This window comes from Columba livia, chromosome 6 (assembly GCF_036013475.1).
Source record: "Columba livia isolate bColLiv1 breed racing homer chromosome 6, bColLiv1.pat.W.v2, whole genome shotgun sequence".
Classification (NCBI taxonomy): Eukaryota; Metazoa; Chordata; class Aves; order Columbiformes; family Columbidae; genus Columba; species Columba livia.
In genome coordinates this window covers 6,882,375-6,954,463 of record NC_088607.1, presented here as the reverse complement: position 1 = coordinate 6,954,463, position 72,089 = coordinate 6,882,375, and the positions used below count along the sequence as shown (strand labels likewise).

The 72,089-nt window shown below is 41.2% G+C and overlaps 1 long non-coding RNA gene across 1 annotated transcript; it reads left to right on the top strand.

The window, feature by feature from the left end:
- The first annotated feature begins 28,518 nt into the window (after nucleotides 1-28,518).
- Nucleotides 28,519-60,743, top strand: LOC110363086 (uncharacterized). The gene is made up of 5 exons (XR_010473410.1): nucleotides 28,519-28,701; nucleotides 29,756-29,805; nucleotides 33,899-34,068; nucleotides 37,324-37,419; nucleotides 59,992-60,743. It is a non-coding gene; the product is annotated as an uncharacterized LOC110363086 (long non-coding RNA).
- Nucleotides 60,744-72,089: the final 11,346 nt, after the last annotated feature.

The following is a 72,089-nucleotide window of genomic DNA, read 5'->3' as shown; positions in this document are numbered from 1 at the left end:
TCTCATTTCTGAAACAACAATGGTTCGGGGCTCTTGAACATTCATTAGATGAGCAACGAGAGGTGTACACTGCTGAGAAGCTCTTCTCAAGGTACATTAGCAGTTTTCCCATTGAGAAAGGGAGGGGAAGGGTATACAAATGTCACTGAAAGAAGAATAAAAATTGATTTTTTAATATTTTAGTATGCTAGATGTTTATATTTGTCATATACATTTGATACAATATTCTCCTTATATATGTGTATAGATAGCCATACAAAAATAGATGCATATTTTCCTATGTATTAAAAACTTGTGTCTTGATATGGAAAGAGTGGCAACGTGTATTCAACAAACACTGACGTTTCTGAGGAGTACACTTAATAGATTATAACAAAATTCCTTGAAAAGACATCAAGTCCCCTCTCTTGAATTTCTTTCAGACAGACTCATGAGGCAGGAGTTGAAGCCTCCACCCTTGCATTTCTAAACAATATTTTGTGTTTTTCCTCTCCACTACAGCCGTTCTCGCATACCCTAGAGAAATAATATATATGAAGTAAATTAAGAACTGGGGAAAAAAAAAAAAGGCTATCTTAAAGAAAAATCTTCCTAATTAAATTTAGTCTGTTGTATATCAGCAATAGCCTGAGCCAGACCAAGAGCCTTTCAAATAGCAACAGCACATCTTGAACTGGTTCTAATTTCCATTGCAACTACTATCTGGATGTATAGAAATACTTGGGCTGAATCTGGCCAAGTATTGTTGCTGTGGTTTCCTATATTAGAACATTCCATTCTTCCTCTCCTTTCTGCCATGCAGAGCAGTGCCTTCTGTTCTGATGGAAGCTCCATGATCAGAAAGCAATCCATATTGTGGGTGACACGTGCAAAACAGCTCTACATAATGTATTTGGATAACCATTGGTTTCTGAGTTTTGGAGATAATTCTTCACTAAAATTCTGTATCCTGAAAAATGATTGTTCTCCTACATGTTATAAAAAAGGAATGTATTTTTTAGCAGAAAAAGAATTTTTATTAAAATCTGATTTTTGTATTTTGGAAATACAACCGCATCTGCTTAAGAAAGAAATGTGAGCAATTTTTATCCATAATCAAAATGCTAAAAAATATTTTTTCTCATCCTGTCTTTTAGCTTTCTTTGAAGTCACAATATTAAACCTCCTTAAAAATATTTATGTGTATTTAGTTAACAAAAGCTCCTGTAAGTTGAATCCATGCTGGCAAAAGGTTCAGGTAAGCTCTCTATATAAGCTTACAGACAATTGTGTAAATCTTCAGCCATTAAAGAGAAAGGAGAAAAAAGCCATCCTCATTACACTGCTGTCATTTACTCTTCATCTCCTGTCCTCTTTAGCAGCATTAAGATGGGATGTAAATTTGCCAGTTAATGCTGTTAGAAAATGGATGGTTCAAGAAGGGCAGGAATTAGAGATCAGTATTAGGTGCAGATAAGCTCCTTTTCCTCCGCAGTGGCGGCTGTTTAACATTCATGGGAAAATCATCATCAAACAGCGTTATCACAGCTCTGTTGATGGCTGAGGAACTTCATCACTATGATAATTTTTTTTTTATAGCTGTGAGCCAAAAAGCTCCCTTTTATTTCTGCTGTCTATAACTGCGATAGAAGCTTGTTTGTATGGGTAGGGTATTGCAAACTCATAGCTCTTCAGCCAGGTTTGATTTCTTTCCACCATCACTTCCCCCCTCAACCCCTTGTGTATGTTGCACTAAGCAGTAATGCTGATAAAAATAATAATAATAATAAAAAAAAAAAAGAGTGTTCAAACAATCCTTCAAAGAATAACTGATATTTTTATGATCAGTAATTCAAAGTTGGACAAGTGATCTCATGCAGCAATGAAACTGTCATCCATTTTGTTGTGAGTAAAGGGTAGACACTATAAAGCAAGCAGGCAGGGAAGAAGTGAATATCTAATGCCACATTAAGTTGACCAGGAGATGGTTTAGGAATCACAACATATTTTTTTTCTCAGAAATACATGCTTTTTTTTTACTTTCTTTATCACCAGGTGAAGAGGTTCACAGCCTGTTAAATCTTTTTATCCCCTCCCACCTGAGAACTGTACTTGTGTTTCTTGAATCTCTTGTAACTTAAAGATATGTTAGTTCATCTGTTGGAATTTTGCCACAATGTCCAGTTTTAAACTCATCCAATTTGCATAAGGACTCGCCTCTAAATGATATTTCTACCACATCCTCAGCCATCTTCAAACGTATCAGAGATGCAGATCATGGTTGTTCTTTACCTCGTACCTGGGAGAAGGGAGGACACATGGTTCCAGACTGTATGCGTTCTTCCAAGGGAGATAAGGTGCTATTCAAGGGAATTCTTTAATTTATTAAGATTCTCAGCTTATGCTTCTTTGCAGCTTTGACCTCATTTTGTGTAGTTTATCTGCTCTAAATGACATTTCTCATTTTGAATATGGCTGGAAAACATTGTGCTAAACAGCAATTTTGTAGTCTCCACAGCACCACCTGATAATTTTGATATTTCCACTTTGAATTCAGTATTGATTTGATTACATAGGTAATTTACTTTTGACACAAGCTCATTCCTTGTCTTTTCCTGGGCAGAGAGTTCCAATCATGCCATGTTGTGCTGAATTATGTTTGGAGTTTGGAGATAAGCACTTTTGTCTACTCAGGACTCAGCTTAGGCCACCAAACTCATTTCCCATCGGAGGAGAGTTTGAATCCAGCCAGGAACCTAAAGGTGAGAGGCTAGTGCTTTATAATTTAAATATTACCATATAAACATGAGCTTAAAGCAGATATTGTGTGGTTGGGGGAAATACAAGAGTTACTTTGAGTGGAATTTCAAGGAGCTCTTGCCTGAAGAAGGTAGGGGTCCAAGAGGCTGCTGACTTCCAAAGATCCCAGTTGTACCCAGGGTGGCCCTTTGCTTCAGGGTCTGATTGTCACCTTCAGGAATGGTGACAGGAGAGCCTTCCAGGTGCCACCCTGGCTTTCCCCAGTGTCAACTGTCTGAGCAGGGCTTTGAGGAGACCCCAGGGTAAAGCAAACCTTCCTTTGCTGAGCTTCAGCTCAAGGGACCTCTCAACCGTGGCCAGAATAGGGTGGTGGTCCCAGGAATTATTCTACTTTTGCATGAAATCATTGCACTTCTTCATGACAAAACAAGGATGTGATAAAGCAAAAAGGCATTCTAGTCCACGTTGCTGCTAGGATGAGAAGCTTATAGCTGCTATGGAAATGCAACTGTACTCTGTGTATGTAACAGCCTCGCAGACTGGAGGTGGTTTAATTTTTCTTCAGAGAGAAAGTTTGTTTCATTTTCTGAGTTTCTGAAAGGAATGGTCACAGTATTATCAAAAGAATTTTTTTCAGGAACCATCACAGGCTTTTGAAAAGGTAAAGGGGTTCTGATGTTTGGATTTGAGGGGGTTGGTTTGTTTTAGCAGGATAATAAAAATTATGGAATCCTATATTAACCAAGAAGGGTCTGTTTTGGAGCTGTTCTGCCTCCATTACATGCTCCTCCTCCTTATTCCTTGCTTTTCTAAGCAGGTAACTCCATCTAGTTTCATCAGCAAGGAATGTAAGAAGAACCGATGGGATTTTATCTTGCAGTAGCCATACAATTTCTTTTCTGCAATGAAAGGGAGGAAGCTTGTGTTACCATAACATTGACCTTAAGATACTGTAGTGTTGCTAAAAAGACATGTTTTCTAGCCTTTTCCAGACCACATGAAGCCTGTGAAATAGGCAAATTTATCGAGTATTTCAGTATCGCTTCAGGATGGTTTCGTGACCCATTTAAATGTCCTGGGTTATATTCACTTTTTCCCGGGACATCACAGCTTCTTATATGGTTCATTTTAGAATAACTTGACTACCAAAAAAAAAAAATGCCTTGGGTTCGTAAGAACAAAAGACAATGATTGTAATTTGCCTCTGCCCTTTAGCAAAGCAATCAGCAATTTTCTAGTATTTTACAGTCATCCATCTAGCTATCTACTCATCTTGTAATACCCTTACTTTTTCTTGGAAATATTCAAATTTTTTAACCTCTTAGTAACTGGTAACCATTAAAATGCTGTCTTGTATTAACAAAGAGGAAACTCATCTCTGTAAATCTTTGTGTGCTAATTTATTGGGTTTTTTACTTTTCCGTAGACAAAAGTTGTCGAATTGTTGCCATTGGCAGTTTCAGGCTGTACTGCTTTGGCTTCTGCGTTAGCAGGACAGCAGGTATTACAGTTCAGCTAATACAGAGGTGACTGCAGATCTATTAATCTCCAGCAAAGCTGACTCTTTGTTTGAAGTCACATTAGTGTCATTACGAAGGGGCTGGAATTGGAAAGTGAGACTGTTCCAGCAGCGCAGGGGGACACAAGGTGGTTCGTGCTGGCTCACTGGGCTCCACTGGCACATGAAAAAGATTCGAGGGTCTTTGGTTGTGAGAAGGCTCAGGCTGGGGTAGGCAGTGTTTGCCTACTCATGTATTGGTTTTGTCTGGGTTATTATTATTACTTTCTCAAGTAATAATAGAGTGTGTGTTCATCTATATTCAGAGAAATGGACTCTGTACATCCCTGGTAGGCAAGGCATTTTAAAAAATTACAATTCATCATTCCCTGTGTTCTGAAGTATCATGCAAAGGTACCTGATCAAACTCTGCATGACCTAACTTGAATACTGACAGCAACATACCTGCATCAACACAGTGCTTTGCTGGCTAGTTAGCCCTGGGCTAGCTCCATATTACAATGTCATGTAGACATAATGAACAGTCTTACGCTTGATGGTTGGGAACATCTAGCACTTCTGTTTTGAAAAGAAAGATGCTTTGTGCCTCAGTTGTTTGTTCCATACATACTGTAAACACATTAACCGCTTTTGCCTGAGTTTCGAAAAACTGAATGTTCAAAAGTGGGCTAGGCTGTATCACAAAGAATGATTTAAATAAGACTGTGCTCCTAGTTGTGTAAACTGTAAAATTAGGTACCGATCAGATTTTTGTAGAGGGCAGAACAAGAAGAAGTTGGGGTTTAATGGCTGCAGTGAATGTGGACCTGTCTCAGATGGAAACAGCAGAAGCGTTTGGAGTAAGTAGATGCTAAAATCTGACCACGAGTGGCAACAACTCATCTGAGTTCCGGGAAGGGGAACTTATTCACATTATGTCCAAGTTTGATCTTAGATTATTTATTGATTTTTTGATTCCCTGTGAAAGTTTCTGACTCCACCAAGACAGTTTTCTGGGCAGAATTTGTAGGACTGAGGCTCACCTGAGCTGATGTCGCCCAGTGAGGGTATTTAGGGATTCTGTAGTGTCACAGAGCACTGAGACTCTGCTCGCTCCAGTCCTTTTCCAGGCATAAACTCCCCTTTTGCCTGGCATGACTGTTCATCAGAGGAGTTTACAGTTCCTAATCTTTGTGGGTAGAATCTGTGCTGTAACCTGTAGGCTTGTATGTTTCAGTTCACGGTTCATTTATGCACCAGGGCAGAAAGGATGCAAAGACCTAATGCAGAGCACTGCTTAGCTTTGCACTCTGACAGCCCTGGCTGTCCTCAGTATTCTGCAGGAGCAGGGACTGAGTGTCATCGTGTCTCAGTGGCTTCTGTATATACTGGGATAACCAGAAACTAAGCAACTTTTGGACATTTATCTGTAACCTTTAATAATTTGCTATGCATATCCACTCATTCCTTTGTTATGTTATCAATATTCTGCAGTGCTACTGGTTTTAATAAGAAGCCTTTTCACTGGTTTTCTTTGTTCTAGTCATCTAATCTCCTAATGGAAGTTTCTAATTAAATTCCTACAGCCATTTTCAAACTGTGTTTTGAATAACAAAGTCTTGCAAATGCACCAAGTATATCTCTCCCCCTGACTTGGATGCCCTACTGTCCAAAAAGCTGTGGATAAGTGAGATGCAGGTCACTGTGAAAAGATGTTGCTGAGAACCTATCTCAGCTGAATGAGAGACATATAAATGGCTTATTCCCTATAGGAAATAATGCAGCAGGTTTAAGAAAAGTCTTCTAGGATCTCTCCCACAGTTTTAATGAACATTGAACTGATGAGGAAGGAATATCATGTAGTCATAGAGCAAGGAGCACTTCCCTGGTGGACCTGGAGCTCCACAGAAGCTGAGAAACTAGGATCACCGGTGAAATGTGTAACTTCTCCATCCAAACCCCTTTCATTTGGGTTTGAACTTCACCCACTGGGAACAGTTAAGAGTTGAATTACTGTAATTAGTATCTCATCAGCATTCTTCAGCTATTACTGAAGCAGAAAGGAAAAAAGTGAAAAGAAAAAGAAATGTCAGAATCACCTCATAAATATGATAAATACAACTCTCTTTGTCTAATTGATCCTTTTATTAATGCCAGGAAATATTGCAACTGGCATGTGACATCATTTCCAGATGGATCAGCAGCAGTACACAGAGAAATCGAGCTAGCAAAAGATGTTCCTCAGTGTTTGTGCCCGCATGTGGGTCCCAGATACTTCTGCACACAGACCTGGTCATCCTCTGGCATTCAGCTAAATGTTCTTTGACTCAGCCAAAGCTGCCACTCTCTCCCCTTGCTCTAAAGGACTTTTACATACCTACGTGTGTACACCTGCAGAGGATATTGTTTTGGCCAGAATCAGATGAGCACAGGTGGTAATATAATGCACATTGCATCTAGATTTCACACCTGTTGCACATAGGGCTTACGAGTTCTAATCTGTTTTATTCAAGTTTTTGGCTCTTTTTTTTCAGATTTGTCATCAGGGACCTGCTCACAGAGAGACTGTGTTTCAGAAGTGATTTTTCTATTTGCAAAAGTATATATACATAAATAGAAAGGTTCACACATTTTACAGATGTATAAATTCAGCTTCTTTATGTTAGATCTAATACCCACGTCAGCCATGGCCACTCATACCTGACAATCAGAAAGCCAACAGGGATTCCATGCAGAGCTGATTTTAGGGGTTAGATAGGTCTGATTTTCAGCACTTCTGCCTTTCCCATTCTATGGGATGACCCACTCAGTGGACTTAGGTAGAAATGCCTTATACCCACAATGTAGGCAGCACAGGTTTGTATCTTTGTGTCTCGTGTCACGTACTAGTTCCACATTTGCTACTCTCTGTGGGTTTTGCAAGCACAGAACAATTTTTGTGTTGAAATTAAATCTCACGTAAAATGAGGAAAAGCCTTTGAAATTCACTATACAAATAGTGTTCAGTACTCAGAAATGTTAACATTTCTGATCCCTCTAAATTATCTACAGACAAGTCTGTCCAACACAGCACCCTAGCAGCTATGCTTTTCTTTTTTTATTTAACAATACAATAGACTCTTTAAATGTGAGTTTTATGAGCTACCAGGAGACAAAAAAAATAAGACAACACCATCAACAAAAAACCAACCATGCTAACAGGAAAAGTAGTTGGAAAAGATCTAATGGTCTTTCTAATAACATTTATTAATAGCTCCATTCACAGCTCCATCAGAAACAAATCTATTTAGTCAAAAACATTTTTTCTGAACTTGGGAATTGTGTTCCCAGACCATTCTGGGAGAAAACTTTGCACATGTGATGTTTTTTGAAAAGCAAAGACAGACAGAAAAGCTTTCAGTTTTCCCGCATGTTTGTGAATAAATAGCCTTACCTTTTTCCCCAAATAAAAAGACGGGTTATCTCTGTGGAGGAGACTCTCGCCTCATCGGCGATGTAGATTCCAGAACAGACAGTACATGGCCTGTAAACTTGAAGCTCAGATGACAGATGGAAACAGATAAAGTGAGTGTGCTGATCGCTGCAGAGAGATTAGACTCTGTAATTTGCATCTTGTCTTCCAATAACGTCTGCTCCATTTTTGCCTTCACGTTTACCTGAGCTTTAAACACAGCCATTTGAGGCTTGAAAATGAACTTTATCTTTTTTCAAGTGGAATATTTTTGTTTAGCTGGATTTTAGTTCTGCGTCTAACAAAACACAAACACTGGAGGGAAGCTGTGTCAACATTTCTGCTCCCTCAAAATTCACTACAGAGTCTCCTGTCCGGCGCAGCACCCTGGCAGCTGTGCTTTTAGGTTCTTTTTATTTAACAATCTCAAGTGCCTCAAATATCTCTTTGAGGACTCCACTCTAAACCGTGTTTTTGAGAAATATCTCCTCTTCCCCAAAGTGCTTGGCCATTTTCTAGCTGGCTAAGCCTGTTCCCCTCGAGGGACAGACGGGATGGGGCTCAGGGTCCTTCTTTGGGGACCACCCGCCCCCGGCACAGCAGAGGTAGGTTGACATTAGCTAGCCTGCACAAATATTTGCTTGCATCTTTGCTGTTTTCAGATTCTGTCTCTGTTGTTTAATCTTCTTTGTCCCTGCCTATCACGTTTCTTTTCTGGCTGTTGCTATTAGTATGTAATCTTTCTATTGTGTGTCCTGAACTAAAGCACATTTGTCATTCATTATCTGAAAGACTCTTTATTAATAGACATAAATAACATTGCTAGTGCCTTACACATAGCTGTGGTGTCAGTATTGTTCATGTGAGGTGCACACATGACACGTTCTGTCTGTAGCCGAAGGCTTTTACTCCTGGGCACTGCAAGGCCAGTGTGCACAGGATAAACTCTTCATGTGGTCAGTTCTGCATGTAAATATTTGTAGGAATGGAAGAGGAGAAGGTCAAAGGAGGGACAGCAAAGAAAAGCTGGCTTTCCTTCCTTTCACAGCATTTTCACTGGAGTATTGTGAAATTCCGTTGTTTAGGAGATGATCTTGCCTTTTGGCTTGTGTAAATGGTACTGGGTGTTTGTGGCATTGTACATGTCAACAGAATGTTGCTTGAAATGCTTACACAAGTGTTCAGGGACCATGGAAGTGGGATGCTAACTAGGATTTCTGTACATTTGAATAAGATCATGTAGAGGAGTTTACATATTTTCCCATTCATCTTGAGCAGCTTCGCTTCAAACAGTTCTGTTTGTCTGTAATTTGAAGACATTCACCACCTTATCCCTCTAAGGAGGATCCCAGAGAGAACTGGTTCCACTAACTAATCTTATGATCCTGCGATGGATCTTAGCATCCATTTCTAGCTGTGTCTTTAGAGGAAGGTGCAAAAATCCTCATGAACAACTGCTCAGAGAGGAGGTAGTTTTATCACCCTTATCTTGGGGTTCTGCACTCATCAGCTGAGCCACTGAGTACTTTGCCACACGCTGTGGAAAGAACCTCTCGTGGTGCCCATGGAAGCTCTCTAGCACTACACACAGCTCAAACCTTGAGCTTTTCTTTCAGTAGCAATTAATGAGAATCGTGATGTAGAAATTAAAATGGTAATGAGCTTTTAGCATAATGAAAAGAGCTTGTAAATGCAAGAAAAAGTATTTGTGGGTCTCAGAGTCACATTGCTCCCCAAATACAAAAGCAGATGTTAGCCTTGGCTTGAATGAGCCATGCTGACTCCTTTCATTTTGCACGAAACTGTTAAAGCACCCATAACCCTTATGTCATACAGAATAATGATGCAGCCTCATAATCTAGAGTTCTTCTTAGCAATGGCTTTATTAATTTGGGGTCAATAAATCAGTATCCTCATTTTGGCTTTATTATTTTTTTCTTTGCACATGTGTAGCATCTTTTTAAATGTGCCAGTACAGAGTAATGTACAGTCAGTGATTTAGGAGACAAATAAATAGATGATGCAGAATAATCTGTAAAAAAATGTTATTTTCTATGTGACTCAAATTATACTTGAAGCAATTTAGGTGAAATTCAGCATAATTTCTCTAAATTAAAAATAAGTGCACGTATATAATTTTGAGCTTTCCCTCTCTCAATGAGTGCCAAGAAGAGTAATACCATTTTAAGGAAAGAATGAAACTCATTTTTTATGAGTAATCTGATTGCTTTTTTTGATGATTGTGTGACACTTTGCAAGTCTTACAAGTATCCAAGTATAACAATGAATCTTCTCTCTGTGTCAAAGACACCTAAGAACATACAAGAGTTTGGAAAGCTTTTAAGCTTGGCCTGATAAGCAATTCATGAATATTGTAGCTAGAGTATGCTCCTCGCTGTTAGCTGAATTGATGCGTTGGATAGATGTCCAGTTTTATGCATCTGAATTGAAAGTAAACTTCACTTGTGGGGGAAGAGGGAAGAAAGCATCATTCAGAAGAAGATACTTTGTTTTTGAAATAATTTTCTTTCTTTTAACATAGACAGAACATTCATCTATTTGAAGTCTGGCTCCCAAATATAACAGGTTTTATCTCCGAGGCGAGAAAAAACACGGTAATTTAAAAGAAAAAAAAATAAAAAAGGCGCGCACACACAAAACCATAAAAACTGAACAACCGAAACAAAATGTATTTTAAACTGTTTCCAAGTGTTTTGAGTTGTTTGGGCATAGGCGGTACCTACATTTGGGGTCTAATGGAGAGTCAGGGATATTTAAAGTATATCTTTTCTTTTTCTCTGATTTTGTTTTATGAGTGTAATTTGTACCTACCTCATTAAACAAACATATATTCTCATAAACATGTTCCTTTTGCATTTCATGGCTGTAGCTTATCACTCTTTATGTTCATTGGCTCACTACTCCATTGACTCCTTAAAAAGCTTGAAAGTTTTTAAGAAAATAAAAAGTCTTGCTCTCACCAAACAACTTGGAGAGACTCGGTGGGAGTTTTCAAAGGTGTTGGTATAAGGAAAATTCCCAATTTGCATTTTACGTCTAAGGGATTTGTGAGATTAACTTCCTTATTTAGTTTTGAAAATCCTGCCCTGAAGACGCAGGGTCACAATTCAGTGTGAGGAAGAGGAAGGAGGTCACAGGTTGCCGTGTGCAGCGTCGTACCCATATCGTCAGAGTGGCCACATACCCTGCGGTGGCTGTTAGAACAGGTCTCGCAGGATCACCCTGTTCCTGAAGCCACGGAGGAAAACACTTCACAGGCAGCTGGGTATTTTGTTCCCAAACCCTTGATTGAGACTGGTCACCTAATGAATGTGGAGCTTTGTCCTCCCTATTTAACCCAATTGTGGATGTGCTTATAAATAACTAATTTTTTAATGTGTTGGACATGGGTGACTCTCTTGCCCACCTATAAGCTATCCCCATAACCTGAAGTTATGTATTTTTTGACCTAATTAATGAGTAAAAAAGACAGTGGCTCTAAGAAGGAAGCCCATACTTCCAACCTGCCCATGAAAAGCTACTTGTGAGAATAAGGTTTTCAGGAAGGGAAGGGGGGGATAAAGACTAACTCTTCCAAATGGGTTTACAAAGAGATACAGTGCACCATATTATCTAACAACGCTCTGCCTTTTCACTCAGGGAGACAGACATTAAGGTGCATTAGTCCTATCATTTGTATGTCTGTAAATATCAATAAAGTATGTTATTTGGCATTCACATTTACACAATGAAGGACGGGGACTATCCTTTTCAGGAAATTTCACAGCGCCATTCACAAACAAAAGCTCAGTAATTTAATCTTTCAAAAGCTCAATAATGCTAAGTTCAAAATTGCAGGTTTTAAACTAATGTACCTGATAAGTAATGATGACAGAATTTAAAAGGTCCATTATTTGGTAATCTAATATTCCCAATCCCAGTTATCTGTCAAAGAGAATACTCTCCCTTAAACAGCCCTAATGTGTTCGCATCTACATTAATCTCTTAGGGAGAAAAGAAGCTTTCTTTACGGCCTTTATCTGTTTCCAAATGTCTGACTCCACAAGGAGCCATTTCGCACTGCTGATGAAGCTATGTAAATGACTCAAATGTCTTTGTACCGTAGGTGCGATTTCTTACGGGTACACGCGATACCGCATTACCGAGAGGCACTCCCTGCCCAGCCAGCCCTCGGTGTTCCTTTACATGCTGTGCCTGGTGCCTTTGAATCCTCTGCTGCTTCTCCACTCCAAAACAAACATCTTGCTCACGGGTTTGCTCCTCACCTGCTTTCCTCGCGTGTTATGCTGCTTTTCTGCCCGGCACAACTCTCTTCTGCTGTTGTGTCGTCTCCCATCTGTACTCCAAAGAGTCCCGAGGCCGTGGTGCCAGAGTGACAGGATTCAAAGAATTGCACCTCTGCTTTCTAAGAAATTATATAGGATAATATACAGGAGAGTTAGCATGAGGTATGAGTTAGGATGAGGAATACCGCAACTGCCCATGGACTCTGAATACAGGCAGGGGTGCACAGGGAAATGGGGTCTCTATATGTTTTCCTTGGTCTTGCAGGCAGGATAATTTCTCAGTCTGCAGCTCTGCTTTCTGAATCTCATTGTTAGAGAAGGCTTTGGCCTCAAGTAAGCCTGAGTCTGCCCTGCTCCATTCTAAATTCAGGCTCATACAGGACTATTTAAAGTGTGTGTGCAATAAAGGTAATCATGACTTCAGGAACATTGTACTTTTTCCTCATTGAATTTTTCAAATGCTCATCCAAGTAGAACATACATAACTACTCACAGAGTTCTTTACATTTCCTATGTGTTACTCTGTCTTAACTTAATGACAGACACCACAAAGACACCAAGAAGGAAACTTTTCTGAATCATTAAGTATATTGATATAAAAGCATCATTTGTAATGCTGCCTAGAGCAGTGAAACGATGCAATTTCTATCTGCATCCTATGGAGCAGCATGGAAATACAGTTGGCATAGTGCTGTAAAAGTGTTCTGAAAGTGGTATTGACTCAAAGTTTTTTGTAAAATTCAAAGAAAAGGATGAATGGTCAAAATTATGGTATTGTTGAGAAAATGTGGTTGTTTAAAATGTCTGCAGGTTTGGGAAAGTAGCTGAGTGGAAACTGCCTTTTAAAAAAAACTCCAATCCTGAGTCAGGAAAGAAAGTCTCATGTTCACATGTGAAAGCAGCTCTGTTTAAATTTAAAGAGTGAAACGAAAGGTCCAGTTCAATGTATAGTGGCTATCTGTGCTTAACAAAGTTAGTGCTATGAATCAAGCAAGAGTGTATATTAAGGAATGCTTAAAATTATTAAAAAATACTAAATTGCACATTAAAATGATTAAAATAATATGTCATATTCAACGTAGATATTATGAATGTAATGTCTGAAATAGATTGATATGGTACACTTGTGTGTGTAAAACCCGCCAGGACCATTAATTTCAAGGTATGCTTTTGCAGCTTTGGGGATTTTTTTTGTTAACCTTGGAGAAAAGGAAGAGAAAATAAAAGTACAACTAAGAATTCAGAACAGCATAACCTTAGGAGAATGGCGTATCACATATATCCCCAGGAAAGCTGAGAGTTGTCTCTGCCTGGCTCACACACAGAAAAACTATTGAGGTCAATTCTGCGGTGGGACAGCAACAAAAGTGACCCCTTAGAGCAGACGGGTGACAATAGCCGGTCACACACGGCTGGTTCGGAACAAGGTGCCAGCGCTGCGCCGAGAGCAGAGCGTCTGCTGGCACCTCGGGGAGCTGCGGCTCCTCTGCTGGGGACACTGCCCCTGCAAACCAGGTCTAGCAATCCAGTAAATACCAGCTGGTCCAAGAACTGAGTTTATTTCAATTAGGAAAATTATCACAATGGGGAAATTAATATGGTCATTTGTGTAACCCTCTGGAACCTAAATTTGCTGCTGAAAGCAAATGCCTCCATAGACTGAGCCATCCATTCACTACCTGGCTTGAGCCTAACAAGCAGTTACCAGCCAGCTCTAGGAAAGCTCTTAAGCAAGTGTTTAAATACACATTCATATTTTAGTGTTTTGTTGAATCATTGCAAGGGGAGCACGATATTAGCATGATATTTGTGACCCTTGTGGAAATATTCAACCTATGCATGTAGATGCTTCCCCCAGCTGCAAAGCCCCACTGTCTGCTGCAACTGCCTGGGCAAAAGGCACAAACAGAAAGTTAAGACGTTTACTGTCTTCCTAGTAGCATTTTACTCCTGTTTTTCCTCTCTGGAAGCCCACAGGGAAAGCTGGCCCTTTTCATCCCATTCAGAACATTAGGAATTTATTTGGCGATGTTTTGATAAGGTTTTGAAAGATTGCAATACATTTTTCTCGCAGCTCTATGATTCAGAGCGACCGTCATTTTCACCCAAGTCATCTCAGTGCCACATGTTACGTGGGAAGATCAAATCCTGTGTCTGTGCCACCGAACTAGGAGAACGTGCAGAATATTCTTTGTGTTTCGCTGTTTTACTGTGAGACTTCAAAACCCAGGAGTGCTCTGTTCTCACCTGACATATTGTATCTGGTTGCCACAGATAAAATTGATCTTTATCTGCATAAAGAGATCTTTTCTTTTGCTCACATGAAAACATCTTCCCAGATGATGCTTAAACAACTGCATATTGAAGAGCCTTTGCAATATCAGTAATGAAAAGTAGAGGGGTCAGAGGGTTTGTTAGGTGCTTTCTGTATTTCTAAGTAATTCCAAACAGTACCTAACAATTAATTTCTGCCTTTAATTACTTCTTTAGTATCTCAGCTTTTCCTTTCTTTCATTGTTCACTGCTCCTTTGGGTGCTTTTAGTAAGCTCTTTTCAATATGTTTGTTTTGTTTCATTCTGATACTAGATACCAGACTTAGTGCCAGTTTAGTTCAGCTGGTCGTCAACTCAAGCACACAGATGTTCTCATTTTTTAGGCTGGTCTTTCTGTCCTTGTAACAGATGACAGTCAATATCCACAGCTCAATCAAAAACCTGTTCCAGGCCTGCCTTTAAAAGTCTGGATTTCTCCTCAAGCTTGTGGATTTCCCCCCTTCCTTTATTTTCCCTTTGAATTTGCTCTACAGGTCTTTAGCTCCAGCTAGTGGCTTACTCCAAAATGCAAATTTTGTCCAATACCTTAAAGGAAAGCAGAAAGGTGGGTTTTGTTGTAATTCTTACAGTGTTCTGAAGTGCATGTTGGGAGGGAGAATTATTTAGAGGGGTTAGTAATTTCTGGCTAATTTGAGTTAACCCACAAATTATTTAAAATGTAATAAGTACACTTCTTTTCCTTATTGCAATCTCCTTTGTCATCATATTGGGCCAAATTCTGCCCTCAAGTGTAGACTTGTATAGCTCTTCTGGACTTCAAAGGGAGCTACACGTCTTAAAGCAAAAAAAACCCAGAGGTTTTATCAAATACAAAGCTTTACTTTAGCTCCTAGATAAACTCTGCACCCTTCTTCTTGAGAGCTGGTGTAACCTTTGTACAATGTGCAAAAACAAAACTAGAAAGCTTTCATTTTTAAGGAGGGATTGGGGTTTGCCCCACCGTTGGTGGGATCCCTTTTCCCTTGGGACTTCGTAGCACACGTGGATCTCTCCTGGTTCTGGGACCCCCCTGCTCAGGCTGGTGACAGAAGAACCCCTTGTGTGACCCCCCGTGGCAAATTGTCCGTTGGAAGAGCACAGGAGGGAAGCCTTTGGTCCATCCACTGGGAAGAGGGGTGAGTGTCGTTGCTTGAAATCTCCCTTGGGTGAATCCGGACCGTGGTTCTGCAGATGCAGCCATGTCCTGCCTTGGTAAAGATGCAGTCACAGGCAGGGAGTGTGTGGGAGAATATGAAGCCTGGGGTGGAGGGAAGGAAGTTGGTTCCCTGTGAGGAGGGAAATAAGTTTTTCTGGTGGCAAATGATTGTGTCTTAATGCAATTAATTCACACAGACTTCCCTAACCTTCAGAACGCTAATTTTAAATGGTAAAAACAAAATGCAGTTTAATTTCATAGAATCCCATGTATCACTTTCTCCTCGGGCTTCAGCTGGAATTTTCATTGCAAGTGTAGGTAAAATAGGTATAATTTAAAACTCTTTTCTTCCCCTCACTCCCCAGAAGAAGCACGTCTATCCATACTCTGCAGAATGAAAGCTCATGGGCAGACACAAGCCGAGCTTTGTTGTGTGACTTGGCGTTGGCACCAATACAGATATGGCTGCCTTGGCAGCACTGGAGGAAACCCATTTGAATTCTACAATCCTCTTGTTTAAACCCGAAGACTCAAATGTCTGTTGTTTGTTCAAAGACTTTTATTGTTTCCATTTCATTACTTGGTGAACTGGATACTGGGACAGGTGTGTCTACAGTCTGTTCATATTGACTGTCCATCTAAGATACCAGATAACATGATAACGCATTCCTGGGTTTCACAAACTTTGTCACTTCTGCCATAAGCCCCTGGCACCCAGTGTAAATAAATATATATGGAATATAGTAAATTCAACCCAGGTCTCTCTCCAAGGGCAGTAATCTGTTCCTGAAGGCCTAACCTGCCTCATCAGTCAGAAATTGTGCTGGTCCTACACTATTGATTCAATCCTTTCCCGAAGGTGAGAAAAGCACCAGAGTACATTAAGAGATTTTCTGTCAACATCTCAAATGCAGCTTTTGCCGTATCTGAAGCCTGCAAACTAAATGACATATATACAGTGCAATGCAGAGAATACCTGTATGTGTTCTGCTGTGATACAGATACAGCTGTATCTCTGCTTTGTCTGTTCATATACCTATGCGCAAACTCACGTATACACACAATTTATGTGTGTATGTATATATATTTCTATAAAAAAGTATGCATCCACACACAGTCTCCTACGGGTTTGTTGGATTCCTTATCTCTCCCAAACACTTTCGTTTATTTCCAATATAAATGTTCAGAGAGTGGCAGAACAAGTAGAATTGTTGAGCGCTTCCCAAGGTTCTGTTGTCAGCGAGTGCAATGTTATACCAAGGCAAAATAAATAACATATTAGTGCTGTAATTTTCTACCGAGTCCACCAACAACACACTTGGGACCCACGCATAAGTCTATTGATCCACTAGGTCAAGGACCTTAAAATATTTGAAATTGTTCTTTAGAAAAATGAAATAGCCCACACTTTTTTTGAATTACTGTGGTCTTTCAAAGTCCATATAAAGTCTTACGCAAGGAGACAAAGCTATTTTACCAGGCAGGCAGATATTCCAAATTACTGGTTCTTAACAAGCATGGTAATACATCAGTCAAAAGCAATAAATTTAAACTTAATGAAATCTCAATTTGCCTACAGTGCATTTCACTTTGACATTTTCTACATTGCCACGGTGCTTTGATAAAGTTTTTTAAAATGCAAAGAAAGTGTCTGTAAGGCTAAAGAGCAGACTTGGTGCCATTGTGCCCAATGGAACATTACAGTACTTAAGTTCCATCACTATATGCCCTGTGGCAGACTAAGCCTGAGTGCTAACATAGGTTCAGTTTTCATTATCATCATGTGATTATCCATTTTACTGCATTTAACTGATAATACAACTACCAGCTCACCTTAAAAGAATTAGCTTGGAGGTTTCATTGCTTTCCAAATGGAATTCATTTGACAAACAAATGACAATTAGCCCAGTCTCCCTGTTCTGTGTCAGGATGGTTTTTGATTGAACCTAGACCAATTTACAATTTTTAAATTAGTTTAGACATTTACATTTAAAATGTCTAGAGGAAATTAGCCTTGGGACATCTAACAGCCAAAATGCTTTTTGAAGTTGATTATTATTTGATCTAGTACCCTCTACCTGTACATTTTGTTCTGACTTCAAAGTTTTGGAATGAAAATGCCACCTACACCTCAAAGCGTAGGGAAAAACTTAAAAGCAGTTTTACTCATTATGTTATGCAAAGAAACCTATATTTTAATATTCGTTTAATATGGTTAGTTAGCTTTAATGACACCAGTTTGACAGTGTCATAGTTTTCGAATATAAGACATTGATTGAAGTTTCCTGTGCTTGCCGGCGTTTTTTTGTAGAACGAAAGAATATCTTTTGAAGGTGAGATTCATATGCCCCACACTTCCATTCTGCCACAGATAGAAATGTAATCATTTACAGATTAATGCATGTCTTTGTACAGAGTCAAAAATACGTTGTCATTTCTATATTATTCTGTGTATCAAAATCTTTATTGATGTTTGTTTTCCTGCATACCAAATTTGTCCAACTATATTTATATTGGTCTTATAGCAGGAGGGTCTCCCTATGAAAAAAGGGTTGTCAGTAATTCCATTATATATATGCGGGCTCAGATAACACAGCCATGAAAATTGGGCTGAAATTAGGCACATGGTATCTCAGCCTTGAGGTAATTTGGATCATACTATTTTTATTTTGTGTTATTAATTTATGCATTTTTGTAAAGTTAGAAAACTGTACATTTGGCCACTGTAGAATTATGAGCATAAAAATAAGTGCTGTTGCTTTTCTGGGGTCTGAGTCCTTAAAGCTCCACTCAGTGCCTATGAGAGGCTTATATGACTTTCAGAAATAGGTCTGGTTTATTTTAACAAAATCACTGTTTGGCTTTCACGCAGTAATGATTGCTTGGGAAGTATTTTCAAAAAAATGTTTCATGACTTTCTGATGGATGTACTTTGTATGAGCATACAATGTTATCCACAAAGTATGCTCTTCTGTCATGAATAAATATAATTTTCTTATAAGAGTCCATACAAATCCCACTCAACAGGGTTTTATGCTTCTGAGGCCTTAAGTGTCCAAATACAGCTGAAAGCAAAAGAGATTTTGGGACATGCTCTGTTGGAAACCTAGGTCTGGACCAGCAGCACTAGTGTTTTCTCATCCCATGGTTAAGATTGTAGATTCATAGGAACCAAATTTTCTTGAGGAGTGAAACAATCTTGTATCATCATGCCTCTGTTTCCTAATTTTCAAGTAATGCAAAGTCCTGTGGGTGTCTTTGTGATATCTTGTTGCCGGTGTTCAAAAAATTCTGCTTTATCATATGCACACAATACTCATTTTTGCTGTTCCTCAGCTGATGTCCAGGCTCAGCTGGGATCCATAGGTTAGGTGTTTCTCCACATTTGTCATCTGAGAGAACTGAATCGGTAGACCTGAATGTCAAGCCAGATCCATACAAATGCAGCAGGGGCTGTTGATTTTAGAAGGAACATGATGACGATGACACCCTACTCTTACCTGCTTAGAGCAGCCTCCACAAAACAAGGTGACAAGGGCATCACCTTCTTTGACAGTCATGGCAAAGTGTCCTTCCCCTTCGGCACCGCAAAGAATTTAGGATAAATTTGCCTCTTTTGCCGAGTCTGGAGGCTTCCAACTTGGCTTGCTGGTTTTTTGCATTCCCTCCACAAGGTGTGTAATTCTGCTTCTGCTTTGGATGTGAAGCCTAAATGCCTAGTTGAGATTTCCAAATTTTGCTCCGAGGGCTCAGTGATTAAGAAATAAGTGCATGAGCCTTAGACAATTTGGTAACTTTTGGACTCAAATCTTAGTCTTCCGTGAGTTAGTCCTGGAAGAGGACAAAATCTTTGGCCTGAAACATTTCCTTGAGTGAAGATTTCTTAGAAAGAGAGAAAATGCTGATCAGATAATGACCTGGGAAGAGCCCTTGGGCAGACTGTATCAGACCTGCGATGTGAGCAAATTTCAGCAGATCCAGGTCTGTCTCAAAATGGATCATTACTAGCAGTTCAAAGTGATGCTGCCACACTCTTTCAGAAATAGCTATTTGTGTATTTTCTATGTCTGCTCTACTCTAAACTATGTGCAAGTGCAAGAAATGCACTTGAAGTGTGTTTGTTGACCAAAGGAACATCTCATGGAGGGATGGAGGTCAGAGACCAAGATTCCTGGGAAATATTTAACTATTAAATTCAAAATCTGTAATTTTCTACAGCCTAAAAAGCACATCTTTAGGAGTAGATACTAAAATTCTCAAGTATGCAAGTGCGAGTCTCTATAAAGAGGGGTGGAAGTGCAGTGGGTAGACTGAGGCAATGGAAAACCAGAGTGATTGATCCCTCCATTATCATCATTTAGAAAAAAAACACGTTTTGCATTCCAACTAAGAGAACAACAGTTGGGTTTCTCACTTGGGAAACTTTTTTTGCTTGTAATACCTGCAATGAATTCTGATAAATTTTAATTTCTTCTCATCAACTTGGATAATTTAAGTCTGGTTTTCAGTTTGGCTTTTGTTGGCATGAAAACTTGAACGTGAGGAAATGTCATGCGTGGTAAGGTTCCTTTTCTGGCAGCTACAGGACGTAGCCACCTGAGCATGAAATACTCTGTGTCTTCAGGGATTCCTGGGCTCATTGCTCACCCGTGTGATACAGGTATTTGGAGCATGAAGGAATGAGAAGAGGGAGAGGCTGAAGATATTTAGATCTAAACGTGCTGCTGTAGAAAGAAAAGGCAGAATTTTTAGAGGAAAAAAATGTTGGACACCCAAAGCATGTAGCTCATTGACTTCCATGCTCAAAGGCATCTTTTTCTCCAACTCCCTGTATCAACATGGCCTCATGCAAGAGCGCACACCTCTCAGAGAGAGGGAAAGAGCAGGATGACTTGGTACTTCTAGAAAAAGTTGGGTTCCATTTATTATTTATAAATTTCATCTTGTACATATCTTTAGGGACATTAAGAGATTAGTAGTCATGCAGTTTGTTCTGAGCGTTAATGCTAATCCTCAAAGATAGGTGAAGGGTAATTTCATTAGTTTTTATAAAGGTTCGGAATAAAACTAACCATTCAGGCAACAGTTTGAAAGGAGACGTTTAGTGCTGTGCTCTCTGCTCTCCCAGCAGGTTCTGCCTCTCGCAGGGATGCGTCAGCACAGACTGGCATCTCGGCAGCCAGGGTACATTCCTCAGATGTCGTTTTATGTAAAATAGGTGGGTCCCTCTTTCCTAAATATGTCATATAAAATCATTGTCTCTGGCATGACATATAGTCATGCGGGAAGGGAAGCTAATCTAGGAAATAAAGGGATACAGACTACTGATGCCAAAATCAGCAATTACATTGTATGAGATCTCATGAATAATTCCTGAGATGTGATTTAACATTAATCTGAGTGTTTAGTACAAAGCTGGGCCGACACCAATAAAATGCTGACTGATTTGTTTTAAAATAGTGCTCCTTCAGGCTTCACTACACTGCTTTGAAATGAACGCTTTCAGGTAATACCTCAACCTTGCCTCTGTAAAACACAGACACATGCACTCAGTGACTGCACGCTCAAACTCTGCCATTATTTTATTCCCTTCATTTTAGGCTGAAACCTTTTCCAAGCGCAGTGTTTAATACTAGACAGGATTTAAGCAAGTGGGCTTCATAACTCAGGGCTTTTCCTCCCAGGGAAAACCTTACCAAAACAGGACTTCATAGTACTGGATGATGGTATTTGCTACATACTACATACACATATTTCAGGTGCAAAGAGGAGACTCTATGTGGTGAAGCAAGCAGGAAATTACCCAACCAAACATTAGGAGGATTTGTGTGTTACAATTGCTTCTGCATCATTAAGTAATGCCACTTTCCAATGAACATCAAAGGACAATAAACAAATAGGTGAGTGAAAAGGTGGTGACCGTCTCGGGAGACACCATACATTGATTCTGAAGCGCTGCGCCTTTGCCCAGGGAATGCTGGACTTACAAGCATCTCCCATCTCTCTCACAGCTTCTGCCTCCCTAATAGTGGCTTTGCCACTTATAATGGTAAAGCACTAAGTGAACAGGTTTGACTCACCCATTAGTACAGCCTGTCTGTTCAACAGAAACCCTCAACCTAGAGTGCTCATGTGTATCCCCTATGTGCTCTTTTTGGGAGTTAGGACAAAGGGTTGTTCTGTACAGAGCCAGAGCTGGCGTTAGGGTGGTTGTTCTGCAGTGACTACAGAGCAGTCATGTAGTGTGAGTTTGTCTAGAAGAAATCACTGGTATATGTCTTTCCTAAACATTTAAGTGAAAAATGCTCTTTTCCAAACACCCGTTTCAAAACAGCAACCATTTCTGGACAAGTCTGCAATATCAATAATAAGTGACACTACCTCACTCTTACCTTTTGCATACCTGCTTGCTATCAAGTGCAGTTTGTACAGCAGAAGGAATTAGGCTGTGCAAGGAGAGCTGCAGTCTTCTAATGTCAAAAGGAGATTTTTTTTTTACAAATGGTCTAATGAATGCTCTCATATTACAATGTTTTATATTGTCTGACACTTAAAAAGTAACCCAGTGTCAATGCTAAAACAATTTTGCCTTGAATAGACTATATAAAAGATGACATTCTTTACAAAGAGGGAGATTTCCAACTGAAATGCACTTTTCAACGCTGTGCACCAGCAAGTGTGGGTGGTTTGTCTGTTTTTTGTCTTCTGATTCTAATTGAGCCCAAGAATAAATAACAGTAAGGAACAGGATCTTTGTCGGAACGTTTTGTTTCTTCTTCATATATTTATTTACAGAACTGCCTGGGCATGACCGAGTACCTTGAAACTAATAGTGTGTGGAGGTAATAATTCAGTTTCCCTATTCTTAATATCAATATTTATGTAGAATGCACAGTGGTTTGCATTTCTATTGATATACTGACCTATTCTGTTTTGTCTGATCACTACAGCGGGAGGGAAGGACAATAAAATGAAGCAGGAATATAAAACAACCTGCTAGCTGAAGAGCCAGAAGACTGAGGAGCTCTCTAAATGGGGTAGGAGAGGAACCATTTCCACTATTATTCCATTATTAGTGCTGGGATATTCCCAAATGCAGGTTGTGACACTCTCAAGAGCTCCATCATATGTGTTGACCAAGCTGGATGCTGGACCAGCAGAGATGAATTGCCTTTGAGGCACCTGCCAGTATTTTTTATTGGCAAATGAGAGCTTGGGAGAAGATGGCATAGCAGTGGGCATGTTCATTATATGGATGGGTTTGAAAGTAATTACCCTTCCTGAGGATAATCCAACTATTGGGCGGGGACTGGAGTTAATGGGATTTTAAGGTCTTTTCAGAGCTGTTTGGTGGACTAGCTCTCAAGATCCCTCCCTCTCTTTTTATATAAATCTTTGTTACTGTTATTATTTTCTCCATGCTCTAAAGCACACTCAGGACTACTCCAAGTTTTATCACTTGATAAAATTCCTTGAAGTTCTGTTACGTCACAAGTGTCATAATAAAGAATATCCCAAATATATCACCTATTACCAGTGGCATAACCTGGCATTTGGGAATATCCCAGCACTAATAATTACACCGTGTGATCCTTGCAGATACACAAGGACAAGCTGTCTAATCCAGGAGAGGAAGGAGAAAAGCATACGGTTGTCAATACTTAGGCTTAAAATTCTTTATACATTTAAAGTGTGTAGTTGAAATATAGTTACTTGAGTAAATGCAGCAACTGTTACCCAGGGAAAAGTTTAGACATTAAAATTAATGAACAAATGTATGTTTGTAGTTTGCAAAATGAAAGAATATATAGTGTCAGAAGAGGTTTTATCTTCTGTATATATATTTTTTAAAATGTAATAAATACAAAGCAAATAGCATTGGTTTATCCAAGGGAATATTGAAATCCATTAGGAATGCACTTGGAGTAATCTGATTCAACAAGTCAGTATATTTCTCTCAAAAACGCAATATCGGTACTACATTGTGCAAGATGAAGGTTAGATTACATTTCTTGCCAGTGCAATAATTCCCACATCATAAATTCTGATGAAATTATATCAATATATAAAGCAAATGGATGTCTGACCCACCATCGTTTTCTAGTTCTCAGATGTAGAAGCTGACATACAAGTAAATCCCCAGCTGCTTTGTGCAATACTATTACAGCAGTGCCATTGCCTGGGAACTGTTATTAGCTATCCTGACCAGAAGCGGCTGTTGGAGTTTGTGGTTTCTGCTCTGAATATTAAACTTTGGCATACAAGAGTCCTTATTGTGGGGAGCACTTGGAAATGGTAATACTAAATTGCTTTATATTTGCAGGATTTGATTGCTTCAGATGATACAGGTCTAGCTGGTGGGCCTCTCTCACTGCTTGTATTTCCAGATTATAAGTCATTCCTTTGACAGGGTATCTGCCATAACCAGTTCTCGGTTTCTGTAGTATCCTTCTCTATATTACAGCTGGCAACAAGTCTTCTGGGCCGTGCACTTTTTGCATAACTTACAAGAAAAAAGGGAAAATTGAAGCTTTTACGTATATACTAATTTTTACGTCAAATATCAGTGAATATGTGAAACTAATTTATGGGGTACAGGTTTGGAAAAAGTGAGTGATATTCTCCCAGTTACGTTACATTTTAATGGCCATGGTGTGATCAAGGTCCAGTGTTAATGACTGAACTTGAAGAACCCTGTAAATGGCCAAAAATGCTTGGGGTAAACCAAACCCGACATATTATTATTAGTGCTGCTCTTGACATCATAAAGCCTTTTAGATTAATAACAGCTTATAGCTGGTTTTATAGGTTAGTGTGGGGTAAAAGATTTGGGCAGTGTTTAAAGTCTGAGACAGAAAGAGTTACATTCATTTAGGACATTCTGTTAAAGCAGAAATAGAGAGGAAAATCATTAGAGTTATGCTTCTGTGGTCCTTGAAAATGGTCATGTTAAACTGGAAAAAATAATCAAAAAGCATTATTGTTCATGATCCTACAGTTAAAATTTAGACTATAAACTATTAAATACAATTTCACAGTTTTAAATCATTGTTCATGCAGTGTCTTGGATAACTCTTTGCTGTCTCTATATGGCTTTGAGACATGGTGTTTAACCCACTATCATATGAAAATGCCTCAATAGGTCTTTAAGAATATGTATGAGATTTTGAAACTTCCCAACTTCTGTGGTTTTTTGGTGTGGGTTTTGTTGGGTTTTGGTTTGTTTGGGGTCTTTTTTGGTGTTTTTTTGGTTTGGTTTGGTTTTCTTTTCTTAAATATTTCTCATTAACCTGTCATTTCAGTTTATTTCGGGAAGTTCCTGAATACCAAATTATTTATTACATCAGAAATATCCTAATTGCTTTCCAGGAAGACACAGTATCAATGATAAAAAATTAAACAGGGAAGTATTTAGGTGTAAAATAGACAAATAATGTTAAACACAAAGATTTTAGTGACTTTTCAAATGTGTTTTTTTTTTGTGCCAAGTATTTCTAGTGAAAATAGAGGAGATTTTTTCAATGAGAAAAATGTTTCAGGTAGTATTTTTGCTTCTCAAAAATTGTGTATGAAATTAGGAAAATAGTTTTAAATTATAAAGAGAACTTTTTTACAATAAAAACTTCGCATTTTCTTTGAGAACTGAACTGAAATTATTTTTCTATGAAAATGTTTGCTTTTAAGGAGAAAGTACGCTATTGTCAAAATTATACTTTGGAGAAAATCAAACATTGATTAGCCCTATCAAATAAAACATCAATAAAACATTTTCTACTTGCAAATAATCATTTACCTTCAAAGAAAGATGAAAATATATTTGAAATACATTGTGTCCTAGAACATTCAAACGCAGACACAGTTGGGATCTGACTCTTCAGAGGTTTTTCCCTATGTGTTGATTCTGTGCTGGAAAAAGCGAGGAGGGAGAAATCATTCATCCGCACACCCCATAATTCAGCACACAAACCCCGGTACTCTCTTCCCAAATCTCAGCGAAGATTTAACAGTGAAATACTGTAGCAAGGTCTCATGTTACCAGGATTTATTGTTTTCCAAAATATACCACAGAGCATTGACTAGAATGCCAAGAAGTTCAATTAGAAATAGGAGAAAGAAAAGTACACCTGTTAGTTTTGAGGAAAAGCAGATTTGGGGATTCAGTTGGTGTTTCAGTGTGCTTATGTCTCGGGCAATTCTGAAATTCCCCTCTGCTCTTTAATAGGTAATGTTGACCCAAGACAAGTTAATGTTATATTGATATCAGAAAGCTCAAGCTGGTGCTGACTTTGACAATGTGATAAAGGGCTCGCTAAGCGTAAGCAGTTTGTGGAGGACGTTTTCTCATGTGCTGAGGCTGTGCTTGTTCCATCTCCTACATCTGGGAGACCTATCTCAGTATGTCACCTATTTCTTTTCACAAAATAATATGTGCCTGATCTTGCAACAATCGCTGGTATAAATTTGTACCCATGTCTAATGCAGGACCATTCGATCAGTAAACGCTGTTTGCCTGGGTCCCAGCAAGGCCACCGTTTCACCCTGAAGCTCATCCCTATGCAGCAGGTCGGCGTTAGGGCCGGCGCTAATTCCTGCATCAATCTTCATCTTGTGCTGGTGTCGCACGTTGCTGGTGCTCAGCACAGACCTATGCTGTGCCTAAAGCTGGGACCCTCTCCTTGTCTGACTTCTGATCCATTGTATTGATCAGCACAGGTCAGGATATTGTTTACCTTCATCTCAATTGCCCAGCACAAAATTCCTGCTGGTTTGGACACTCCGGTCAAGCCCAAAGCTGCTACATTGCTCTCCATTGATCAGCAAAGTTGCATCTGGCCCTCACTTTTGTTTGGGGGAAAGCTGAAATTTGCCTATATCATCCTCCTGAGAATTTACACGCTGCAACATCACTAACAGCTGTAGATAGAGACACAAATTTTTTTATGGTATGAGCATCGTTATGTATCCTATGAGATGTGAATGCCATGCCATATTAGATGAAGATTGCCTCATTCATGAAAGAGTAAAGGACTGTGACAGTGTAGAGGTAAAATTACTTGTGGCAATTTCTTATCCAAATTGAGATTTTCCCTGGACTCCATGACCCAGCCGCTTGCTTATTCCATCACTGCTACAGATGTGAAGTGCACAGCATAACAGTCTGCCTTATATAAATGCTGCTTATTTTCCAAAAGCTGGGTATACAATGAACAATGTACACGGGCAGTGAGGTGGACTTTGCTATTGCACAAAATTTGCTGAATCAATTTCTGCTGAGGCAGATGTATGCATATGAGTAGTATATCAATTTATTTTGGATCCTTTCTGGATTCACAGAGCAATAATAAGAGATACAGAGAGAGAATCTAGGTTATCTTAAGAGTCAGGAATAATAACACTGGATGTGATACTACAGCTAAATATTACTGTAGTAGCTATCTCTTTTTTTATCAATTAACCAAAAATCTTCTCACATGAGGATGTGGGCTTGGGAGATAAAAAAGAATACATGTAGCCCCCTCCTAGACCCCTAACACATTTATTGGAGACCTTTAAATCAATGCCTGGTGAGAAATCCCATCCCAGCCTAGGAAGCAGGGGAAAACATATAGAAGTTTAAATTCCTTGGTCATTTGGGAAAACATATATGATTTCCTCAAGGAAAGCAAAAGTAAAAGTGGACAGGGACTGTGCTGCAAACAAAAGCATGAGCCCTTTTGGACTTGGTGACCAGTTTCAACCAGTTTCTTGTTACTGGTTTCTTTGTCTGAAAAACAGAGTGACGTGGATAAAAGACTGCCTGTATGTTGAAGGTATTCCTGTCTTTCTTCGTAGGCTGTCACTGGAGACACACATGCCGCAAAATTAAATATACCCGCTAAAAAGCCTTTTGATTTTTCAATAGAAAATCCTGTGCATTTTTCTTGTAATTGAGTTGCTCTATCCCTGGACACAAAGCACTCTTTCCAAGAGCTTTGTCTCGTGTTTTGATGTTCTAGGAGCACACCAGTAGCTCTGGCAGGCGTGGGAGAGCACAGAGAGTGCTCGCATACACTCGGATCCTTGTATTTCTGTCACAGAATCACAGAATCACAGAATCGACTGGGTTGGAAAAGACCTCAGAGATCATCGAGTCCAACCCTTGGTCCAACTCTAGTCCATTTACTAGATCATGGCACTAAGTGCCATGTCCAATCTCAGCTTAAAAACCTCTAGGGACGGCGAGTCCACTACCTCCCTGGGCAGCCATTCCAATGCCTGACCACTCTCTCTGTAAAGAATTTCTTTCTAATATCCAGCCTAAATTTCCCCTGGCAGAGTTTAAGCCCATGCCCCCTTGTCCTATTGCTGACTGCCTGGGAGAAGAGACCAATCCCCACCTGGCTATAACTTCCCTTCAGGTAGATCACCAGTCACAGCTGTGGTGAGTCATCATTAGATAAATTTGGCATGCCTGTGCTGTCTATGGCTTACTTTATAAGATGCATTGTTTTTTGATGCATGGGATGCTGCTTTTCAAGAGATTCTGGTGGTTTAGAGGAGCAGCAAACTTTGTCCTTTACATCTGGTTAAGTGGAAATAAAAAACGGTGTTTGTTTGCAACAAATATAGGACATGAAAATGTTCCTGTGCCACATGACTTACAGTAATCTAATAATAAACCTTGTGGAAGATGTTAATATTGCAGAAATTTAATTTTGTTTATCCGGGGCAGAATATGCACTAATTGCCTATTTAATCATGTTTATAATTAAACTCGTTATAACAATGATTCACGCGTCAGCTTCTCTAATTACACAGGCAGGACAGTATCATTTCCTCCTTTCAGTTCTCTCATTTAAGCTGGAGATGCTTGGTGTCACCTGCAGGCTTGTATTGTACTTCATGTGCACTGATGAGTACGGACGGTGTGAAAGCTGTTCTAGAAGAAAGGCTCTGCTGATCCAACTAGTCATTTCTTTGATTTGATTCTGCTTATTGGCTTATTGTAAAAAATATATATATCTATATATATATGTATATAACTAATGTATTTACTCTTCCTATTTCTTTAAAGATTTCAGGCAGCGTAACTCCAGCCAGGAGTAATTGCATTCGACACAGCTCCTGACCTCAAACCTTTGCTGATGGGACACAAAGCTGAGCTGCCCCTGCTCTGTCTGGTTTGGGATTCAAACCATGGAGAGGGACAGGAGCTGAGGACATCTGAGCATTATCACTGAGCTCTGCAGAGACCAAGGTGAGCTTTTGGCAGAAGGTGTCAGAAAGGTGTCACATTGGGGGTGACAGGGACTTCTTGGCAAAATGGCTGCACCTCAGTACTGAATGGACTGGGTACCTGGGAGGGCCAACACGACATTTTTTTCTTGTTATATAGGATTACATGATTCATATCAAATATGAGCATTGGGTCTTATTCTGGCTCCACTTTCAAGCATTTTGCAAATGAGTTCAGAATCATTATCCCCAATTTGCAAACCAGGAGGCTAAGGCTGAGTCAGGAAATACGCCCAGTCCAGAGCCGGACAATGAGACAGCATTGAAAAGTAGTTCTCTGAGATCCACCAGGCCCTTTATTCCCTGAGCAACACACTTGAAATAAGGATATCTCCTTTTTTTATTATTTCTATTTTAATTTTCAAACAGAGAAAATGGTGAGGAACCATGCAGTGCCATGTAGTTTGTTCTTTCACTCAGCACAAGAGGTTCAGTTCTTGCAAGAGACAGGATACAATTTCTGGTGATGTATTATATATGTGCATATGTATATATAGCTACAGATAATATCATTAGTACTCCTGAAATATTACTTGCTCATCATAGTTAAAATTCTGCAAGATAAACTAGGAAAACATATTTTCAGCAGTGTAACCATACTGTCATAAAAATTCACAGCAGGCTGAAAATATCTCAGTCCAGGAGCTAATTACTTTAAAACATTTTTTTTTTTCTAGAAAAATCTTGTTTTCCCCTTGAGGCGATGAATTAGAAAGTGTATCCTTGTTTAAGTCTCCACCCCCTCTTCCCTCATCTGCTGTAACTGAAAAACAGCCCTGTTATTTAGTTAAAACAATTGCAGACAAATTGAATCTGTAATGAGGATCAATTACTATTGGTATCTTGGAATGTTTTTACATAATTAACTACTAGGCTTTCCCAAGCAGGTCTCGCTGCGTAGGAATGAGAAATGAGGGTTGGAGTCGACACATGAGGCTGAGACAGTGCGGTGCAAAACACAGAGCACTGTACATGCACTGTACATGCTCTGAGTGCCTTTTTTCTCTGACTTACAGAAGTTCTCCAGCCCCCTCCTGGAGATCTGAACCCTTGTGCTGCAGACCGGGTGAGTCCATCAATCAATGCTCAGAAAATTTTACGTCTGTACAAGAGGCGTTTGTAATTTAGGGCTTGCAAAAGTATGGCTGCATAACTTCAAACTCAGTAAGGACGTGAAGGAAACTTTCGTATCAAGACTGCGAGACATCTGTACCCGTGCGATGCTACTGCAGCTTTTTATTGCTTCAGCAGAGATACAGCTAGGTGAGAACCCAGCTGAATTTCTCCTTGCTCAATGGTTTGAAGAAGCTTTCTCTCTAAATTCAAATGCCGGAGACCATTGCTTTCTGGGTTTGGTTCAGAAGACAGCTGATGGACAACCAAATTAGCCTTTTGAAAACATCTTCGTCTAACTAAACTGGAGCATAACCTTAGAGTACCAAGCAAAGGGGTTTACTGACAATTTTTGATTAATCAGTGTTACACTCCAACAGTTTGTGCTACGGAAGCTGCCTGCGGCAGGATCCTGGGCTGTTAAATGCACAGGTTGCTGCAAGAGCAGCTCTCTGGGCCAGCTATAAAAGCACCACATGAATTCTGACTGTGCTGAGCCACCCCCTGTCCTCTGTAGAGGAGTCACCTTAAAGTTGTGGCCGCTGGTGTCTTGGGCACCAGACCCAAGCCCAGCAGCACCAGTCTGCTCAGTCCAATATTTGGGCGTTAACTGCTCAGGACCGGGTAGCAAACCAGAGCACACAAGGGGATGCTGTGCTGCAAGTGATGCTGTGACACAAGTCAGGGTCGATCGCTTGCTCAGGAAATCACCCTGTTTTCTAGCATGCTGGGAGAAAAATGCTGAGACTAAGATCAGACCAGCAGGAAGCAACTTTCAGAATAGCATCTTAAAAATCTCTCCCGTGAAGCAGTGGTACCAGCTGAACACAGTTACACACACAGTCTTTGCTGGGACCAATGCACTGTTTGTCTTCTGTTTGGCTGGACCGAGTATCAGAGCATCATGCCCATTCTGCTATCTAGTGGCTACTCTTGTAAAATGCATCCAGTGCCATACAGTCTGAAAAAAAAATTAAAAAATCTTGCTTTTCCCCTCCTCCTTTATCATATAACTTGTTCAATTATATTGTCTTTTCTTCTCTCGATTCCTATCTACAATTATACCTCCCCAAAGCAGCTATTGTATAACCTGTGGGTCTTGGATTAAGTTCACTAGTCTAGTTGACCCTCGTCCTGACCTTCACTTAATTAAATACAGGATTAAGCCCCAGAAGTATGCAACTCCAATCTCAGGTTAAAGCAGAGGGAGTTCAGAGTGCTGGCAGTGAACTGACTGATGTTCATGAATGAGCTCACCTGGCCTTGTAAAACAGCATAAAGTGCATGATCAAGCCTGTTGCTTTTGAAAAGGTGGTTGGCTTTAACTCTTTCATGGCAAACCTTTCCCTCCCTGTGAACAGGGTGGTACAGAAGTGCGGTCAAACAGAACAGTGAGGGTTCACTCCTCCCTCAGACAAAAGCATCAGCCTCCACTAAATCCTGGAAACAGTGGGGAAAACAAAGTCTCATCAACAGTTTTGAGAGAAGTTCAATGTCAGAGATGCTGTTAGGGGTGCAGGTGCTATCCCAGCAACCTGGGGAGGTTTGCAATGGTGTTGCTCAGCACATTGTTTTCTCCTCCAGTTTGCTGCTGCCAGGTCTCAGGACCAGGCTCAGCAGATTATCAGCATTTCTTTGAATCTTATGTGGGAGTGTGGATTATCACTTTTGCCGTCAGGAACACAGACCTGTTAAAGCTAAAATAAGTCATAAATCAGGATAAAAAGGCACCATCTAATTATAAAAATGAGGTATGTGAAACATTTCTCTCTTCTGTAACCAAAAGAATGAGGATTCTTCTAAAAAAAAAAAAGTTTAACCTTGGAAAGGGAGCAGTCACATTTAACTGAAATAAAACAGAAGCAGCAGAATGAGAGCCCTGAGTGTGCCAAGACTCCCTGCATTTGCTTCTGAACCACACACCATCCTGTGTCATCTCTGGTTGCATTAGGGTGCATTAGTTGTTGAGGTTGGAGCTGCGGGTGCAGTGACTCGTGTTGGGTGTAGCTGACCTTTCCTTGAGCAGTTTGTATGTGTATTCCTCAAAGCTGTTTTCCAGAACCTGAGTTACCAGAACCCGCAGCTTTTCCTACATCTGTGTATTAAAGGGCAGAGAAACAACCCAAAGATGGGCCAGATCTTCAGATGGTGCAAATCAAAGGAGAAAATGGGCCAACTCTGATTTCTACAAGCTGGTCTTCTAATCCGAAGCACTTGAAAACTGCCTGTTAAATTTCACAGAGCAAATCTAAAACCTCATCCTTAACCAGGATGATATAGACGTAACACACTATACATTTCCAATCATGTCTGGCCATAAATGGAAATTTTGAGAAAGAACATCCCATTATTCCTATTAAGGGACTTTTCTGAGAGTAGTCTGTATATGATGTCAAATGTAAGGGAGCTTTAAAGCTCAGGCTGGAAATGTTGCTATGTTGCAATAGTCAGAGCATGGGGATGAAATCTGGTCCCAGCCTTGTGTTTTAAACAAGTGGGTAGTTTTTACTGAAAATCAAATGTGCACTTAAGGATTTTGCACATTGAGTGACTAAACTTCTCTCTATTCACTACTCCAAACAGAAACAAAGGGGGGAAAATGCCAAATACTGGAGGCTTATTGGACAGAAATGCATTTAGTGTGCACCGTCCAACACCTGGTTGCAGAGTCTCAGAGTAAGGACCAACTTACTTCACGTTTCTGTTTTTCTCCCCCGAGACAGTGTGAGGCAAATGCTGAGTTTCTAAATTACAAATTCCGATGCTTTTCTGAGTATCATGCTCTGATCTGTTCACCCCGAACCAAACTCAGGCGATTGGCGGCATCTCTGAAGAAGACTCAGTGAATGCGCTGCCCAATGTAAGAACAATTGCAAACACATTATTCAGGGTGTCTTGTATCACCTCTATACCGCGTATTGACATTTTCTTGACGCTGTCTGCTTTGCAAATGTCATGTCACACAGGATAAAATGAAGAGCGGTACCAGGAAAACCAGGTAATCTGGCTGGGTCAGGGACTGAGCTCCCTGGAAACCCACAGGAGAAATCTCAGCCTGAACTTGGGCAGGGAATTAGCATTCAGGTACTTCAGGCTTTTAAATCTGTTGCATTAGTTGAAGAGCATTTGTCTAAGATGTCCATTACTGGTGAGAAAGGGTTTGTTTGTTTTTAAAATCTGCTATAAATCTAATGGGCTACTGAATCTCCCCAAACTCCATTTGACAGTATTATTTTTCCAGATTAATTTTTTTAAGAACAAAGGAGCTTGACACCCCATATAACGTGGAATAAAAACTTTGAAAATGAATAAAAAGCAACTCCGTGACTAATACATTCACTATGTGAAGGAGCAATGGCTTAGTGGATCTGCTATTTCATAGGCAAAAATGCAGAGATTGCCTCTTTTGTCAGTTCATAGATAAAATCCTATTCTTTGTAATCCCTGAAGAAACAAATCAAATACGCTCTGGCTGAGCTAACCATTTTCAATCCATCAAAGCAATCAAATTCTGTTTACCTGAATCAGAATGATTTCTAAAATGTTATTAAAAAGTAAAATGGAGTTTAACTATTCCAAAAAACTGAAAATGATGTGCAAACACAAAAGGGATAAGATTTCAGTAATTATGTAGACACAAAGTCGGTGCCATCATTTGTACCACAATACAATGTAGCTATGGCATATAAAGATAAAGCTTCCTTTGTCTAACATTACTGCTGCAAGTGATGCATAAACATAATTAATGTAAGAAGTCTTCAAAGGGGCGAATATTCATTTAGTCAGTTAGTTTTATTGCTCTTTCAAGCAAACAAAGGTTTTATAATTTAATAAACCAATTAACTGATTATATATTTCACCCAAAATATTTGTATATCACACATTACTATCATTTCACCAATCGCCATCATTTTTCACGAAGCAGAGCCAGCATGTGGTGCTACAGTTAAAGCTTTGCATTTAATATTCATTTACTTTACCCATTGTTTTGGAGTGAATGCCGTAAGAGGCTTGTCCCTAACTACATTCCCTAAATATACTGGCAGGTTTCATCCAAATCCTGTCCGGCGGTAGCTTGGAGATGAGATCATTATGTTGGTCCTCTGTCAAGATTCCTGAACTGATCTACGTGAAGAACTACGTCACCTTCAGGACAGGATTTGGGGTATTTTGTCCCCCTGTGCAGAACTGCTTTTCGGCTGGAGCAGAGAACCAGGTGGGTGATTTCCCTGGGGGTGCACAGCTCTGCAACGCATTCCAGCAGACGGGCTGGCTTGCTGAGAGGGCTTTCTTTTGTATACATTACAACATATGGAAAAATACACATTGTATAAATTCTTGCCAAGCATGACGTCTTAGGGAGCCAAAGTTTGATGCGGCATTTTTGTTTTTAATACAGCCTAAACAAACAAACAAAAACCTGCACAATGGAAACAGAAACAAAATCTCCAAAAACGTAGTGTGGGGTTTGGGATGCATTTGTGTTTTGTTTTGTTTTATTTTGTTTACTGGTTGTTCTTGTTGGTTGGTTGCTTAGTTTTGTTGTTTATCTTGTGCTTTTATATATATATATGTATATCTAGGAGCCTTCATAGCTAGATTGTACATTCACTCTACAATTTAAAAGTAGCCTTGCTTCTTTAGTTGCTGGGGTCCAATACTGTCTGTGACAATTGCCATTGCACTTCTGTGCCCTGTCAAAATATAGTCCTACATTTGTCAAAGCTATGACTCAAAAATTACGTCCTCCCTTAATTTGAGACAAAACCTCAACTGCTAGTTATTTCATTGCAAAATAAGAGGCAGGACACGCCAGTGGTCAGGAACAAGGCTGAATGTGGGAAATCAGCTCAACCAGTTCCTGTGTGTCTCTGGAAAAATTTCATCCCCTTATGACTCAGTTTCTCAGGAAAAATGACAAATAACCATGTTCTGCATGTTTTTAGAACCCGAGAGTCATTCATACTACAGTAACATGGTCAGTGAGGAGCAGCAAGGGCACATGCACTGGATTTATGTAAATAAGGGCACTTGTTTGTACTCTGGCGACATTCCAACCCGCCTGGATGCCTTCCTGTGTAACCTCATCTGGGTGTTCCTGCTCCAACGGGGGATTGGACTGGACGAGCTTTTGAGGTCCCTTCCAATCCCTGACATTCTGTGATTCTGTGTAAAGCGTATTATATTAATACAACCTCATGATACAGCCCGACTTTCAGCTCCATGTAACACTGCAGCTGACATACAACCTTTCATGGAAATTCTGTTGGTAAAATATTTAGGCTTTGAAAATTAGCAGAGAGTTTTATTTCAGAAACTTGCATTTTCATCCTGGGAAGCAAACCAGCAACTTGGGAATCTGCAAGGCATCGCTCGACCCTTCTCATGTGAGTCAGAACCCATCACCGTCTGCGTTTCTCCTCAAGTCTTCGTTGTGTTTCAGTGTGTCCGGAGAAACCAAGAAGCACTCAGTCCAATTGCACATTTTTTCTACCTGATTCTTTGTGTCTGTGTATATTTTTTAAAGACATAAATACTATTTCTGCAATGATTGCCACTAAGAGCATAAAGCAGTTATCTCCAGGAAAACAAACAAACAAACAGACAGACCATAACTCTCCATGCTTTGTCTTTGCAACTGGTAGTCTAACTCTTACATTTCACTTTCCTATACAGCAAGGTGCTCGTCTGCATTGATTAATATTAAGTAATGAGAAATACACCAAAATGTGCGGTGCTGTCCCTCTCATATACACATGCACAACCACGCACACACACACACAAAATACTCAGAACATTAAAGAAAGCTGTTAAGCTAATCTGGTGCATCTAAATGGGCAATATATATTGAATCCATGCTCCATTGATCATAATTATTGCGGTGCCCTTTATCAAGTAACCATCTTAAACCATTATTTAGAGATCATTTTGCTTTCCATTACTGTCACTATATTGCAGAATTCGCTAGGAATTGGCAGCTGTGTGATAGAGGGGTATGCAGCTGTATTAGTCTGGAATCTGCTCGTGTTATCCAACAATGTTTCTAAAATGAGAGACTTAGCACAGTATTCACACAACTTTTGGACAGCCTTTGACTTCATTGTGGAGTGACAAAACATTCACATAAGCTTTGTTTTCTGTGTGACCCCTTTGGACCTCAGATTCTTTGCATATTCTTCTTAAAATTAAGTAGTCTTTATATGAAAGTACAGCCTGTATATGTTGAAAAGTATTTCTTAAGATGTAACTGAGAGTTACCAAATGGCTACACTGCTGGTCTCAGAGGGTGTTTGTAATGACTTATTAACCTTCACAAAATTTTTATTACTCTTTGGGGTATGTGAAAGAGGGAAAGGGAAGTATTTTGTTCTCAGCTGAGTTATCCATCACACAAACAACATGATAATTGGACAAAACTCAGTGCATAAACATCTGGAGCTGAATTCAAAGTACAGTATTCTCACAAGTGCTCGAAAAACACCTGGCTTGTTTGCCTTGTAAGAAGATTAAAGGAACACAGTGAGAAAGAGGAAAACATGGCTCTTAATGAGACCAGCATCATTTTAGACTGAATCCCTATCCCAAGCCTCTCAAAGTAATGCACCTGGCATGTGCTGCATGCTGTGATATTAATAGAGGTATCAGGAACACAGGTGTTTAAGCTGATATTTGCCAGTTTAACCAGGTGGTAAGGGGATTTTGATGTCACCCAAAAGTAAGAGGATGGAATAACAGAAGTTTCAGACACTCATCTTCAGTATTAAACTATGAAATGATACTAAATGTTGGATATAACTTAGTCAGCATTAATCTTCTGATTTATAGCTAGGTGCTCAGCATATTAAAAGTTCAGTTCAACTCTTGGTCAGAGTTTGTTCCAGTCCTTAACACTGAAATGCAGGAGTCCTTATCAACAGCCTTGATCCTGAGGAGCCCTCTGTATATCACAGCCTAAGTGACCTCTGGAAAAATAATCGCATAACCTTTCGAAGTCTTTCTATCTGTAAAATGAAGATAATAACACTTCCTGAGCTCAGAAGTTGTGAGACTTTACTTATTAGCACTTGTATAATCATTTTGAACACAAGAGAATGCATATGCAATGCATCTGTAATATAACAAGTAAACATCTTGCTCAGCTGTGGAGACAGTCGTCAAACCTTATCTCATTGTGGCTTAAGGTCAAAGGCAGAGAGAAGGCACCTGAATCTGATAAGGGCTTAAGTGTTACAGGAGAGCTACTTATGTTCTGTAGAAGTCACCTGTATCACTTTCTCCTTTAATCTAACTTGCTCTCAGATGTTGTGTCTGCTACTATCAGGCTAAAATCTATATTTTTCTCCATGCCTGAGGAAAAGAGCATATTGACTAAAACTGGATAGGCAAGCCAAGTGAGAAAATGCTTAGTGCATTCATAGGCAAGAGCAGCTATAAGTTTGCTTACTTCTTGTCTCTGTCAAACCTCTTCTAGCCTCCTTAACCCATGAGAAGTCAAATCAGTGGTGGAAGAAAGAGAAGAAATGAGACCAATTTGACTGGCCAAATTCTGATGTTTTTCAGGGAGCAGGTAAGCTGTTTCAGTGTTCAGACCACTCATAGATGTAGGTGTGCAACCAAATTGCCAATAAAATGTCAATGCTTTGATACTCTTCAGCCACACTGTGCGGGCATTACACAGTAATGGCATAACTGGGAGCAGAACAAAGTACCTTCTATTTGTGCAAGGTACTAACAGAAGAACTTGGATGCTAGCAGAAGTGTTTGCAGCATGGGATGTTCTACAACTGATAGACATTTGGAGATCTGGAAAGCTTTTCCAATTGCTCTGGCTGTGGAAGTCAGTAGAGCAACCCCTAAGGACCCATTAGGGATAACACTGTGAGGTCCAGGGTCAATGTGATTGATGGTTGAGGTCAAGTAGAACAGAGTCCAGTCAGTTCAGGTCTCACAGACATTTGGTCATTGCTTTCATGTACTTTTTTTTTAACTCCATCTGAAACTGCACTGTCTATAAATATTTCTCAGCTGCAGTAGACTGGGAAGTACCAGCCACTCCTTAGCAGACTGTACAGTAAAAAGTAAATATGGACCATTCAGAATGAACTGTTACCTGTGTGAGATGTAGCAAAATAAAGTTTGCTGTCCCCTGAACAAGCCTGAGGGCCAGTGCTCACAGACGTGGAAGAGCAGCTTTGATAGATCATTAGTTTCCTCTGTCATGCTGCCCAACTTGCATGGCTTTTAAGACAGGACTTTGCATTCAACATATCGGGAAGTTCAGTGCTTTCCACAATAATTCATCCATACAGATTATGTCTGCAGCATCTCTGTCTTTTTAGAGCAAAATATGTCTTCTCTGTGTGTTCAGACATTATATTTGTTCAGTGACACTTCTTCTCTTCTTCTCCTTAAAGAGGAACACGAAACATTGTTTTCCACTACCGCACTGACCACTAAGTCATTCCTCAGTCTCTCTCCTGTAGGTACATTAACCCATGCACTCTCTCTAGTTTACCCACTGGTGTTGCTGGAAGCAGGCTTGAGAAGATGTAATGCCTGCATTAGTTCATTAGTACTTTTTAAAAGTGGTATTTTAAAAAGATCATGAGACTGTTAAATTATATTGTTATTATACATCACACTACCAAGGAGTATTAGAACTCTTTCATTATCCCTTCATTTTCTCCCAGATGATTGCATGTTTTCCAGTACTGACTTGAATAGTTTTATAACAACTGAATTAAATAGTTTGACTTACCTCCAGATGGTGTATGAGTTACCATCAATATCTTTCTTCTGCAAATTTTGCTGACAGAATGTGATTCAAAGGGATATTTTGTGCAAACTGTCATGGCACTTAGTGCCATGATCTAGTAAACGGACTAGAGTTGGACCAAGGGTTGGACTCGATGATCTCTGAGGTCTCTTCCAACCCAGTCGATTCTGTGATTCTGTGATTTTTCTCCACCTTAATAATGGATGCTGAGCCAGGAAACAAAACTAATTAATGTAAGGAGTCCTCTGAGGTGGTGTGCTTGGTTATGCAGCATAGTGCTGCGTTCAGTGATTTGTACCTCCCTAGGTTAGACTAAGCCCTGCTAATTTCCATTTTCCATTGGATATTATATAATGTAGTTCCCAATTTTGCAGTTCAAAACCTTTCTAGTTAATTTGAACTTAATTGCCTTTAATGGTGTAAAATATGTTTGCCTTTCTTCTTCCATGCTTTAGAAAGATAATGTCCTTGAAAATATCAAGGAGACAGAAAAGGCAAACCTGGCTCTACCCTGGTGCGAATCTGCTGTTTTGTTCTCAGAGAGCACAGCTGTAATTCCCCAATGTGGCTTGATTCCTTCAAGCCAGTAGATGTGGGGTTTTTCTGGATTTTAGCAAAGCTTTTCATACTTTCTCTCCCAGCATCCTTCTGGACAACACGTCTGGCATACAGCTAGACAAGTCCATTATACACTGGGTGAATGACTGGCTGATGGGTTGAGCTCAAACAGGTACAGTAAATGTTTCAGGCTGGTGACCAGTCGCCAGTGGGGTTTCCCAGGGCTCAGTTTTATGGCTGGTGGTCTCTAATGTTTTTATAAATGATCTGGATGCAGGAGTCAAATGTACATGAAGTTTGCCAACAATACTAAACTAGGAGGAGCTGTAGACTACCTCAAAGATAGAAAGGCCTTACAGAGAGATCTGGATAGACTTACAGACTTGGGCAATCATTCACCATATGGAATTTAATAAAAGCAAGTGCCAAATTCTCCACCTGGGACAGGGTAATCCTGGTTATACGTACAAATTGAGAGACGAGAAACTGGAGAGGAACACCATAAAAAGCAATGAGAGAGCCTGGCTTGATGGAAAGTTGAATATGAGCCAACAGTGTGCCCTGGTAGCCAAAAGGGCCAACCGTGTCCTGGGGAGCATCAAGCAGAGCATAGCCAGCCGGGCGAGGGGGGTGGTTGTCCCACTCTACACTGCACTAGTGCAGCCTCACCTCGACCACTGTGTGCGGTTTGGGGTGCCTCAATATAAGAAGGACATCAGATCATTAGAGTGTGTCCAGAGGATGGCAACCGAGATAGTGACAGGTCTCAAAGACAAGACTTACAAGGAACAGCTGAGGTCATTTGATTTGTTCAGCTTGGAGGAGAGAAGGCTGGGGGTGCTCCTCATCACAGTCTACACCTTCCTAAGGGAGGGCAGCTTAGGAAAAGGTGCTGATCTCCTCTATCTGGTGACTAGAGATAGGACATGAGAAAATGGAATGAAACTGTGTCAGGGGAAGTTCAGGTTGGGCATTGGGAAAAGGTTCTTCACTGAGAGGGTGTTGGTCACTGGGACAGGCTCCCTGGGGAAGTGGTCATGGCATCAAGCCTGTCAGAGTTCAAGGACAGTCTGGACAATGCTCATAGTCGTATGGTTTACTCGTAGGTAGTCCTGTGAGGAGCAGGGAGTTGGACTTGATAATACTTACGGGTCACTTCCAACTTGAGATATTCTGTGAAAACTGATTTGCAAGCAAAACGACTCTGTCTTTGCCAGTGTTTCCTGCTTTCTTGAATACTCTTTGGAGGCCTTACTCATAGTCACATCCAGGTACCCTGCACCTATTAAAATATCACCTCTGTAAATTTAAAATGGAGGTTGCTTTTGAACATTTGTCTTGAGTCCTTAAGTTCCTTACAAAACCAGAATAATCAGGGCATTTATGCAGGGGGGATGAGTAGGGAGCAAACTGAAAAGAAATCATGTGGACCTTGCAAATATAGCTCAAAAAGTACCCTGGATGCTGAGCAGCCAACCTTGATTGCGTTTCTTTCATCTTCCTTGAGGTTAACAACAAAATTCAAATTAAGGACCTGTTTCTGCCCCAGGATTGGTGTTTGCAGATTGCTGCTTATCAGGCTACATCAGCTACTGCTCTCCTGTGCCACACAGCAGATTCTACAAGGTGTGGCATTGAAGGACTGGAACAGCCCCTTGAGTCTCAGCTCATGTGAGTCATTAGAGAAAGATTCGTTTCTCCTTCATTTTAACAACAAAGAGCTTTCCCACTTGCAATTCTAAAAGTGTTTGCACTGAATGTATTGATTAAGTTTGATTACATAATTGAAGTCACATAATTAATACCATTAGGAATGATTAATGATTTCTTGAAAAGATATAAAAATGTCTTCTCTAATCAAGTTACATATACAAGTTAAAAATAAAGAAAACAATATCGCAGGTAAAGCAAAGTGGAAAACCAAAGTGACTATATACTTTCCAGCAAATACATAGCTTGCATTTTTAAATTTTCTCCAAAGCTGAGCTGTTTCTTCTCGTCAGAGTATAAGTCAATTATGCTGTAGCACAAAAAGAAATCTGCAGTATTTTACTGTCATTGTTGGTAATTTGTCCCTTAGGGTGTTAGTATTCATACATAATTGCATATTGTTTCTCCCTGTAACATTTTCTACTTTCTTTCTCTGTTAGAACAACATAAGAATTATTGCATCCAAGGGTTTTAGCAAATTATCCAGCTAACTTGATTTACATTCTATTCACAAACAGAATTACAGAAGGGGAAAATACATTTGCTTTGGTTTTTTTTTTCCTTAGCTATCTTTTGGCCCTAAAAGATTAGAGTTTGTTCATTTTTTTTTCATTTGTGTGTGTGAGCTTCTTTAAAAGCATAAACAAAAATAAGGAAATGCAATTGTATGTCATGATATTGAAATCACTAAGTGAATCTCTTTTGAAAGGCTAGATGTGGTCTGCAGATCATTGCATTGAAACTTGCATAAGAAATATTTGCAGTTTGTAAAAGCAATAACCCAAAATGCTCATTACACAGGTGAATGCTGTATCTATTTAAGCCTTATAAATACTGGAGATGTCAGTACCATGCAAAATTCCTTTCCTCTTAAATATGAATACTCTAGTGAATGTGCTGTCCTAGCTTTGACGGATTTCTCATCTGAACAAACTTCAGGAAGGATGGAACAGCCATAAGGGTCTTCAGGGCTGCTCAATCATAATCCAGGAGTCTCCTTGGTTTCCAGAATGTCTACATGCATTAGCTACAAATAAGCAATTCTGTCTCAGAGAAATGTGCTGAGGGTACTTACATTATTCAGGATAGTACAGATGGAGGTTGATTGTGAAAAGCTGCAGAAGGACCTTATCAATAGTAGAGTGACAGGGAAAGACAATGCATGTTGAAATTCAATGCGGGTAAATGCAATGTGATAAAAATGGAAAAATACTTAATTTTACATATACTCAAAAGAAGTCATGGTTGTCTGCAAGCATGAGAAACACTGTTGGGCCTATAATGAGTAGTTTTGTGGAAATATCAGCTTAATGCCAGACCGCAGTGAAAACAAATCAGAAACTGGATATTATGAGGAAAGAAACAAACATGGGAAATAGAATTATGTGCCTTTATAGATTCAGGACGTACACAAATCTTGAGAATCATGTAAAATTAAGAGTCCCTTGATGTCAAGGGTTGTGTGTAGACCTGGAGAAGGCGTGAGAACTCGGACACGGGTGGTCACAACTTTTCAGTGGTTTTGGATGGCGCGTTCAGCCTGGAGAGGCCGCTCTGTTGTGTGACCTTGTGTTGGTGACCTGGGCAGGTCTTCCACCTGTCCAGAAGGCAGAAGATCACCTGAAAATCTCAGACAACAGCGATTTTTGTATGAACGGCTGGAGAGCCATTTGGCACCATTGTTGCTGCTGAACTGACAGGGAGGAAAAAGAGGAGCCTGGCTGTAATCAACAAAGCAGCTTAACTACTAATACCTTGGTAATGTCCCTTATATTTTAGATGAAAGGCTCAACTGGTAATTTGAAATGAGAACAAACACACTGAAAGGATGGCTACTGCGAGAAAAAGGAGTACATGAAAACAGTGTTTTATCCAAACCAGCGAGTTTTCTGGATGTGCTCACGGGGTTGTCTGTGGCTGCTGGAAATCACTTTTGGAGCTGCTTTGTACAGATCCAGCAGGTGAACTCAAGTTTCATGCAAGTCTTGCATAAGAGCTCCCAGAGCAGCTCAGACAGTATTTTACCATTATAAAAACACTAGAAAACAAACCAAACAAACAGCACATTAGAGCAGAGAAAAAAAGAAAAAGAAAACCACACACACATACACAAAACCCAAACCAAACAAACAACAAAAAAACCCCAAACAAACACGTTTGAAGGTTTTTTAGAGCATATGTCTGCATCAATCTGAAAAAATAGTAAAAGTGTACCATTTTTGTTTGGGGAAATGGAAAAAAGATTAGCACATTTTCAGCTGGGAATTATAGAGGGGGGAAAAAACATGCTTTTGCCAAACAGAAACCTCACAAAACTCAAAGTGGGAGATATTTTTTCAGATGCGGTGGATGTGTATACAGAGCCACTTTGTTTTATCCCTTCTGGTCCAGCAGCACCCTGAATAAATCCACATTGGTATTTTAGCCAGCAGCTCCCCACTACTTACTGCTCTGTGTTGCATGTGGTATCATTGCTGAGAAATGTCTTCATGCATCACAGATACCTATGTACCCTTTGGGGTTAGTGCATGATTCTTCTAATAATTCTGCAGTATAGTAACTGTGAATCCCACCTCACGGATGCTTTTGGCTAATGTAGCTAAGCCATAGTTACCATAAGTAAAGCAGAAAAGCATTTCCTCAGGTAGAACAGCAATTAGTCTGGAGCTGACAGGTAATTCCTTCCCAGATATTTATCTAGAAATATGGAGGAGGGGGTGTGTTAAGATTGATGACAATTTTTTAGGCATTCCAGTTCTCTCTGATGGAGTTCCTACTCTCGTGGCTCAGTGGCTCTCTGTATTCATTGCCACACAGCATGGGCTATGTTTGTTTTGCTCTCCTCCTCCATCTCTCATGAATAACGAAACCATAGGAACAGGCTGAATATATCTGGGATCACTGAGGTAGCAGATGAACTTTGAATGTTGACTTTTTCACCCTCACAGGCATTGTCCATTTACTTTCTTCTTATACCCCTGCTCTAATTTGTACACAGCTACTTGTCATTAGCTGGCATTTACAAACGCGTATTGATTTTTTTATTAATTTATAAAGAGTTCAAACAAATAGTGGTAGTCAATCCTAGCAGTAATCCCCCAAGGGGCTAGAAAAGATACAGACAAAACTGCACAATCTATAGGCGATGCATTAAGGGGAAAGATTTCAGATGCCTGTGCGTACTTTCGTGATATGCCTTTGTGTATGTATTGGAGCTGGTAAATACAAATGTCAAGAGAATATTTTCAGCAGAGTCATCATTTAAAATTATTCCAAATCATATAAAAAGCAGCGCAGTTATTCGTTAAATACACTTTGGCAGGTGCTGAAGGATTCTTTCTGAATTTAGGCATCTTTTGAGAAAAAAGAGACCTGCCTAAATCTCGCTGAATGCCAAATGCCAGAGGCGGAAATGTCCTGGGCTCAGAAGCAATGACAGTGCCTGACGGGGATCCCCCGACTTGACTCAAGGCTGTTCAGGGATGGAGAGGAATCTCAGAGGAGCTGGAATATGGAACAGTTTCTGTTGGGAGACGTGGTGTGTGGCTGAGGCATCTACAGATACAGGACGATGTATGTGGGTGTTTCTATAAAACCCTTTGCTTTACTCTAGAGGTGTGGCGAAGTTTCTTTTTCCACATATGTCAAGTTTCTTTTTGCTTGTGTCTAAATATTGGTAAGCATTCCCTACAGCGCAGAGGTGATACATCAGCTTGGACAATTGTTTTCCAGCAGAACCCAATCTGTTGAAACTTGTAGTTCGATTAATGTTTCAGAGGAAAAATATTCTATTTTCTTTATAAACACCCACATCTACTTTTGAATAGCAGTAAGAAGTGTTTGAAACAGCTGTATGTTTCAAATGTGCTGGTGGTTATGTTAGCATGAGTGCTCACTGGAGACCTCATGGCGAGGTTCTGACTTGAAGTGAGGATCATCCCGTGCCTCTCTGCAAGACTTGACTGTATGGGGGAACCTCCGGTGCAGCCGGCCTGGGACGAGATTCCAGCCAGCTGGAAAACAGAAGACGCCTCATTATTCACAGCTTTGCTGACTGCCCTCATCTGAAGGCTTGATAAATTAAGTGCATTGATAAAAAGGAGGGGTGTCCTATGCAGTGAAATGTCCTGTGAATACGGGAGCAGAATGCTTGCAAATGGTTGTGAGAATCATCTAGATAAAATAAAACCACCATCAGATAGGCTTCAATGATGTGTTGGAGAATGTTATTAGCGAAACAGTTCTGTGGTATTTCAAATCCTCTGGCATTTCAGTGACCTTTTATAAGGCATATTGCATTGAACAATTAATTTGTTTCATGACCATCCCATTGTATCCAAGAAAAAAAAAAAATGTTAGTCAAAACCAGGTGTCCTGATCAGAGTCATGTATTGCATTTCAAAACCCATTGAGTGGAAGCTAATTTCAACAATTTGCATGAGAGCCTTTTGCTATCACTTCTATCATAGTATCAGTGTCGGCTCAATTTTCAGAGCAGCTGTAGCTCAAACACTGACCTGCTGCCTATTACAGTAGTGTAATGAAGTGCAATGGACTAGTAATTATTCTACATTACCGTAGATCAAGTAACATGCAGCCTTCAGTTATCACAATGGAATCCCAGTTCTTGCTCAAAATGAGAAAACTGACCATGAAGTTGATTTAAGGGTGTCATCAAAAATTACTTTCAGAGCCTGAAAATGTACTACTTATTTCCTAGATAGCATCTGACATTGCTGTGCAAATGTCCCAGAGTCACTGCATACTTGAATAAACTAGTTTCAAATAACTAAATGAAGAGTTGTATCTGAGAGGCTGGAGTAAATTGAGATGGGATGCTCTTAAAGTTTCTAGTAATGAAGTTGCATTAGGCAAATTATTTCAATGTCTCCTTTCTAACACCATCTGTGAAACATCCTAACAGCTTCTTCAGGAAATCATGTGGATATTTGTCTGTTGGTGCACATGAAATATTGAGCATTATGAATTTGACTTAAAAGCTTGGCAAATCGCTCACTACCTGCCTGTACAATAACGACCTCAGCCTGCCTACATTGTATAATATTACTTCCAAAGAATGAGCCAAGATTGTCATCAACTGTACACTAAGGTCTCCTCCTTCCACAAACCTCTTGATGCAACTGACTCAAAACCTGCATTTAACACTGTCTTTTGGAGGGTGGAAACCTTGAAGGCAACTCACAATACAACAACTATGGATACTGTGGGGGACAAAGGCTTCACATTTATTAGGCTTTGTCACCCATTATTGACACATTGCCTTGGAGTGGAAGGAAGACAGAGCTCCTCATAGGAAATCTGCGTTCTTCTGGGTAGAGAAGAGGCAGAGCGTGTGTGGTAGTGGGCTGTACGCTTTGATTGTCTGATTTTATGGTTAGCTAGTTATTACCAGTTGTCGCTTAGGAAGTTGTTTTGCTGCTGATAGAGGTAATTATTTCGCTTTTTTAAGCAATCTTAAAAACAATCTCTTCTGGCATCACCATCGGCATCTGGCATGAAATTTTAGCTCTTCCCCACCAGAGGTAACAGGATATTAAAATATATGGAACAAGCAGACTGGAAAGTATAACTGTCAAATCCAGTAACATCGTGTCAGGGGTAACATCAAATTAAGTTCTAAAAAGGTAAAATAATCCCTGCAGAGCAATTTATAAGAATCTGGGTGTTGTTTTTTTGTTCTAGAGTGAGGCGAAAGGGAATGTGGCTTAGATTTTCACTTTCAGCCCACACAGAATTCACACATAGTAATTCACTTCAGGTAAAATACGTGGGGATGCACAGGCTGCCTGGATGAATATACGCTCCCAGCAGCACCGTCAGGAGGCTAACCCTTCTTTGGGACAGAAAAGGGGGGGTGACAGGGCATGGGGGAAGGTACATCAAGGCAGAAAATTCAGCTGTAAGTATAGGTGGTAACATATCAGAAAAATGGCTTTTTCTCTTGCCTACACCGAGTAGCCAGAGGGGTAGTTGATCTTCAGGCTAACAGCAACACGTCACATTTAGGTAAGAGTTTCAGACTGCCTACAGCACTTGCATTTCCAATGTATTATAAAACCTGAACTTCTGGGCTTGTAACTCAGTATTGCCCTTCTCTGATCCCGGTCGCAGGTCAGGGAAACCATGAAGTGACGGCATCCACAGGGCTGAACCCAAGGGGTCACCATCTCTCAGGACAGTCGGTCCACGTGTCTACCTGCTCCTGAGCTGGATGGCCCTACTGCATCATATCAACATGAAGGGGCTCACTGCAACACCACTGTTGGTACTTGCAGATAATAAAGTAGGTGAATGTGTGGGCAATGTTAGATAAAATGTGAATGTCAGGTTACAAATCCATCTCAGATGGGAGGTTTTTTCTCCTTTTGTATTCATCTCCTATAAATGATCACCAACACAATGTGTGACTTTTAGATCAGATTTAAAGAAAGACTAGATTTTAAAGAAATATCTTCCTACTTTCTTAGAAGGCAATTGAAATGCAGAAGGGGCTTATTTTTATGATTTTAAAACCTGAATCCTAATTCTAGATGTGACAAATCTTCAGTAAGAGGGGCATCAATATGACAAGGCTAATGTGTTCAACCAAAAGAATTTACATATCGAGATTTGTCTGTTTTCAGTAAATGACTCGTTAATGAGCTGTCAAGGCTTGCTTGTAGCAACTATTGCACAACTAGTCACAATAGTAATAATAATAATAATCAGAAGAGAACAGCTAATTTTGCTATTTCAGATACAATTTTTGAAAAGAAACTTTGTTACAAAGACATACTCGCCAGCAGTTAAGATGTATTTATCACTGGCACTAAATTATTATTCTAAATCATGAGGGTAACAAGGTGTTTTCCTGTATAAGATTTAACTAAACCTCTGGAGTTTTTAATCTGTTTTCCTGATAAAGTTTACTCAGAAACATTGGCTCTGTTCTGACTGTCAGGAGACCCCAAGTCTCTCTGTGTAAACGAAAAGAGGCTCCCAGTGCTGCCTCATGCTTTTATTATGGGAATCACATTAAATGTGGTAATTTTAGTGAAGTGAATGTTTGCTGTTGTGTCAGCTTCAAATTGTGCTTCCTCGGCATCAGCAGAATATGAATTAAGAACATTGGTCTAACTTTGAGTCTAGTCACCAAACATGGGAACTGTCTCATCAGCCCCCCAGCAGAAGATATATCTAAAATGTGGCAAAATGCAATGAGTAGTTTTCAGCTGTTCTTAGTGAGAGAAACATCTGAAATTTCTGCCTTCGTCTCCTCACAAACTGTGCTCTAAATATAAAACCTGTGAGTCCAAAGTCTGCCTTTATTTGCAATGCAAAGTTTCTGTTGGGCCAAAATGAAAATCGTAGGATCATGACATCATTTAGGCTGGAAAAGATCTTTAGGATCATCAAGTCCAACTATTAACCCAGCACTGCCAGGTCCACCACTAAACCATGTCCCCAAGCACCACATCTACATATCTTTTAAACCCCTCCGGGGATGGTGACTCCACCACTGCCCTGGGCAGCCTGTTCCAATGCCTGACAAACCTTTCCATTAAGAATTTTTCCCAATATCCAATCTAAACCTCCCTGGTGCAGCTTGAGGCCGTTTCCTCTCATCCTGTCACTTGTTACTTGGGAGAAGAGACCAACTCCCCCCATGCTCCAAGCTCCTTTCAGGCAGTTCAGAGATCAGAAGGTCTCCCCTCAGCTCCTGTTCTCCAGCTGAACCCCCCAGGTCCCTCAGCCACTCCCATCACACTTGTGCTCCAGCCCCTTCCTCAGCTCCATTCCCTTCTCTCAACTCGCTCCAGCACCTCAAGGGCTTTCTTGTCACGAGAGACCCAAAACTGACCCCAGGATTTGAGGTTTGGCCTCACCAGTGCCCAGGACAGGGGGACAGTCACTGCCATGGTCCTGCTGGCCACACTATTCCTGATACAAGCCAGGATGCTGTTGGCATTTTTGGCCACTTAGGCACATTGCTGGCTCATATTCAGCTGCTGTCAAACAACAACACCCCCAGGTCCTTTTTCTCCAGGCATTTTTTCAGCCACAAATGACCCAGTTCTCTTCACCCACAGTGACTTGACTGGAGGAATTTGGTGGCTGCCCTGGGGAAGTCTCAGGTCTATGTCTAGGAGGGTTGCAGGTAGGATTCAGCAATGCATGGGAGCTCCACATCTAGAGGACATGCATGAGCATTTGGGGAACTGGAGAGAGAAGACTGAAGGGATAACATGACCTTCTAGTGTTCTGACAAATGCCTATTTGCAGTACAGATAGTTTCATTCTGCATCCATCTATATGATATCCGGAGGGAGCATTTGGAAATGTAGAGATGCATTTTCCTTTTTGTTTTTGTCAGTTTCTGTGTTTCTGTTGACTTGAATCTGCTAATTCCTATCTGCTGAAAAATTGGCTTATGAACAAGACATATTTAAAATGTAAATCTCTGATGCAAATATCCAGAGCTCATTGGGAATCTTTTATCAGGATGATAAATAATTATTATTTTTTTTTAATATTTTTTTTTCCCAATAAAAACGCAGTTATTGCCACTTCCGAATTTTCTAATGGAAACTTTTTGTTTCACTGAATATTTGCAATTTCCACAGGAAAATGGAATTAACTGTTTCATGTGGCTTGAAACACATTTAAATTACTTAGTGATTTTTTTTTTCCTTTTTTTTTGGCCCTGGAGTGAATTTGTGTATGATCCTTTGCCATACGGCAGAGTTCAGCTCCCAGTGTCACAGGCCACTTCCATCCCCAGCCCTGATGTTCACAGCCACTTTTCCACCGCATGGCCCAGGACAGACGTTCCACACAGAGTTGTCAGTACGGGATGGAGAATGTCAGACTCTCATTATACGCTGCAGAAACCCAGGCAGGACCTCATTGTCCTGATTCCCAACAGGACTGTAAACCAATGTGCTGATTTCTTGCTGACCTGGACTGATGTTACATCAAGAGATCATGGGATTTCAGGCTATCACACAAGCTGTGGCCTGATTAGGAATTCTGGGCAGTAGGGAAGAGCAGATCCCAGCTCCAGCGAGGCCATTTCTGGCTCCCATATGCTTCAGAGAAATACATTTTTTGATGCAGGACATTTAGGGTTGTTTTATCAGTGGCTGAAGTAAGAAAACCATCAATTTCAAAATTGCTGAAAGTTTCATTCTGTTAGAAGACCATCCAAATGAATCTGTTTGTCATTTCCTAACTGGAATTAATGTGCAATTTCCATCCCACACACACACACAAAAATGAATCTTACTTTTAAAATCCTGCTTTAAATGGAAAGAAAGGCTGAAATGTCAATATTTCTTTTGGGATAGAAATGCTGTACTGGCTATGCTCTGTAAACATTTTGGAACAGGAGACTGTTTCAGTGGAGATCACATTCTCAAATGCATCATTTATGGGCTTATGAGGGTATTAAGCATCAAATTAAGTGTCTGTAAGGATCTTCTTTCACCTGAAGAGTCTATACCTTTAATACAAACTGTTAAAGGCAAGAGAGATCGATATGATAGAAAAGAGTAAAATAACAAAGGCACCTGATAAATTCTAAATTAGCTCCTAAAAACTGTAAAGATCGCACATGACACTAAATGCTTTCTTGGTCTGAGTGAACAAACTGGCTGCAACTTTAATGTGGTGTCGCTCGCCCTTCTCACTGTGTTATACATTCCCCTCTAGTGGCTAATAAAAGATTTATGGCAGGAATTTCTTCTGAGAGCTAGAACCCAATTTGCAAAGGGGAATCAAGGGGAATTAGGCGTGTAAATACTTTTAACAACCTAAGCAGGGGGTCCTTAGTTGTGCAGTGACAAAACTCACCTTCCATGTGCTGCAGGTAGAGATCAAATTGTTCTTTTGGCCTGACTAAGGTCAGTTATATCTATAAATCAAAGGCTGAGCAGCATGTTGGGTACTACTGTAAGGTGGGGGATTGAGTTAGGGTTGAGAAGAAGTCTGAAAAATATGTTTTGTACAAGTTTGAAAAGGGTTTACGATTTTTGGGGGCGTTATTTGTCCTGCCTTTTTGTTTGTTTGTTTGTTTTTAACGGGGATGAAAAGCTTGCTGGTAGCTGTTGTTTTCATGGGGGTTTGTGTGTGAGCACATCTTTGCTTGCTTAGGTGCTCTGGATTTCAGCTCCGTCTGTGTCTCCCGGATTTGAGGATTGGGGTCTGGAGTGCCTTTGTTCTGATTCTGAGTAAAATTACAGTGTGTTTGCTCTGAGCACACCTAGTCCTTTTGTTGATTGCTGTGGTGTGCCTGCCTGAATGAGGAAAAGGAACAATCTGGGGAGAAGTCACAAAAAACCTGAGCCCTGGGGCTCTCATCTGCTTGCTGGAAAGTGGGAAGATGAGCCCATAAAGCTCTGTAGGATACTTCAGGAATCACTGACCTTTTCTGAATGGGAACTGGCATCTGGATTAGATCTTAAATTTGGATTTGTCCTCACACACATGAACTACGAGTTGAGCTGTAGGTGTGGGGAGCTACTGCATCCAGCTCTGGAGCCCTCAGGACAGGACAGACACGGACCAGTTGGAGAGGGGCCAGAGGAGCCACCAAGATGATCCAAGGCTGGAACAGCTCTGGGAGGACAGACTGAGAGAGTTGGGGTGTTCAGCTGGAGAAGAGAAAGCTCTGGGGAGACCTTATTGTGGCCTTTCCGTACTTAAAAGAGGCCGATAAGAAAGATGAGGACAGACTTTTTAGCAGGGCCTGTTGCGATGGGACAAGGGGTGATGGTTTTAAACTAGACGAAGAGAGATCCAAGTTAGACATGAGGAAGAAATTTTTGACACTGAGGGTGGTGACAGCGTGTCCCAGGTTGGCCAGAGAGGTGGTGGATGAGCCATCCCTGGAGACACCCCAGGCCAGGCTGGACGGGGCTCTGAGCAACCTGAGCTGCTGAAGATGTCCCTGCTCATGGCAGGGGTGGCACTGGGGGAGCTTTGAAGGTCCCTTCCAACCAAAACTGTTCTGTGGTTCTATGTTACTATGAACACCTGGGACACAGTCCCACTGCCCTGTTCTCAGGGCCATCTCTGGCACTGATGCCAGCTAAAACTGCAACTCCCAGTTGCACCATTTCCTTGGCCACTGAGGACTTTACTCCAGTGCAGGAATACACAGCAGAGCAAGTCTGCTTTACACCACTTGTCCCTTGCAGACTCCTATCTATCCTATTCTAAGAGGATGAGATGTAGGTACAGACACAAGCAGTGACTTCTTCAGTCAGAACAGGATCTGCTGGACATATGGGGCTTCTTTATGACTTTCTTGTGTTAATTGAAATGGGCCATAATCCACTTTGAAATGCCTTACATTCACCAGTCTTTGCTGAAAAAGATGTATACTTTATTCTCAGTATAAATGATCGTATAACCTCTGTTGATACGTGACTTGCAGGGGTTTGGTGCCAGCAGCTAGCACACAGGTTAAGTGGCAAACCGGGTTTCTGTTATTCCTCATACAGCAAGTGAACCAGGCTCATCCGCAGGCAAGGAAGTCCCCACCACCTTCCCATTGTGTTTTCAAACAACATTTGGGAGTGATTTATACCGTATTGTGACACTGGTACCATCTGCTCGTCATCATAAGTATGAATGAAGTGATAATGAAGAAAATGTTCTAAGCAGCTAACAAGATGATTACACTCTAATAACACAATTTTGGCATAATTTGGATCTTCAGCGATCTACAAACACTTCATTTCAAAATCTAAAGGTCTGGAGCCTGCAGTCTGCAGCTACACAGAGCTCTCTTCTCACTTCTAATACGAGAGAAAGAAGAAAATTGTTAATGAAATGTCTCAGCAGTCCCACTCCACCTGTCTGCTGACTCACACTTCCTCCTACATGGCATCTGCTGAGCTGCAGAGCTTTTATTCTTTTCCTTGCCTGCTTCACCCTTGTTTTGGAAACAACTTCTTGGAGCAGACTGGGTACCTCCCCAGGGCAGGAACCACCCTGCCAGGGTTTTCCATCTGATCTACTCACTCTTTTCTTACAGGAAAACAACACGAACTCTCCATTGCAGCTTCTTTCAGGACCCTTCAGTTTGTTTAATGGAGAGTAAACTGGAAGTTCTGAGAAAACACAAAATAGTGATCATTTTGCATTAGATTCTGTGAAGTTTCAGGAAAAAAAAAAAAAAGAAAACAAAAACAAACTTCAATTTGTTTTTTTAAAAAATAGAATTTTTAAAACCTTTTCTTTCAATATGAAAATTTGCATAGAAAAATTAATCTCATTTATTTAAAGTCCACCAAATGCAGAGCTTCAATTTCCCTGAGGTTAGGACCATCTGATCCAGTTTGACCCAAGTCTGTACTATTCTCCAAGATTTTTCTGCTTGGCTGCCGTTGTTCCAGGAGGGAACATCCTGACTGTCTGCAGTAGTGTCAGGTCCTGCAGCACTGTGCCTAGGAGTTGTTTTTAAGAGCCCTATTTTTCCAAGCAGGGCTGTTGAGACAGGTTGGAACTTCCCACTCTGATGCAAAGCTGGCCAGAGCTGTGACTGTCCCACCAAGTCTTTTGTGCTCCAGCCTAGTGACGTGGCAGCGACGCAACTGCGAGCAAATGTGCTCAACAGATTTTGGGCTAATGCTGTGAAAGCCAAAAACATTTCTGGAGCTTATTTCTTAAGCCTACAATAGCATTTATGTGTCACTCAAGCAGAAATGTTGTCTAAATGTATTCCTTTTGACTGGAATATTTTCCACTAGTGAGCAGGCTTTTTCATACCAGAAATTTGTATGATGTCTTGCTACCAATCTGATATAGCACCTTGCTACAAGGAAAATGGTATTTGTTGAATTGATGGTACAACAACAGATCTGACATCCAAGCTGACCTGCCATTCAATTAGACTTCACTTAGATGATGATATGATCAGAGTGAGTAGCAGTAACAAAGAATAGGAAGCACAAAGCAGATTTTTATGCTGTTATTTTTCTTTCTTGTATTTTCATCTTTACATTAATCTTTTCAAAATGAACAGGCAGAAAAGAGAGAAAGAACCCACATGAAAAGATGTGGTACTGAGTGGCACTTGTGCGATCCAGTGACTGTCACTGCTGTGAAGACCCGTGCATCATGGACATGACTCATGAAACAGCTCTTCCTGCAGCTGGTGGTTAAAACTCAGCAATGACAGATTTACAAGGAATCATTCTTAATCTTTCTGACCACACATGTGGATCAACAGATCTGCAAGAGGAACCGTAATTCTTGGTTATTATTTCAGGAATTCTAGGGCTGCTGAAAACAGATTTATCCCCTTCTTTGGACATGAGGACTTCAGAAGACTACTGGAATGTACTTGTTTGTTTTCAAAACTGGACAATGACCTGGAGAACATCCCTTCAGGCTGGAGGAGCCTGAGTGCTCAATGCTCTTGATGTCTCCTGCCTCTACCCATCTGGGACTCGGAGGGAAGGGAGCTGGGGGATGGATGGCACTGAAGCTACACCCTACCAAGGGAGCAAACTTGTCCTGGGAAATTCTGTATAAGGAGGCTGTGCTGTTTTCCACTTGCTTTAGGCCACTACGTAGTCATCAAGTGAAAAAAAATACATACGCAGACAAAAATATAGAAAGCATATAGACTAGATCTGAGGAGGGCTCTGCAGAGCAACACTTCAGGTTTCTGTGTGGGGGGCATAGGGTCAAAGATACAAACAAATTCCCCCAAAAGGAATGGCATGAAGAAGTATTACCAGATACTCCTCAGTGATTTAAAGAGGTAGAAAAGTAAGTTATAAGAATGTACGAGCTGTAAGAACTCTGGGGAAATTTAAAAAAAGCTTCTGTTGGTGGTGTACAAATATCTTTCCTGATTTCTTTTCAATCGTGAGAAGAAAAAGAGGGGGAGAAAGGGAATAACTGCCTTTGCCAAGTGTTCAGCGATTCTCATATACCTGATTCCCAGCTGCATCTAACTCATTATCACTCTTGTGAGTAAAACACTGCTCTGCAAATGCTCCAGCCACTTAGATTTCTGAAGAGGGTTTTTCAACAAGGGTGGAATGTGATAAATGCAATTTAAACAAGCCACTTAATCAACTTATTTATATTAGATAACAATTTAAGCAGAGTGAGGGAGTGTTCCACACAGAGGCCCTCAGGAAGCCTCTGTGGAAGAGAAAACACCACAAGATCACTCCCCGTGCAGCCACCCTCGGAGCATTTCTCTGCTGGGTGGTGGATCCGTGTCCCCTGTGCTCAGAATGGACAGTCAGGGTGTGTTGGTCAGACAGAGCTCGTGACTGGGGAATTCACACTTGGTCACTTCTATTAATTTTATAAATTTCATTAAGGTTTTATTAATTCCTGAGAATATTGCCTCTGGGAAATGCTGAGTGTGTCCCTCTGTCTTTACACCACACTGCTAAATATGCCCTGAGAACATATGGAGTCAAACTCTCTATGCACCTTTCCCCGTCCAAAGTGCCCACAGGTCTCAGAAAAATGTTCAAGAAAGAAATCTGTGCAGGTGGAGCTACCAAAACCATCAGTGAACAAAGCCAGCTTTCAAAATTATATTTTCAGATCAGAAATAGGAGATGATCCTCACATTAGGTGAAGAATAGGAAAATAGAGGCAGAATTTTTATTTTAATTATTCATCTTACTTAATCTGAGAATTTAAGTTGATCCTCATTTTACAGAAGCTTGTGGAATCCCTAATTTGAGATAAGGTCTGAGCAGGGATCATAGACCCCAAGCAGAGAAGAAGGCTGATGGAAGTTTAAGCTGACAGAACTTGAAAAGGAAACAAATGGGCTTTGCCGTTTGGAGAATGTAAGCGAAGACCACAGCTCTGGAGGGGAAAAAAAAGACAAAGTTGTAGTAAAACACTTCATAAACCACACACTCCACTTCACTTCAGGAAATGCAGAGGCAAAGGTGAAACAACAAGAGGAAATGGAGCAAAACTAGAGTGAGTTTTCAAGAGGCATCCCGAAGGCTTACAGAGACAAACACAAAGCAGCCACTTTTTGGAAGCCTTTTTGTCTGTGTAAGAAGCTAAAACATGACTGCAGGTATTGAAAGATAAACAAAATAAATGTAATTTGCACAAACAAGAAGGATTGGTAGGAAATGTTAAAGAGGCAGGTATGTACAGTAGCTGAATATTACACTAAGCACAAATGGTTCCCTTTTTACTTGTCATTTCACTGCCAGTGCAGAAGTTCACAGGAGGTCAGAAGTTGCATTACAAATTCTGAAGAATAATTTTAGTAATGTTACAAACAGGAATGTAGACCTTCATTAGAGTCAGTGGGGAATTTCCGAGCTAGATATGGAGAGAAGATGTCTTTCAACAGCAGGATCCTCTGAGCTGTGAAATAAAGCAGGATGTGACTATTAAAACCCATGAGCTCCTTTGAAGATTTGCAAGACAAAGGACACCAGCTCAGACCAATTGAGGCCTTTTGATATACCTGGTGTGTTGTCGCTTCTCTATAATATTTCCTTCTAATGAATGAGAGGTAAGTCAAATCAGCCTTTTATGAGATTTAGGGTGAAAAACAGCACTTTCTACAGCATTGCAGCTAACGCTAAATGTTAAAATTAGCTGGTGACCAGAAACAATAGTCCAAACCCTCTCCATCACAAGGACCTTCTCTCTAATGCCTATGGAGCAACCTACTCTTCTATCAAGAAGCACTTTTCTGTGTTGCAGCTCCATTTTCTCCTACATAACCGCATGGGAATGCGGTAACTCGCTCCATCTTCCCCTGGAGAGCCAGAGAGGATCTGCCATTCGCTCTGTGAGAACACGCTGGCCTTCCTCGCCATCGGTGGCCTTCGTCACACCCGGGACTGGGTCTAAATTCAGCCTGTCTTAGCACTGGTCTCACCCACACTCTGCATTTGCGTTTGGGCAGCACTAAGAGCTGTCAGCCCCTGATGGCAACATCCCAAGGCCCAACCAGGCCTATGGTTTCAGAGCTACATGCGCATTTGCCATATGGACAATCCTACAGTAACGTGTCTCGTAGACTATTATAGGCTGAAGCTGAAAGTTCATATGGAAATGTTTTTTTGTGTGTGCGCGCACTGGTTTTGCCAAACGTCCTGTTTTAATTATTCATCTCTCCTCATGAATAAATGAAAAGGGGAAACATCAAAAGTCGCCAAATACCCTGTGCTGGTCACAAACACTGAAGGTTTCTTTTTAATGTACAGTCAGAAAGTTGGATTAAGATTCACTCCTTTGATATGCAGCTGATTATTTTTTTTACATATAAAAAAGAGAAAAATTCCTGTTTCCTGCAATTAACTGTATTTTTTTTGAAGCGCAACAGGCATAGAGAAATCACATATCTGTGGCGACTCCTTTCAAAGAAAACAATTAGCATCCATATCAAAAAGCTAATTCAGAGAAATTAAAGAACACATACATCAGTAAAATATAATATTTCCTCTTTAGCACATCTCATTGTGTACAATGTGTCACTGTAAAATTGTTAGACTTGGAGATAATGAGGAGTGACAGTTGAAGGGTTCAGGGCTTCATATAAGACTTTTGGGTATGTAAAGATTTTAATTGCACATAATTATGAATGTGGAAGTGGAACGATTTAATTTTTTAGCTTTCATGCTATTAGAAGCCTAATAGAACCAATATCAAACTGAGTTAGTTACAGCAGAATTACTAGAGGAAGCTATTTTTTTCATTCAACAATTTAAATTAAATCAAAACAAAAAAAATTAAAATAGCTCATATGTTTCTCTCTTCTTTTACATTTATGTAGTGGCAGCAAGATAAGTGGTGTATGCTATTAACAGAGATGAAGAAAATAGTTCTAATAAGATTAGAATATCCTGGAATAATGGGAATGGATAGTGGGGAAGCAGAGAAGAAAAGGGACAAGTGTAAATGGTGCAGTTAAAGTAACAAAGTGGTCTACTAACTTTGAGAGAGACTGTTGTCTAAGACAACTCTCTATTCTTGCTACGAATACGTAAATATACCTTCTCCCCACCTGAGGCAGATACTCTGCTGCTGGTGAGTATAACAAGAGGAGGAATGAGCTCCTTGTACTGGCTCTGTGGGGTTTGTGACTGTTGAAAACACACAAATAGCAGAGACAAAATGTGCCGGTAGCCAGAGAGGTTTCTGAACGGCGCCTTCCTGCACAGCCCCTGGGAGCCAACCAAAGTGTTCACCTTGGGAGCGTCAACAGGGACGGCAGCTCCCCAGAGCTGAGCAGCCATCCCTCTCCTGCATCTTTCCCCCCTTCTCATCATAAGAAGGATGTTGAAATACTAGAGAGAGTGCAGAGGAGGTGATGAAGCTGGTGCACAAGAGTGATGGGGAGCGGCTGAGGGACCTGGGGGGTTCAGCCTGGGGAACAGGAGCTGATCTCTGAACTACCTGAAAGGAGCTTGGAGCATGGAGGGGGTTGGTCTCTTCTCCCAGGTAACAAGTGATGGGATGAGAGGAAATGACCTCAAGTTGCACCAGGGGAGGTTTAGATTGGATATCATGGAGGTTTAGATTGGATATCATGAAAAAATTCTTCGTGGAAAGGGCTGTTGGGCATTGGAACAGGCTGCCCAGGGTGGAGTCACCATCCCTGGAGGGGTTTAAAAGGCATTCAGACAAGGTTCTTAGGAACGTGGTTTAGTGCTAGAGTTAGGTTAGGTTGTGGTTGGACTTGATGATCCCGAGGGTCTCTTCCAACTGAAATGATCCTCTGATTCTTGTGGCACCTCAGTTTTGGGGTGCTACTTGGGGTTTTTTTACTCCTCCTCTCATATATCCCCACTTCTGCTGGGCATTTCCCTTAACTTGCTTTAAATTCATCCTTTCTCTGACACCTCGCAACCTTGTCTGCTAAGCAAACGCTCAGGCTGGGGCAGTCTGGAGTTTGCCCCCATGTTTTTCATGCGAGCGCCTGTTCTTCTCCATACAGCTGTAACACAGCCTGCCCAGCGCAGGGGACGGAGGGCAGGAAGAACAGTTATCAGCAGGGAGGAGTGAGAGGAAATAGTGTCCAGACTCTCAGCATTTTCCGCATCCATAACCAGGTGTTTCTGGTTTTGCATTCCCTATATCATTTTTGCATTCCCTGTATTGTTCCTTATAACAGAGCTAGAAAATGTGTTTCTATCTACTGCTAAACCCTGCTGAAGTCCACGTTTCGGCAGCGGTTAGAAGTCTGTTGATGTTAGCATGTCTTTGCAGATCTTGGACCTTTTCAATTAATTTTGATCAGGTTCATTAGCACTTTTTTAATGTGTAAGAAATGGGCAAATACATAACTGAAGAGCCACTTACCTTTTAATGAAGGTAAAAAATATGCAATTAAAAAAGCTCTGTCTTTCAGCAACTTTGCAGTAAATTAACCTGTTTTGTCATTATTGTACATGCAGAATGTCACTTACTCTAGACTTTTGACATAAAATTCTTTATCATTGGCAGAATTAGAAAGTAACATTAAGAACTAGGAAATGACAATTAGTGAATTAGGTGGATATACAATGTGTTAATTATTGAGGGACCAAACTTCATGCAATTAAAATTTAAAATCAAGATAAGAACAGTGTATTATTAGGCATCTGAGTATTTAATGAAGTTGCAAATGATTACCAAATTTTATAAATTAATTCTAAGGTTCCCTGACTATTCTTAGAAAATTTTGTGCTGTGGGACTTATAACAGGCTGCAGTTGTTTGTGAATAGAATAATAATATGAATCTCTGAAATGCTATAGGAAGCTTTGCTTTTTATCAATTATACATGTGCCTAAGAAGATGTTTAAATCTCTTGCTGCGAAAAATATGTTATACTGATGCTTCTTCACCAAGATCTTAACTTCAAAGCTGAGTTTCACATAACAACTGCCACATCCAACAGTTTGTTGCCTGTGCATCAGCAAGCTGTTGGAAGTTCTATCTTCATTTAAGGTCACCTTAAAATCAATGGGCATCTTCCCAAGTCAGCCGTTCATGTGCTACATTCATGTAAATACCAACAGTAAACTTCAGAGCAGCCTTGCTGGTGTTCTCTTGGCTGTGAGCCTCAAGTTTTTCCATATTTTCTTCTCTGCAGTGAAATAAATCTGCTGTACTTGTGAATCAAGGCCACAGATGATTGCACAGCACTGCCTGCGCGAGTTCGGTTTGCATCTGCTTCACTGGCTGGATGAGCCCACGGCAGAGAAACCTTGAAAAATTTGCAGCAACAGGAGGTCTTGCCTAAAAAATGTGGCCTATGTTGTTTATTATTTCTATGATAATGGACAGAAGAGAGCGATGGAGAGCTGCCTATCAGCAGCGGCAGCACCCCCGGGAGCCCTCACTGCTCCGTGTCCTGTGAGTGGTCTTGGACACTCTTCACTGCTACTAACTAACAAGGACTAATTTGAGCAAAACAAGTGAAGTGAAGATCAAAAATCAGCTGAATACCAACCAATCCATACAGAAGGGCTCCTGGTGCTTTTAGCCTGTGTTGGCCTGGGTGGCGGTTACAGACCAGGCCAAACAAATTAATCAGTCTCAGAACAATGTCCCTGAACCAAGAGGCTTTCCATGTCCCTTCCATCCCGCGGGACAGGCACATTCACCCCCAGCTGTGTCCCCGTCCGCGTGGCTCTCGTGCTGGCTGTGGGTGTCACTCTGTACCTGCGCTGGGAGTGATGCAGCCTGTGGTGCTGATTCTGCATGCAGCCCACAAACAAGGCTCTGTGTAAACTATCTTATTTATTTCACTATCCTTCCCCCATTCACCAGGCAAATTATCACATGTGTATTCAGTTTCAATAAGATAAAAAATTGCCTAATAAAATATTTACTCAGCCTTTGTCCCTGCAAGTGTAAACTCATGTAATTACAGAGCACTCCAGAACCTGTGGCTATAAATCTCTAGAAATAAAATCCTCAGCACACTGACAGAAAAAGGCTCCCACTTACTCTGAAAATGGGAAGCTACTCCATGCCAAACTGTTAGATTAACTTAATGTGCTCCAACTCGTGCTCCTTCTCTCTCTTAAGTCTTCGAGGAATTATGTTTATCCCTTCCTGGTGCCTTGCGATGTCTGTCAATAGCTTTCCATCATATGCTGGAAAAGGGATGATTCCCTCATTCTCACTGAAATCGTTGTATCTCAACCCAATATGTGCTCTCATTGCTGGCTACCACGGAGGCTGTGGTCAGTGGTGCCTGGGACATGCCGTTAGCAGAATTAAGCACAGAGTGGAGGAGATAAAGGATGCTGACCCAGGCACAAAGTCAACAGCACTAAGTGATGAGCAACGGGAGTTTCAGTGCAGAAGAAGAGGTGAGCAGAAGAGGCAGAGGGGAGAAGCCAGGCTGTGTTTCGGGTAGCTGTGTGCCACATGGCAGCAATCAGTTCAGGCTACCAGAACACAAGATACACTCAGCCACTGCCCCTCCCAGCAGAGCTGTGTTTAGAACTGTGTTTAATAAAGGTGAATGCATATAGATACATTCAGAAAACTCAATGTACCCCAGCAGCAAGGAGGCTTTGATTATCTCAGCCAGATCGTCCCTGCGCCAGCAGCGTGGCCGCCTTCCCTGGGCCACACTGCCCCAGAGACACGGTGTGACCGGGCTGCTATTTCCAGGAAAACGCTACCGAGACTTCAGGACTGAATCTCAACAGGGAGTGGGAACCTGTGCCCGAGGAGTCTGCCTCCAAAATCAAACAATTAACCATAATCTGTTTGTTAGATGGGCAGGGGAGAAGTGAGGCTATTATTTTCAATAATGTTACATTGGGACTTCAGTGCAGAAGGATCAGAGGGGAAGGGAACATGAGGAACAGCAATCTCTTTTGTACCTGTCGCTTTACCATATGCCTGCTCCCACTTTGGCACAGCACCAGAGTTTTTCAAACACAGTAGCTTGGAGCAGTAGGGAGCATATTTTGAAGGAACTTTTAATTAAGTCTGCCCTTGGGCTCCTGAACAGAGAAGGGTGGGAGTCCCAGTGGTTGTTTTTAAAGGGTTCCTCTATAAAGGCTTTTTTTTTTTCCCAGGCTATCACAGGTCTGGAATTGGGAAAAGAAAACCCCAAACAGGTAACCTCTCTAACTCAGCAGGTAACCTGACCCACCAGTGCCTGAAAAAGCACAGCAACACAGGCTTTTTACTTCTCAAACTAATTACTTGAAAGAAACACTGCTTGGACGCAAACCAGGTATCAACATCGCCATTCAGCACTGTCACTCCAAACCACAGCCGCTGGCAAACAGACAAGAGGGGAAAGTAGGTAGCAAAGAAAGAAAACATCCATCACTGGCTCCCCTATAGGGAATCAAGGTGACCTGAAGAAAGCCCTTCACAGAAATGGGTGAACACCTCAGTCCTTGAGGTAGCCAAGACCCTGGGGTCACCCTTTGAAAACCAGAGGAACCTTCCAGATGAAAAGTCTGTTTGCTTTTTCTTCTTAGCTGGGCAGACCACTGCAAAACACAGGCTTTCCTTCGTCAGTGCGTTTTCCATTTGAAAACATTTTACTGAAGAAAAGTCCCCAACAAGATCTGCTACCAGCTTCTGCAGGAGGTGACCCAAGGTAACAACAGCTGGAAGGGATGGGGGGGAGGAATTTCTTTAGTTCAAAAAACCCAGCATGCAAGTTTCTTAATGGTTGTGTTTATGAAAAGGAGGCTGTCATATCAGCCTGGCGTTTACATGAATCCTTCTGTCAGCTTCTGAGCTTCATCTCAGAAACCATCTGACCCTAGGACTCTCCAGCACCACTTTTGCAATGGTGCACGTTAACAAGAAGTTCATCCAGCAGTGACAGCCACAAAGCTCTGTCTGAAATAAGGTCAGATTGAGATGAGTGCTCACGCCTTTAGCGATGGATCTTCTCGGTTTCCAGCCCAGAAGGATCATCAGGAATGGCAGCTTGGCAGGTTTGGAAAGATGGCTGTGTCCTTCTGTGACAGGACAGACCTGCCCGGATTTGCAAAAATAAGCTTTAGTCTAATGTTTGCTAAGTGCTGGCCTGGGAAACAGCAAGGAGCAATCCAGATGGGTGGCCAGGCTGAGCTGCAGACCCTACATTGTCACACATGTCCAGGGACCATCACAAGGCTGTAAAATATGAACTGGGATTTCCTGCCCCTTCCATCTTAGTCCAGCATCATTTATGGCACCAAGGGATGCTTCCCTCTTGATCTCCAGGTTGTTTCAAATCCTCCTATTTGAACACAGGGGGGAAGAGAAAAATTGAATGCATTTCAGACTTAGGGCTCCTTCCCTCCTCTCTTCCATCCATTCCTCCCTCACTTTCCCTCCACAGTGGTGCCAGAAAACAGCTGCCTTGTTCCACCTGGATCCCCAATGTGCTGTTGTTGCAGCTGGGCTGGAAGGAGCTGCCTGCTCCCTGCCATGATCCTGCGCTGCCCGGTCTCCTGACCCCACCAAAGCCCATCTGGTTCAAACCACAAGAGATCTTCCCCATCCCCAGTTACCCCCAGTGCCTGACTGGTTTTTGTGGGTTTTTTTCTGTCAGAGGGGAAGAGGAGGGTGGAAAGGTCTGTTTCTGCTGACATGATGCAGGGCAGGATTGCCTTCCAGAGTGAGTTCAGTCTTGAAAAGCAGAACACATCTACTGATGTTTCTTTTGCAACCAGTGCTCCTCCAACACCCGAGAGGGGTGAGAGCCCAGCCCTGAGGGCACCTGCGCATCCATGGCATGTTTTAAAAAAAGGATTATAACAGCCTAAAATAGGGGACTGAAGGGCTGATTTTCTTCCTTTCCTTTTTCTTTTTTTTTTTTTTTTTTTTGGTATGGTCTTAATAAGAAGCAAACATTCCCTTTGGGGAGTTAGTTATATTAGCAAAGTGAAATTAATTTTTAAGAAGACCAGTTCCAAATTCACCCGAGGAGTGTTAACTTTCCAAGAGCGCATCCATCAGGTGCCACCCTGTGGCTGAAAAGCACTTCTCCAGCTGGTGTTCTAAGGAAGGTCTCCGCTGCCCGCTCCCCAGCTCTGCAGGGCAGGACCAGGAGCCACAGAGGGGATCCTGTGCCATGGCCGGGCCATGTCCTGTCCCCAAGGCTGCTGGGACATGCGTGTGGGAGCATGTGATGCCACTGCCGTGACGTCTGGAGATGTTCCTGCCTGGGGAAAATGGCTCTGGCTGTGGCCCAGAGATTTTCAATAGAGACTGAACATGGATGTGGGGATGCTTGTGTGTAATTATACACAACATATAGGACCATTTAGCATATGGGAGTAGTTGGAGCCCTTTGATCCTTCCAACCCGTAAAGCTGGGCTCAAGGGGCCTGGTGTGGAGAGCGGGGTCGCGGGGGGGGCTCACGTTCATTCCAGTGAAGGCCAGGGCTGTGTCTGTATTTTCTCATTTCCCATGAATGCTCAGGAAAGAGCTTCCCTAAAACAGCTGGAAGAAAGCGGGGGAGTGCCGCTGGTGTCCTCTGGAGCCCAGCTCCAAGGCCTTTGTAGGCAAGCCAGAGAGGTGCTCCAGGGAAGTTTCCTGGAGCCAGCAGCTCACCTCCTCCAGGAGACACCCTCTTCCCTGTGTCCCCCGGAGCTGGGGAGGGCACCCCTCACTCAAAACAACAGCACCCAGTGGGAAGTCTTGGCTGAGAAATGTCTGCAGCGTGGGGATTGCTTGTGCTTAAGGTGGTAATGCCTAAAGGTGGGAGGAAGCCTGCCTGGACTGCAGACACCTCGGGAATGGTGTGGAGCCTGGACATCCATGTCATTGGTCTCAAACAACTCTTTAGGAAGGGCTTAGCTTTTCCCCACAGTCCTTCCTAATTGTCAGCTGCTTCATCCACACCAGTGATTCTGCTACAGGCATTTACAGGGCAGGGCTTGGAAGCAGAAGTAGCATTTAGTTGTAGTTTCTGTCCTCTGGTGGGCATCATGTTGTGATTCTACAGCCTGAGTTTATTTCTGACTCTGCCACTGAGGTGTGAGTAACCTTGATCAGAACACCTGGCCCCTCTGACTTGATTTCTTCTTTTCTCTTTCTTTTTCTCACAGTATAAATTCCTGTATACAAGAAGTGGTGGTTAGTTTGCATTTACAGAGCATGTTGTGGAAGGAGGGAGAGTGCAGGGTGGAAGCAAAGGCACTGAAGAAACCCTGCTAACAGCATGATAAAAGCAATCAACTGACTACACTTCCAGAGGCAGCAGGGTTTAATTGCACAACTTGTCTGTCCTCGTCATTGCTCACCAGCTAAACTCAAGTCTGAATGCCAACGAGCCCCTGGATGCTCCAAATCTGGGCTTGCTCCAAACGCTGATCTGGACCTCCAGACAGCTTCACGATACCCCTGCCTGCCCCTGTGCCCTGGGGACCTGCACAGCATCACAAATCCTCATGTTCAGAGGCTTTGCTTCATCTCAGAAGCATGCTGACGTGCATTCGTCAGCAGAGGGAAGTCCAGCAAGGGTGGGCTGATGCAGAGTGATGGTGCCATTGTGTGCTTCGCTCATCTGAGATGTCCTTCTGAAGCTGAGGGAGATGTCTGGGTGCAGGGCCACCTGCTTCAGCGCCCAAGCCTTTAAAGAACGTTTGCATACTTGTGCCCATGCTCATCAGTCTCCCTCAAGTCATTTATTCCACGCTCCCTATTGCTCAAACAGGAGAAAAGACAGCACTCTGCCTGCACTTAACGGTGTTAACCCAACTTATGCACATTGCTGCCAATAAATCTGCAACACCTAACAGGTACTTGTAAACTCTTTCTATCCATCCTGTGTGGACAATGCTAAGTTTAATTTAAACTTCTTCCCTGTTTCTCAATCTTTTTTTCAGGCTATTTGAGCCACAGAACTGGCCAACAGACACAGCTGGGAAACACACTGCGGCACAAAGGAAAAATAATAAGGGCTGGGAGGAGTTCTTTTCCCCTCTACAGAACCATAATTGGGCCTTCCATTTATTATATTTTTAAGGTCAGCTGGGGTATGAACTCCTTAACATTAGTTTGACGTATGGGAAAGGGAAGGCATTAGCATATGTATAAAAATTTACCTTGCTCTGAAACTGTAGACATGCTTCACCTTTTAATTTCACATTTAGTGTCATTTCATCATAGGGGAAAAGCCACTTTTTGTATCCAGCGGCACAAAATGAATACAAATCAAACACATGCTTTCTGGAATTATTCACACAATGTTTTCAAAAATCGACATAGTTCAATAGTTGAGCAATAAATTTTCTTACTAATGAGACACTAAAAAATGTTTTTGATGTTACGCCCAGGGAGAACTGGTTATTGCAGATTTATAGGCAATCTGTGCAAAGACTGTCCTTTGCTTCCAATGAGTTTCTAATTTTGATTTGATGATATCCAGCTGCAGAGATTTGGCCATGAAATTATATAACTTGCGATATCACATCTATGCAGTATTATCTTCACCCTCAGTGACTGGCCTTTTGGTACATGAACAACCTCATTGGTCTCCTTGTGCAAACAGTCATGGCATGTAGTCTTTAGGATCCCTCTAAGGAATATACATAGTTATGGTATGTGCAGCTCGTAACTCTCTGAAATATAGGAGGCAAATTTAAATTTTGCTGAAAACACAGCTTTTCCTTTCAGCTCCTCCTGCACGCTCCATTGCTGGGAGTTGTAGCTCAGAGCAGGTTGGGGTGTGGGTAGTTGCTCACCAAAGGCTTTGCAGACAGTCTTTTGCATTTCCCTTTCTTCCAAGCATCTCTTCCAGCATTAGACAGGAGCCAACCCAGTCAGGCTTGGACCAGCCAGGGGCAGCCACCACACCAGAGTCTCTGCAATCCACCTCCACACAGAGGAAGGTCCAGGGCAGTTGCTGAAGAACAGTTGGTGAAGGACAGTCACATCTTCTGCCACCATTTTTGCAACAAGAAGCCTGAGAAGGCTTCTCAATATAAGCACAGAGTATTTTCTCATCGTGGCAAAGGCAGAGCAGTGCAGCAAAGGTGACCACCAGTGCATTCCCTGGAGATAACCATCGGTGGCCCAGTGCAGGAGTTTATTCCCATGACTGCGTTGAGACTCTGCTGAAGACAAACACACATCTTGCCCAGGGACATTTTTAATCTGAAACAAACTGAGTGGTGCCGTTATTGATACTGCTGGCAGGCCCCCTTCCATAGGAAATGAGGGAATGTGGTATCTCTCAAAGGGTAATAACAAGGCTCCTTGCCTGGCTACAAGAACGATGAGTGCTTCAGAAGCGCTGATGATTAAGGCCCATGTTTGGGATGCTCAGAAAAACATAAAAAAATAAAAAAAAGAAGGCGGTCTCCAAAACGAAACAGCCACAAACCGGTTTGCTCCACCACTCGCCCGCCTTCCACCCACATGGCTGCCGGGTGCACAGGCGGCCCCGGCCTGCACGTCTGGCCGCCGGCTCCTACGCCATGTGTGCCTCAGCAGTGCCGGCCATGCGGTGCCGCCGGCTCCTGCACCATGTGTGCCTCAGCAGTGCCAGAGCCACGGCTCACGGCATCGCCACGTGCGCCGAGAGGCATCCAGGCCTGCAGGCCGCCCAGCAGCCATGACAGGCACGTCCGCATCCACTCGGCCTGGCGGCTGTGGCGGGAGGCTGACACGCGATTATCCCAGCAGATGAGGAGCACTGTTATTTACTGTTATTTTTTAAAAGGTTTTTTGTGGGGTTATTTTTGTGCTTTCTTTTTTTTAGGGAATCTGCAACTGCGAGTAACTGGAAAGCTCAGCTTCTGGCGGAAGGCAGTGACACAGTGGCGTATTAAGACTGCAAAGTCTACAGAGCTATTTTTGCTTAAAAAAAAACAAAACAAAACATTTCTTGCTTCCGAAAAATGATGAGTTGTCTGTGGCCACCCTAAATAGTATTAAATTAACTGATAACTCACAAACGCTTCTGTCAGTTAGTGTTGTAAAGGGCTGCTGGAAGTGCACCCACGGCAGGGACCGCAAACGCCTTCCTCGGGGACTCGGGCAGAGCCATCCCTCGTTCCTCACATGCCGTACGTATGCATAATTCCATATAAATGATGGGTCTGAACAACATAGAAGCACTAAACAAAGTTAAAAGTTCACTGAAACACATTCAGAATGACATCTTATTCCCAGCTTTCAGTAATAACATTATACGTTGAAGAGCTGCCATTCCTTTTTGTTTGTCTTCATAACCCAATCTTTTGGTCCCCTCCTCCTCATATGCAACCCCTCATCGCATTTCTATCTCCAAAATCACTGCTGATGCAAATAATTTGAATGGCTCTTCACAAACATAAGCAGAAAACGCAGCCAGATGTCTTCCTAGAATTTCAGTAAGGCAGAGAAGTGTCAGAATTAAATCTGGATTGCTATGAGGTTTCCAGAAATAGTTTCTGCACTCACTCTGTGTCTGTGAAGATGGATCTCAAGGCCAAACACAGAAATTAGCTTCCATATCAACATTTTACTGTCACTTTCATCACCACGCCAACAGATTAGTTAAAATAACATCGTTTACTGGCATGGAGTGTTATTGCAAACAGATGTCATCGTTAGGATAAAGACAAGTTCTACTGTTTCATCCAGGAACTTATTCATGGAAATTTTGATTTTTCTCATTGAAACAAGAAACAGTTTTCAGGCTTTGAATCTTTCACCCTCCAAAAACACTTTAGGGAGGGTTTTTTGTTTCCCCCTCCAATCAGCATTTTGCTTGACAAGGCAAAATTCTGGTGGTTATCTCCAGTTAAAGGTTTTCCTCCAATGAAAGACAAATGTTAATTGGAAAAATATCTATGAACAGCTCTAATTTCCTGTATATCTTTCATAATTGTATCTAATTGCATACTGCTCCCTTCAACTCTACTTTATCTGGAGTTGAATAATTCTAGTCTCAAATATATTCACTTTTTTCCATATGTCTAGTCATTGAGCTGCCTTCTCTGTGTTATTCAGATAAAACTGGAAATTTATATTTAATGACTGTTTTTTGTTGCCTGCCTTCATTATAAAGGGAGTATGTATGTATACGTTCAGATTTTACTTCGTTCATTAGAAAATAATACGAAACAGTGCAGTGTAATGAGATCGGCCACCAGAACACAGCAGCTCAGGAGGGAAAAAGTAATAGTGTACCCTGCAGAAATCTGGGATCTCAGTCCCACTGGAATGAGAGGCAGTACTCCAGTTCACTTCAGTGAGGCTAGAATTTCGTCCTAAGAATTTAATAATACTGCAGTTTCAAGTAAGTTCAAGCAGAAATGCATGCTCATGGCATAGTTTACACAAACAAAAGCCTATGCACGTAAGTAAAAGAATTTTGAGTATCTACATTTTATTTATTTAATCTACTTACAGCATATTAAATATTAAAAACTAAATTGTAATAGATTTTATGTACCCCTGAGAAATAACCGTGAAAATCACCCAACACACAAAAAATATGATAGGGGCAAATTTGTATTCTTCCTCATTCTACTCCAGAGAAGACAACAACAAACAAGGTCATGTTTGGCAACTGATATCATGTAATACGTTGACAAATCACTGCTCTCTAGGTCTATGTATTCCTTATACCATCCCTAATAGGTTGTACGTAATTCCTGTATGAAACGTGCAGGGTGTCCCTGTCTCATTAGCTCAAGTGCCAAGATGGAAACTCCCAGCACTTCAGCATGGCCCCAGCCTCTGCTCATGAAGGAAAAACTCCTGTAGATCTCAGCGATGGAGAGTGAGTCAGTAAAATCAAAATCCTTTGGAAAAACAGCCGTACTACAATCTGATTATAAAGTCCAGCAACTCTCAAGTCGTCTTATAGTATTGGAGAGTGGACACTGGCAAGAAAAGACACCTTCGTAATGTAAGTTGCCCAGAGAGGTGTTGGATGCCTCATCCCTGGAGACATCCCAGGCCAGGCTGGATGGAGCTCTGAGCAACCTGAGCTGGTGAAGATGTCCCTGCTCACTGCAGGGCATTGGACTGGATGAGCTTTGAATGTCCCTCCCAACCCAAACTATTCTATGGTTCTAAGATAAATGTTTAGCTTGGGAAAAATGGGAATAGCTTATATTAACAAGCCCAGAGCTACACAAAGTCAGCCTGGCTCCTGGAGAAGCTGTAGAATAAGCAGTTGCTTTGCAGCCCTGCACTGAGTTGCCTAAATGCATAAAAATCTTGATCCTGCCTCTACTATAAATGCCTACAGGGACCACTGCTCTGTCTCATGACACTGAGCTGAGAAAAGAGTGGGAGCTACTTACTGATGGAAGAGGAGCCCACAGAAACTCTAGCTGGAATTTCTATCTTGTTCTGCATTTGCCTTCACTGTAATTATGTTTCAGAATAATTTCTATGTCAATCTTCCACTTCCAAATATAAATGTCACTTCTCTTGCCCTGGTTCAAAACAAACTGTCAGTTTGAAATAGCTTCTAACATGTTAATAATGAAATACCATTTTACCTCCACTGAGAATAAAATGCTAGCACTAATCCTACCATTCTAAAGGGTTTATAAATCAATAAACAGCAAAATGCTGATTGAAATCACAAGCACATCAAGTATCTGCAGATAATCAGTGTCATATGTTCAAAAAAATAATAATAATTTTAAAAATTGCTTTGCCTAAACATGTGGATACACACAGCGCCTTGCTAGATTTTATTCTCACAGAGTGGTTTGATTACCTCACCAAGGTAGATGGAAGCACAATGAAACGCTAGAAAATGAGAGCAATAGATCACCTTGTGATGTGACACTCAGAACCCAAAGTGGTACAACCTCACAACAAGTCACTGGGATTTTTCCTGTGTCTATTTTCCCCTTCACCACCACGATGCCAGCTTGCACCTGTGGGTTGTGAGCAGTCCTGGCACCGTTCCCTGGGTCAGGGCTGTGTCAGATGGCAAACACAGCACCTACCAAGCTAACCAAATTCCTGGCTGGGGTCACAAAGTGACCCCATCACACAGCTCAGGTCCAGCTGGCCACTAGCCAGACCCAGCCCACCACACAGCATGGAGAGCGCAGGGTTATACCTCTCCCCTCCACTGCAAAGTGTCCTACAGGGTTTCCTGTTGCCTTCTCTCCCCAAAACATGTGTTGTGTGGCTCTTGGCCACATGAAAATTTCAGTAAGCAGCCCAGATATGTGGCTACTGCTGGTATCTTGTACAACATACTTGTTCAGAGTTGGCTGCCCTGGTGGCCTCCTTAGCTGAATGCACAGACACCTATAAAGCTCCTCCCTGGGTGAGTCACATTCTTCCCCATCCCATCGAGGCTGAGAGAGATTTTCAAGTCTGGTGTTTGGACAAGCTTTTCTCAAATTTGTGATATTGCCTTTAATAAGTGATTGATACAACTGATGTTATGCAACTGCTTCCCTGCTTGGGGATGTCTGCAAATCTTTAGTATATAAAACGTTGTCAAGCTTTCAGTTTCTAAGGCTCCCCAATGAGTTGGGACCTTGGAGATGTTCAAGTACTCAGACGCAGAAGCCCCAACAACACAACCCAGTGTTTGGAGGTGCAGGACCCCTCATGTGGAACCCTCATGAAGAAAGAAGCAGCCCTTTGGTCACCAAAGCCACAGTTACTGTTCCTGCATTTGTCACCTCAAAACCCATATCTTTTACCACTGGAAAGGAGCCTGCAAGAAATCCCTGGTACCTCAGCAGTGACACATTGCCATTTTTAACAAACGAGCCTTCTTGTTTAAAAAATAGAGGCTGGCACTGGATATACAGAGGCATTGTTACATGCAAAACACCAACAGACGAGCTCCTCAGTTGTTTTATGGGAACTGATGACAGCAATATTTTCAGTAATTTCCTGTGTCAGTGTAAAAGTGGTTCTTATTTACAGTCAACTCGGAATTATTTCCTCATATACTCTACTGAATCTTTTTTAAAGATGGATTTTGTAATCCTCATTGAATCTACTTCAAGAAAAAAGTTTGCATAATACATCAGTAATCATCTATAAATTCTTCCTCTGGATTCTGATGCAACATAATGAAGAAAATACAATAGAAGTGAAGATGCTGGGAATTTGTGACAAAGCTTTTAATTATAGATCTAGGAACAAACGAACATGAGGTTCTCTTGCTAGAGAATTGTAAATTAAGCTAATGGATATTAAGATTAAGCCTTTTTAAAGTTTTGCAATACTAGTTTTTAATAGAAACTGATTTTGTATATTAGTCCAAGTGTCTTTAAAGACTTCCAGTG